At 40.7% G+C, this 69,803-nt stretch overlaps 3 protein-coding genes across 3 annotated transcripts; 1 reads left to right on the top strand and 2 right to left on the bottom strand.

The window, feature by feature from the left end:
• Positions 1-1,087: 1,087 nt before the first annotated feature.
• LOC116211946 (putative F-box protein At1g47790) lies at positions 1,088-2,867 on the bottom strand. Its single transcript, XM_031546493.1, has one exon. It carries the CDS (start codon positions 2,652-2,654, stop codon positions 1,473-1,475), a length of 1,182 nt encoding a protein of 393 aa, XP_031402353.1. The 5' UTR covers positions 2,655-2,867; the 3' UTR covers positions 1,088-1,472.
• Positions 2,868-19,863: 16,996 nt separating this feature from the next.
• LOC116212108 (classical arabinogalactan protein 9-like) lies at positions 19,864-20,451 on the bottom strand. The gene has a single exon (XM_031546687.1). The coding sequence runs from the start codon at positions 20,449-20,451 to the stop codon at positions 19,864-19,866; it is 588 nt and encodes a 195-aa protein (XP_031402547.1).
• Positions 20,452-64,801: 44,350 nt separating this feature from the next.
• Positions 64,802-65,628, top strand: LOC116211588. Its single transcript, XM_031546037.1, has one exon. The coding sequence runs from the start codon at positions 65,029-65,031 to the stop codon at positions 65,395-65,397; it is 369 nt and encodes a 122-aa protein (XP_031401897.1). The 5' UTR covers positions 64,802-65,028; the 3' UTR covers positions 65,398-65,628.
• Positions 65,629-69,803: the final 4,175 nt, after the last annotated feature.

The following is a 69,803-nucleotide window of genomic DNA, read 5'->3' as shown; positions in this document are numbered from 1 at the left end:
TCATTCCTGAAAGATTTTCGTTAGACAATTTAGTCACGCCATTTTGTAACGTTTAGATAAGTTAGTCCTTCCGTCCAAGTTTCCTTGTAGTCCCTATAGAAAACGCTGATGTGGCTCATTAAATGCCAAGTCAACGACGCAAATGTCCAAAACAATGTCGTTTTGCCTCGATAACTAATTATTTTCTTTAAAAAATAACTTTTTTAATAATAGATGGAGGGAAGCACATGGGGACCACCTCCCCGTTCCGGCGATCATTGCCGGAATGGGAGGCGGCCCGATCAGCCCCCTCCCTCTATCTCTCTCTTCTAGTGGAGTCGCTTGTAGGAGCAAATCTCTCTCTTCAACCCAGAAGAGAGATAAACAGAGGGGGAAGCCCTCTCTCTCTCTTGGAATCAAAAGAGAGAGAAAGGGAGGGGACTCTTGGGGACCTTCCCCCTCGAGCGAGGTTGCCAGAGGAGTCTGAATCCTCCAGCTTCGAATGGGGTGTCCTCATTGTCTCTTTTTTGGTTCTAACAGAGAAGAGAGAGAGGGAGGGGGCAAATAGAGGCCCCCTCCCATTCCAGCGACTATAAAGGGAAGGGGCAAATCGAGGCCCCCTCCAATTTCAGTGACTGTCGCCAGAATGGGAGGGGCCCCGATCTACCCCCTTCCTCTATCAATAAAATAAATAAATAAATTTTGAACAAAAACGACACCGTTTTGAGAACTTTCGTGGCTGACATGGCATTTAATGAGTCAACTTATCACTTCACGGGCCACATCAACGTTTTTTTGTCAAGGACGAGATGAAAAGATGCACGAAGGGACTAATTTGTCGAAAGGTTTCAAAATGCGATACCAACTATAACCAAATCTTTCGGGAACTAATTTGTATAGCAAGGCATGTTTCATGGACCAAATTGTGTGTTTTGTTGCGGATTATGCCCCCATTTGTCGCTCAAAGTCTACACCGCAGCTGTACATTTGGGTTGTTACTGAACAAAGCATAATGTTTGTTTCCCTTCTTAATTACCTCTTTTGAGTGAACGAAGTCGACATGACTACGGTCTCTTGATCGACTGATCTAAACCTTAAAAACAATTAATGGACAAACACAAAATCTTCGCTCTTTCTTTTCCATAGATCGATGGGTCCAACTGAAATGAAACAATAGATGAGGGAAAAGCACATACAGCTCTGAATGAAGGTTTTGCTGCAATATCTGTTCAACTAAGGAATGTAAAACATCAGAAAGGGAAAGGCCGAAGTTTACATATGCAAAACAATGGAAAGATGCACAGAAGTTTGTTTTGCGATAGAGAGGATGCACTGGAACACATCAAGAAGGTCAAACAAGAGAATACCAATTAGCTCCTTTTCATATCCAGAGAAGTTTGTCCCATTCCCCGTCTTTGCCATCCATCTGTCTGCTCCGGACCTCCAAACTTCTAACTGACCTAAACATCGATTATACAAAAGGGGATTGCGTCTTACCGATCAATGCGAAATTCTTGTAGTGATTGTAAACTTTCCACATGTGAGTAAACCGTCACCATATCATCATATCGACGAGTCAGTGCATTTAAACGTTCATGTAGCCCAGAGATCTCAATTTTCCTCAAACTAGCATCCTCCAGGTCTAATAAATAACAGAGAAATGGTCCCGTGGATGACAATGATGAAAACACCAATTCACCCGCGTGAGTGACACCAGCATCACAATATGACACCACTGAAATAGTATCATCCAAGTGAGGAGGCGGGATAAACTCTTTGCAGCTCCAAACTTCGAGATCCTCCAATATCCACAATCTTACTGGGCCACCGACACGGTCGATAATTGATGCCCAGTAGTCAAGTAAAGCAGCACGCCCACCAAATTCGATTAAACACATACATGGATCGTATACGAAGTCTGCAGGAAAGGGAATCGCTCGAAAAGTCTCCAGCCTAACATCAAACAATATAAAATAGGCCTTCTCTTCATCAGTCTCACCAAGCATATGCATGACCCCGTCCATACATAAACTTAGTTCTATGCTCAAACCAGGTAGACCGAGGTCTAACCTTCTCCACTCCTTCTCACCAAGAGTTAAAATGTCGATTTTCGTAGGTCCCAAAAATCGGCTCTTCCACGAGTTTATAATCTTGTGCTTCTTTTCAACCGGATCGTACCCCAGGAATGGCTTACCATAGATAGAAGGTGCTGGAAAGGTAATGCACTCGCCGGTGCTAGGGTTACAAACCTGGATTCCCTCTATATCACTTATGCAGATCAAGCCACCAACAGACTGTGGAATATAGTCAGCATGGGTGTCAATTTGGCCGTGATAGCTCGCAACTTGAACCTGTCCCGGGTCGTCCATATTTTTCGTATAGTCTGTGCTGAAGAAGAAAAATCTATCCCTCCTCTTTCTTACATATTCAGCATTAACCGCTGGACCATTTCTATCAACATTTATCTGCAGTTTGGGATGAGCAGAGGAGCGAGCGAAATGGGAGGAGACGAAGTGGGGATCGGAGATAATGGAGCGCCACAGGGTAGAAACGCACCTGAATCTGCACAATGACTTCACCGGGAGCCTCAGTAGTATCTCCACTGTGATATCTCGCGGGAGAGGACGAGGAGGAGGACCGCGGCCTTCACTGCTGCTCTTCTTCTTCTTCTTCATCTTCCTCGACCGACTGACCTAAGATTCCTCGAATCGATCGAAGGAAAGGAAACGCTGTAGAAGAGGCCGCCGCCGCCGCCCTCTATGAGCTCTCCGGCGGCAACCTAAGGGGTTGAGATCGGCAAGCGTCGGAGTTCTGGAAGGGAGGGAGAGGGAGAGTGAGATAGGGAGAGAGAAGATGGCATGACCTTAGTATTACGGCGGGTCTGTTTAGGTTTGAAACGGAAGAAAAGCCGAAACAGAAGGGCTTGGGCTTGGGCTTGGCTCAGGCTCAGGCTTGGGCTTGAAGCATGGGCTTGAGCTTGGGCTTGGGCTTGGCCGACTGAGGGATGATCATCATCATTATTAAAAGGTTCGATTTTTGGTTCACTTCGATTTCGAGAAGTGAAAATTAGAAAACAAAAAGGTAAAATACCTTCTTTTTTTAAAAAAAATCAAATCAAATCGAACCGAGCGGAACCGAAGCTTCAAAAAGGTAGAATCAAACTTTTGTATTAGTTCGGTTTGGGGACTTGCAACATACTCGATCAGCAAACTTGAGATTGTTTGTTGCATTTTTAATACATGCTTACTAGGTCTCGTTGTAGGAACCAATAAGACCAACCGTTGAAAATCAACTTCTTACGTTCTTTCTTTGTAATGTCTGATTAGAAGAACGATTCAAATTAACTATATATGATATGAAAATGTTCGCGGACATTATTTAAAAGATGTAAAAATCATGAAATTTTCAGGAGAAATTTCATGAACTAAAGAAGCTATCGTAAGTCTATCTACTTAAGACGTTGATAGTTATGCAAACGTACAATGCATACACTATTTGAGATTGTTAGTTGTATGATAATGACTTTTACACAAAAGCTTTTCTGGCAACGAAATTGTTAGAAATTTGAAGTTGAAATTGTTAGTTGTATAATAATATTTTAACCTTGCAGAGCTAGTCGAACTTTGCTCAGTATTATTGTTAGAAATTTGAAGTCAATCATTGAAAACTTTTATAATTGATGAGAAGCAAATACAATTTTCCGAAAATGTGAATATATTATTACAAGAAATATATATATATATATATATATATATATGAAAGATCACATATATATAAATATATGCCAAAAATCTGAATATTTTATCATTGACGAATGATAATATATGTTTATCATTCTTCGATGATTTGAAAATTATCTTCCTCTTATTTTATTTTATTTAGTTGTTTTTGAATATTGTATTAATTTTCTTGTTTATTATTTTCCTAACTTTCTATTTTTTATTTATTTTTTCTGATTTTTCTAACTTTTTAAAATTTCTGTAATTTTTTTAATTTATATTTTAGTTTTTCTGAATTTTCTTATTTTAAAAACTTTCAGAATAGTAAACTTAATTAATTTAATTTAATTTTAAAATCTCTTTTATTTTTTGTGATTTTCATGAATTTTCTTCTTTTTTTGTAAATTTTAAAATCTTTCAATATCTTTTAATTTTTTTCTATTTTTTATTTATTCAATTTTTAGTTATTTTTCTTTTTTCTTTTACTTTTTTTCAAAAAATCTTTGAGAATTTTCTGAAGTGGCGTGCGATGATTGGTCCACTTGTGCTGCATTAACAGTCAGTTGTGACATTTTTCACTGTATTAAGTCCACATTATCGTCCATTAATGTCTAGTTACGGAATGAATCAAAATTGTCACTTTTTTAAACGATGTATGACTGCTTTTTGCAAATTTGAACTTTTACGATTCAAGTTCAATAAATGAAAATTTTTAGAATAATTTTTGTAATTCTCCCATATATTTAGTATTTGGAAAGTATATCGAAATAATCTTAAAACCTAATAATAATATTTACAAAATTTTTAGTACTTTATCTTGAAATACTTCAATTTTAAAATATTTAGTAATTTAGTATAAATTCTTAGTATTCTGAAATTATACTAACGTTGAGGAACTAAAAGCAATAAAATTTATCTGATTGTAGTACTTATTAGTATTTGAAATACTGAAATATTCGAATATATAGTATTTTGGTTCAAATTTTCAATACATTTTTTTCAGTCATAAGGAAGCTCATGGCATGGGTAATCCTACCACAACAGTGGAAGCTGGAACCTTTTATTTACTAGGTAGGCGTGTGCCACTACATATATTTGATCCCACTAACAAGTAGCACAGGCAATCCCACCACACTCTTTCTTATATATAATTTAGTACTTTGAAAATAGAAATATATGTACTAACCTTGATAATCAGAAGTACTGAAATCATTTTAATTTTAATATTGTATTAGTACTTTAAGTATTGAAATTATTAATTATTAGACAAAAGGCCTGTGCAAATGCTCCGGCTATAGGTAATGGTGCAAACGATTTTTCTTTTTAATATTGTTTAAATCTATTTAATATAAAACTTAAATTAAAGTCGTGAAGGAATAGCTGGTTGAAAATGATACATTGTATATGTATATATCCCGACTTATATAAGAAACGCTAAGAGCGAAACGGAAACCCTTTTGCATTTCTTCCTCCTACATTAGGATTTTCATAGAAAGTCCTTACAAAGGTAGGAATCCATCTTATTTTAGTATGTTGTTAATACTTGACGCACTGAAATATTAAAAAAATATAGCAATTTTAATCCAAATGTTTAATACCTTTTAAGTAGATGCAAATACTAATCTTGATAACTAGAAATATTAAAATTATTCTAGTTTTAGTACTTCATTGTTACTTGAAGTAGTGGAACTTTTAAAAATATAGTATTTTGGAACAAACGTTTAGGGTGTGTTTGGAAAATGAGTTTTGTTCAACTCAATTCTGTTTAACTCGCATAAAGACAAATTGGCCGCAACATTTGAAGGAGCAGTGGGTCCCGCATGCTTAGTTTGACTAGTCGTTACAAATATTTTTTTTTTCGCCCCTGTTGGTGTTATCGCAGAGAGCCGTTGAGAGAGTAAACACACAACATAAGCCGCTCATCTCTCCATCTCCTCCTCCTTCCTGCATGTTCCCCCTTCTTCCTTGTCTACTTTATCTGCATAATATAAGCCGAAATCGGCGGCATTTCTTTGTAATTGAGGTCGGAAACTGCCTATTTACTGACTCGGAGTTATCAATTTCACCGATTACTGACTTATCAACACGTTATTTGCATAGGGTTGTTCGTATGTGAAGGCTTGCGTGTGCAAAGCTGGTGCGAAGAACAGTGAAAAGCACGAGCTTTTCAGGAATGCTTCGCGAAGGACGTCCTGTCTGTCACCGGTTACTAGAGATTCCCGACTTTGGTAGTTGTCGGGCCCCCCCTTCAGTTCGTTGTTCCCCACTAGGGTTGGGGTTTAAGAACCGCAAAAAGTTGTTGTTTAGGAGAGGCATCGGCAGTGAGGTAACATCTTCTGCGCGCTATCTCGATTAATGCTTCTGGATTGCAAAACTTGGTGGAATTTGGAAGCTATCTGGTTAGTGAGACCTCCCTGGTTATCTGGTGCCATTGCCCTATTACTGTAAGGTGGCGTATCTATGTCAATTTCATCGATCTGTTTTTCATCTCAATGAATAAACTTTGTCTGTTGTCCTTTCCGGAACAGGCCGAAGTTGTGAGTCTGTTCTTCTTGATTTGTTAACAGAATGCCCATGTTGCTGTGGATTTCTGGTTCGGCCTGTTTGTGCTTTTCTTCCTTGTCTGCTCAGTTAATTTGACTCTTTCTAATCTGGTTGTAAAACTCTGCGTTGACGCCATGATCGCGGTTCAGAATTTTTGGCTTATGGCTGTTGCCATCTTACTATGCATTTTGTGGGATAGGCAGATGCATGTTCTTTGCAGTTCAAGAAAAGAATGACTGATTTCAGTGTTTAATGTTGTTGTCTATTATTGCTGATAGATCATTGTTAGGTGCATTGTTAGATCATTGTTATTCTGGACCAACTACATGCGTCATGGCTCCTAAAGGCGAAAATATCATTGACTGGAGTGATGAAATGGAGTTCGCTTTCATAAACATAATGCTTGAGAAGCTGAGAAGAACACACACTACAATATGGAAGCAAATTACTTGGAAGGAGATCACAACTGCGATGATAAATCTATTTCCCGATCAGTAATTGTGTTTGCAAAAGGTAAAGGACAAGCATCAGAGAATGAAGACAAATTTCACCCGATTCTCTGAAATAGTCAGGTATACAGGTGCCGGGTGGGATGTAGACACAAACACCATCACAGTTGACCAAGATGTTTGGGATATGTTTACAAAGGTACATTCTCATAAATTTTTTGTTCGGCTTTTATGGTTATTTTGAATGAATTGTCACTGATCTCCTTTGAGTTATGTCGTACTTCATTGTACAGAAGAGTAGGGCATACAAGGCATTCCAGAGCAAAGGCTGCAACCACCACGATTTGCAAAAGCAACTCTTTAGTTCTTCAGTGGCTACCGGTGCTCTTCGCATCTCCTCGACCGATCCACCTCCAACTTTAGAAGAAGAATGCCGATTAAATGAGAAATTCTTATCTAGGGGGAAGGGAAATGAGAAACAACATGTCGACCTCGAAGAAGGCTCCGACGAGAGTGACGACCTCGTCCATGTTGCAGAGCCCATTCTAACCAAGTCTTGACGTTGAGTGCCGAAAAGAGCTCTAAGCAAGAGCTCACAAATGTAGGAGTGCATGGACTTGTTCAGGGAGAGTTACATGAAGTAGCCACAGAAAACCCCACCGTCGGCAAAGAGAAGCAAGTCGGTATCGAGCCTTGAGAAACCTGAGAAGAATAGCTTCGAGAAAGCTCTCGAGGAGTTGGCTAAATTGAAATCGAGAATCCCTCACCCCCTGTATGTGAAAGCCGCTAGAGCCCTCCTTGATCCGGGAGTGCGAAGGCTTTTTATGTGGTTCAAGAAGAACGACCGATTGGAATGGATACTGCAACTTCCTCATCCTTGAAGAATCTGTGAACCCATCTTTATATTTTTTTTTCGAACTACTAGGGTATTTTTTGTTTGTTATGACTGAACTCTTGTTTGTTTTGTGTGTTTACTTCTGTTGATGATTTTCTATTTTATGTTTGTGTTGCATGTTAATGTCCATGGTTATAATTAATGTGTTTCACTGTTAATGACGTGTTCGTGAACTTTTGTCCACAATTATAGGCGATCATTTGTCAAACAGTATGTCTCGTAATGCGTCGTTTTCAAGCTATGACAATAACTCTATTAACGACAAGCCTGACAGTAAGCGACGGACGTTCTTCTACTTCATGATGCAATATGATCAGCTCGATGATCCCGTTCCACGGAATAGGCCTTGTAGAAATTCAGCACTTCAAGGAAGACAGTACAATGTTGAACTACTAGGGAGTAACGTTCGGTGCTTCGAAAGTTTCAGAATGGAACCCTACGTGTTTAGAAATCTATGCGACACACTTCGGTTGCGATGTGGCATCACAAATACCAGTAGAGGTATTACTGTTGAAGAGCAAGTCGGTATGTTCTTGCTAGTTATTTCACATAGTATGCGATTTTCAATGGTGGCGGAACGGTTTCTGCATTCGAAGGAGACGGTGACACGATTTATCAAAAAAATTACTCGCGGAATACAACAATTATCACAAGATTTTATAACACCACGGAACATTATTGTCCAGCCAGAAATTGAAAATGACGAAAGGTGGCATTTCTTTAGGGTATGTTTTCTGCTAATTTCATACTATATAAAACTGTTTTCGATATACTATGTTCGGTAGATATAATTATGCGTTTGTCATGCATCATTGTATTGGAGCTATCGATGGAAACCATGTCGCTACATGCGTGCCATAGGCGAACAAAGTACCTTATCGCGATCGGAATGCCGAGATATCTCAAAATGTATTGGCTGCTTGTTCACACGACGTGATGTTTACATATGTGATGACGAGTTAGGAGGGTTCCGCACACGATTCAAGAATATTTTCCGAAACTGCGTCAGTGGAAGGTTTTCCAGCACTGCGTGGTCGTGAGTATTTGCTTATACATGCGACGGATTTCTATGAAATTGCAACCCTAATTTAATTAACTTCAATTTTTCTTATGTTCTTTGTAAAACAATATTATGTTGTTGATGTAGGGTTTTCAAATATACCGGGATATTTGGCTCCATACAAGGGGGAACGGTACCACTGGAGTGATTTTCCTCAACACAATCCGCCAATAATGGAAAAAGAACTATTCAATCAGCGCCATGTGTCAGTGCGTAAAGTCATCGAACGTTGCTTCGGTATTTTGAAAAAGAGATTCGCCATATTGAGTTTAATGACGAACTTCACACCTTATACACAAGGACAACTTGTCCTTATGTTCTTATGCGTTTTGACACCGTAAATTCGAAGAAACACTCCGACCGTCCACTCTCCGACCGGGATTCTTACATGAATAAATGTACAATATAATCCTTACATTGTCCTCTCAAATAAATAAAAATTACAACATCTGAATCCCGATTGGTTCGCGCTCAGTCATTATTCTACTCGTGCTCACCGTGTGGCTTGAAAAGACTGAAACTGAAATTAAGATGCGCACTCAGTGTTTAGGGGAGTAGATCCCGTAATCTATGATTGGGGCGTTGGACCCCATGTGAATCGTGTCCTAAAGGATCGGGCTCGACCCGCATAACAAATAAGTGCAAAAATGTAACACGTAAGCACAAATAATCAAACAATGGGGTTTTGTTATTGTCGAATTTACGTGAGTTAACCAATTATTAACTCGGATATCTTGGCATACAAACCCTACCTTAAAACAAACAAAAGGGATGATGGATAAGGCATGTAGCATTCGGTATCATTTTAACGGACCCGACAGACATGATGTCCATAGTCAAGTCTCGAATGTGTGGGTTATTTTTAAATTATTATGTATCGTGACAATATGACTTTTACAGATTAAGAGTATTTTCACCTAAAACCCAAAACCTAACCCTCTATTTGACTATTGCCGTTGTTTGATTTAAGCCGAGTTTGAGATTAATTGTTTTTCCATGTTTTAACTCGTTCTAAACCCAAACCTATACTAGAGTGACGGCAGGACAAGAACCGATAGTTATGCCCTTGAATCGAAAAAAATATGTGTGAGTATGAAAAATTAAGATTATGTGGCACGTATCTCAATGCTTTTGAAATTGTGAATTTAAAAAGGGAGGGACTAACCGTTCTTGAACTGTCGACGCGATTACAGATTATTAATCGGTTCGTACAATTAATTTAAAAGAGTCAAGTGATTTAATTTAGCCAAATTTAACGTCCCGATTATCCCGTATGTAGAATTTTAGGTTAATTAGAAATTTGCCGAATGCTTTAGTCTACGGATTTCGAGCCGTCGAGATAGCCATTAGTTGACCGCCCGATAAACTCTAATTTTCGATATTATCATGTTGTATACATATAATTACAAAAATGAAATATTTAAATGGGGCACGTACATTGTCGGTGGGTGATCCAAGTAGGAAAGGGTCGGATATTTTTAGAAAAATGTCCAGGGGATTGAATTGAATGATTTTAAAAGAGCAGGGACTGATTTGAAAATTGGGATGAAGTTTAGGGACCAATTTGAAAATTCTGAAAAAAATTGGGTACTGATTTGAAAATTCTAAAAATATTAGGGACTGCGTAAAAATTACTGAAAATGTCCTAGGACTTATTTGAAATGAATTTGAAAATCTGGACTGATTTGAAAACAAAAAATGGCCCCAGGACTAAACTGAAACAACTTGGAAAGTTCCTTGGGATTCTTGAAAAATTCTGGGAATTCCAGGACTGATTGGAAAATAGTAAAATGACTGGGACTTGATTGAAAAGAATTTTTGAAATTCGAGGCAAATCTGAAAAGGGTGAAAAATGGTCCCGGAACTAAACTGAAACAATTTGAAAAGTTCTTTGGGATGTTTAGAAAAATTTTGGAAAATCCAAGGACTGATTGGAAAATAGTAAAATGATCGAGACTTGATTGAAAAGAATTTTTGAAATCAGGGTAGATCTAAAAAAATAAAATGCGTCCTCTGGACTGAAATGTGACAAAATAGAAAGTTCGTAAAATCGAGTTCGGGACAAATCCGATCACCCACGCGACCCAAGAATGCTCATTTCACATCATATCCATCAAGCAAGCAATAATATTCAGGAAAGGAGCCCTAATCATGCCACTAAGTCGAGAATTTACCTTATCCGGAAAGTTGAGGGGCTTCTCTATAAAAATTAAAAAAAAAATCGCCGGATAAATCGGGTCGGATCGGACTGGCCCGCCTGAAGGAGAAACCGCCCGGAAGAAACGCTGGGCCGGACTGGAGTGTGTTGGGCCTGAATGGGCTGGACCTGCGAAAAAAAGGAAATGGGCCGAGGCCCGTTAGCCGAAGGGCGGTCGGGATCGGGGAAGCGGCGGCGACGGCACTGCGGGCGGCGGTTCTCGCCCCTGGACGTCGCGGCGAGGACCGAAATGGATGCGGGAGATGGCTCTGGGCACCGCTTGGTCTTCGCCGTGGTCGATCGGGGCCTCACTGGCGTTTAAACAGTCGGAATCGGGGGAGTTTTCGCGATTTTCCTGCGAATGTCTCCGAGTTCCTTCGATCTCGAAATTCCTCAAAACGAGAGAAAATTTTCCCCTTTCTCTTCCTGGGTTCTGTTCCTCTTTTGCCGAATTGCTGTTATGTTCAATTAATTGCGATTCCTTCCCCTTTTTCATTAGGATTTCGGCCGATCTTCGGGGAAAATCGCGGATACCCGCGATTTGGGGGTTCTAGTCCGGCGGGATCGCAGGCAGCCGGCGAGCGCTGCCCGGCCTGCCCGAATCTTTTTTTTTTAATATTAGGCCGGCGGGGTCACGGGCAGCCGGTCAGCGCTGCCCGGCCCCTACCCGACCCCTGCCTGGCCTGCCCGAAAACAAAATCTTTTTTTTATATATATAATTTAATTTAATTTAACTTATATTATTTTTTTTTATAGAAAAGGTAATAAATTGGAAAAATGACGATTTTGCCCCCCTGGAGTCGATGGACCGAAATGGGGTGCTGACAGCTTGCCCCTCTTTGGTTGTGTGCTCGGATAGAGGATGCAGGCAAAGACCATAAGAAGCACCCCGTCTGATCTCGGCGATCGTCCTGGCGTCTTTCCCCATAGTCACTTGTTCTCTCTGGTTTTGGATTCACGGGAGGGAGTTGGATAAACGTATGTACCTGAAAGCAGTGAAGAGGTGGTTATGGATCCAAAAGCAATAAAAGTGGGTGTCCAAACCCAAAGTAATAAATGGTGGGTGTCAAAACCCAAAGTAATAAAAAGGTAAGTGTCTAAACCCAAAGCAATAAATCGTGGGTGTCCAAACCCAAAGTAATAAAAAGGTGGGTGTCCAAACCCAAATCAATAAATGCAGGTGTCTAAACCTAAAGCAATAAATAGTGGGAGTCCAAACCCAAAACAATAAATGGTGGGTGTCCAAACCCGAAGCATTAAAAGGTGGGTGTCCAAACTCAAAGCAGTAAAAGGTGGGTGTCCAAACCCAAAACAGTAAATGTGGGTGTCCAAACCCAAAGCAGTAAAAGTGGGTGTCCAAACCCAAAACATTAAAATGTGGGTGTCCAAACCCAAAGTAATAAAAGTGGATTCGGTCATCAAGGATGGCCTGAGAACTTGAGAGAGTTGACTTGGGCCTAATAAAGCCGACAGATTTGTCAAATAATGGTGCTAGGTGCCTCCTTGAGGGCCTTTCGCTCGAGTTTGAGATTGCGATCTTGTCGTATGAGGCAGACATGAGTCTGTCAGGGGGAGACGCCTCTTAGGATCCACATGCCCGTACCTGCATAGGAGGGTGGCAGCTAACGACCGTTGTCAATCGTGTAAAATTGGTGGAATTACGATGTGCAAAGGAAATCTATGTAATGATGCTTCGGGGATCTAAAGTTGGTGGCCATTTGAGGGGTGGCCGTGTCCCGAATCCATGTTTGACCAAAAGAAAGGCTTTTCGCAAAATGAGGGCATGACCCACAGAGCTTTGAGTGAAGGTAAATGGAAGGATCTTTAGGATCCTCCAAATCAAGGATACGACGATTCGATCCCATTTCGAGGCGTATCTCGAGCCTTGAGAGTCGAAGAGAGTTTGCTTGCGTTGAGAACTGCCAAACCACTACTAGTTGTAGCTTCACGCGGGGTGCTGCTGTTCTTTCGTGGTGAAACCGACAATTGCCCCTAATTTTTGCCCAGGCTGCAAAATGCGTGACGACCTGACGGGGTATTTTATTTTGAATTTTCTCTCATGAATGCTCTCCTTTTACTACGACCACCCAAGATAAGGTCCGATCGCATCTCTCGATTCCTCTAACTTTTGCCTAGACTGCCCTTTGCGGGTTTTCAGCCTAGCAAGGAATATGATTTATGCTCTCCTTTTGCCACGGCTCCCCTTTGCGAGATTTTAAGTCGTGCCCCTCATTCCCTAACTTTTGCCTAGGTCGCCTCGTTGAGGTTTTCGACCTAGCGGGAAAATTATTCTTTTCTCTCAAAGGTGATCGTAGATGGAAAGAGTACAAGTGCTGATGACAGAATGCGCTGAGGCGACATGAGTGTGGAGTCTGAATAATATTGAAGGAGACAAATGTCGGAAATGTGGCTCGTAGCCTGCGGGGACATAAAGAGGCTGCCGAATAACCAAGAAGGCTATCAGGGATAGTACTTCTTGAGGGTACCAGTGTTGACTGGGAGCGCATTTTCAGTCCCCTCCATGTCACTTAAGATAATTGCTCCTCCAGAGAAGATTTCCTTGACGACGAAGGGCCCGCCATACTTGTATGCGAACTTGCCCCGAGAGTCAAGTGTAATGTGAAGAACCTTTCGCAAGACAAGGTCACCAGGGTTGAACTCGCGGTGGTAGACTCTTGCATTGAACGCTCGGGCCATTCTTTGTTGGTAGCATTGGCCGTGGCATAGCGCTGTTAGCCGCTTCTCGTCGATGAGATTGAGCTGTTCGTAGCGTTGCTTTGCCCATTCTGCTTCTTCGAGCTCGGACTCGGCAAGGACCCTCATGGAAGGAATCTCCACTTCAATTGGGAGGACTGCTTCCATGCCGTAGATCAAAGAGTACGGAATTGCTCCGGTTGAAGTGCGGATAGATGTTCGGTATGCTAAGAGAGCAAAATGGAGCATCTCGTGCCAATCCTTATAGGTCACCGTCATTTTCTCGATGATCTTCTTGATGTTCTTGTTCACAGCTTCCACCGCACCGTTCATTTGGGGACGGTACGGCGTGGAGTTACGATGCTGCACTTTGAATTGCTCGCAGAGCTCATCGATGATCTTATTGTTCAAGTTCTTAGCGTTGTCAGTGATGATTGTCGCGGGGACTCCATATCGGGCGATGATGTTGCACTTGAGGAAGCCACGACCTTTGCGGTGACCGAAGCAAGCGTTACGGCCTCAATCCACTTGGTGAAGTAGTCGATTGCCACCAAAATGAAAAGGTGTCTGTTGGATGCTTTGGGATTGATAGGGCCGATCACATCTATGCCCCACATTGAAAAGGGCCACGGGGCCGCCATCGAATGTAGCTCATTGGGGGGTGCTTTGATCCGGTCGGCGTAGACCTGGCACAAGTGGTAGTGTCTGACATGTTTGGCGCAGTCGGCTTCCATGGTGGACCAGAAGTAACCCAAACGCATAAGTTTCTTGGCGAGCATAAGCCCGCTCATGTGGGGTCCGCAACTTCCCTCGTGTATCTCTCCCATAAGGCGTTGTGCCTCAATTTCATCGACACACCGGAGTAGTGTTGCATCGAAGAAACGACGATAAAGAACCTCTTCACTCAAGAAGTAATGTGTTGCGAGTCGCCGAAGTGTTTTTCTGTCACGCCGGTTGGCGAATGTCGGGTATTGGCCGGTTTGCAGAAAATGTTTGATGTCTTCATACCACGGCTGTTCGTCAGTTGCCTCGATTGCGTCACAGTGAGCAGGGCCCTTGGCAATCTCGATTTCGAGTGGCTCAATGAGATTCTATTTCGTGATGCTCACCATGGATGTGAGCGTCGCAAGTGCATCTGCGAATTGGTTCTAGATGCGCGGTGTGTATGTGAATGAGATTTTTTCGAAGTTCTCTGCTAACTCCTCGAGATACTCGTGATATGGCACTAGCTTTGCGTCCTTCGTCTTCCATTGCCCCAACGTCTGGAAAATTGTAAGCATAGAATCGCCGAACACTTCCAGTTCCTTCACCTTGAAGTCGATCGCCGCTTGCAGGCCGAGGATGCATGCTTCGTATTCGGCCACGTTATTAGTGCAGGGGAAATCAACCTTTGCTACAACCGGATAGTGGTGTCCGTCGGAGGATATCAACACTGCACCAATGCCGGACCCAGTGGAATTTACTGTGCCGACGAAATACATCTTCCATGCAAATTTGTTCTCCTCACTGTCCACTTGGAGAATCCCTTCGTCCGGGAAGTCAGAGTTGATCGGCGTATCGTCTTCGATTGGGAACTCCGCTAAGTGATCCGCAATTGCCTGCCCCTTGATCGACGTGCGGGGCACATATTCAATGTCATATTCCGTCAGCTGACATCGCCACTTTGAAATGCTCTTCATGGAAGATGGACTATCGAGCAAGTACTTCAGGGGATCCGCTTTTGACAATAAGCGGATAGTATGATAGAAAGTGTACTGCCGAAGCCTCTGCATGACCCACACTAGCGTGCAGCACATCTTCTCAATCTCCAAGTAGTTGGACTCCCTTTCGGTGAACTTCTTGCTTAAATAGTAAATGGCATGTTCTGCGTGCGTGGAATCGTCTTCCTGCCCTAACATGTATCCTAGGGATTGCCGGCGCACTGTCAGATAGAGAATAAGAGGGCGATTTGGAGTAGGCGGGACCAATACCGGGGGTTGAACCAAGTATGCCTTGATAGTGTCGAAGGCCTTCTGACATTCTTCATCCCACTTAATCGTTGCATTTTTGCGAAGCTAGCGGAAGAGTGGTTGACATTTGTCTGTCAGGTTTGTAATAAAACGCGCAATGTAGTTCAGCCGTCCCAGGAAGCCTCGTACTTCACGGACTGTCGATGGTAGAGGTAGCTCCCTGATTGCCTTCACCTTGTCGGGGTCAACCTCGATGCCTCGTTCGCTGACCACGAAACCTAGTAGTTTCCCTGACTTGGAGCTGAATGTACACTTTGTCGGGTTAAGTCGAAGCTTGTACTTCTTGAGTCGGTCGAAGAGGCGTTTTAGATTAACGAGATGATCCTCTCCTTCTTTTGATTTAGTAATCATGTCGTCGACGTAGACCTCGATCTCTTTATGCATTATATCGTGGAATAGCGTGACCATGGCCCTTTGGTATGTTGCCCCGGCATTTTTGAGGCCGAAGGGCATTACTCGGTAACAGAAAGTGCCCCACATTGTGATGAACGTCGTCTTGATCTTGTCCTCATCGGCCATCCGAATCTGGTTGTACCCGGAGAAGCCATCCATGAAGGAGAACAACGTATGGCGTGCTGTGTTGTCAACTAAAACATCAATGTGAGGCAGGGGGAAGATATCCTTGGGGCTGGCCTTGTTGAGGTCCCGATAGTCGACGCAGACTCTGACTTTTCCATCTTTCTTCTCTACAGGCACAATGTTCGCCACCCACTCAGAGTAATTACAAACTTCCAGGAAACCCGCGTTGATTTGCTTGATGACCTCTTCCTTAATGCGGAGGAGAAGACCGGCTCGCTGACGCCGTAAGTGCTGCCGTTTGGGTGGAAACCTCTCTGTATCGAGCGGGAGGGAGTGTTTGACTATCGAAAGGTCGAGGCCTGGCATATCGGCGTAGGACCAAGCAAAAACCTCTTGGTACTCTGTTAGGAACTCGATCATCCGACCTCATTGTATGAGGTCAAGACCCGTCCCGATCTTCAGGATGTGAGGCTCTTCTTCGGTACCCACGTTGAACTCTTTTGTCGGCTCAATTGAAATGAATTGATGGTTCTCAAGGAGGCGCAAACTCTCTTCTATCTCGGGCACTCGACCATCTTTGTCGAGTCCTTCCCCGAAGTATATGGGTCAGGACTCTTAGAGGTGTTCCTCGGATGAGTTCGAATCGACGTGTCGAAGATTTGGATTCGAGTGGAGCCTGGTAATTCAAACGAATAGTCTTAGAAATTTAGAGCGTTGCGAGATAAGTGAAAGAAAGGAGAAAGTAGACGCGAAAATTCAAAAATACGTGCAGAGATTTTATTAATGGTGCAAGCATGAAGCCATAACAAAATCCCTCTTCCGTCATGTGGCTTATGGCTATGCCAACACGCGGGGAAACATCAAACACATAGATAGCCTTACACATCGACGATTACAACCGAGTAGCGCGGGACTGAGGTCTAGTTGTTGAGCTCCTCATTCTCCTGTGCGAGACGGATATGGACCCCCAAAGGAGTCTCCTCAGTGACGGCACATATGGCTGACAGATCGACAGGTTCGTCCTCTAAAGCCGAGAAGGGGCCGTCAAGAGTACCTCCGATGACGTGTGGCGGTGCGAGAAAAAAGTGAGAGAGTGGGGGAACCGGGATGCCCCTGTTGATCTTCCCATAATGCGCGGTGAGATGGTGGAGGTGCATGCCCCTACGAGCCTCAATAATCTCTTGGCAGGAAGGGTGAAAACCGAGTCACCTCCTGTTCTTGTACTCTTCAATCTCGATGGGGCAATTGATCCCCTACCCTTGTGCTCTGAGCCCTGTACCGGGAACGTAGTTGTGACGCAGAAGAACCTTCCCGACCATGCGGTCAGCACGAGACGGACGGACCTCCCCATAGTCCCGAATGACTGAGATGGTCTCGAATGAATGGAATGGGAGGTTCTCGTCGTCTACGATGCTAATATAGGGTACAACCGTTTCCTTATAGATGGCGTAGTCTTCTTCACCCTTGACCGTATTGAGCCGACCCTCCGCGATGAACTTGATCCTTTGGTGCAGGGACGAGGGAACGGCTTCAGCTGAGTGGATCCAGGGTCTTCCTAGGAGCAGGCTGAAAGCATTCGGGATGTCAAGGACCTAAAATGTGACGCTGAATGAGCACGGGCCGACATCGATCAAGAGGTCAATCTCCCCATTCACTTCCCTCCGTGAGCCGTCAAAGGCTCGAACCGCGGTTTTGCTCGAGCGGACGCGGTTGAGGTCCACATTCATTTGCTTCAACGTGGACACTGGGCAAACATTGAGGGCGGAGCCGTTGCGATCATGACCCGGCCAATAACGAAATGTTGCACTTGCAGACGATGTGCAACGCCCGTGAGTGTGCCCATCCTTCGGACGGGAGCTCGTCATCCGAAAATGAGATGGCATTGGAGAAAATCGAGCTGACGGTCTCTTCAATCCGATCTGGGACTGTCTCCTTAGGAACCTGTGCTGCAGTAAGGACTCGTAGGAGGGCTTCTCGGTGTGGCTCCGAACTCAATAGGAGAGCGAGTAGTGAAATATGAGCTGGAGACTTACCCATTTGTTCTACTACCTTGTACTCGCTCGCCTTGATCACTTTCATGAAAGCCTCGGTTTCTTCTTCGGTCACCTTCTTCTGCGGGATAGGCGGGGCTTCCGGAGCAGCTCCGGATGCAGCGGGAGCCTTACCCTTGCCTGTGATCTCCGGGTTCATGTACACCCGGCCCGAGCGTGTCACGCCCATGACACTGAACTGTTTCTCAAGGTTCCCGACACTTCCTTCGTAGGTCCAGGGGACCTTGCTGTCCTGGTACGGCTCGCGAGCGGGAACTTCTATTATGAGCGGGTCCTCCTGTTGGCTCTCGTCCTCCCTCATAGTGCAAACACTGATCATATTGATGGTGGGTCCCGAGCTCGACCCTTGATCAGGGAGAGGGTTAGCTTGCACGTTCGGGGGCCTGATGGCATTGAACGAGATCTTCTTATCATTGATCAACATCTGAACCTCTTCCCGTAATTTCCAACAGTTGTCGGTGGTGTAACCGGAAGCACCTGAGTGGTACTCGCAGTGCAGACTCTGATCTTGGTTTGCCGGAACAAAACTGGAACCCAGAACCGTGGGTCGGATCATGTTGCCTGCTAATAGTTGCCTGTATATGTGGGAGAGTGGGGTAGGCAAAGGCGTGAACTGTATGCGCTGCCGGGATTGCATCGTACTGCTCTTTTGGCCCCGCGCGGCTGGGGTTTGCTACGCTGGCTGAGGAACTCTTGAAACCGGGGGCCTATACTGTTGGGTCGAAACAGGGGGATAGTGGTGGACAATTTGTTGCGGGGCCGGCGGGGCTGAATAGTAAACTGGTTGAGCGGGGTGTTGAGGCTGATAGTGTACAATCGGCGAAGCATATGCGGAAGTGGCAGGTGGCGCAGGTGTGAAATTCACCGAGTACTGTTGAGATCCCGGATGCCCTAGATTAACTGCATTAACCAAAACCTCCTTTCCCCTTCTGCCGTTAGTAGGGGCTGCTGCAACCGCGGTCTTCCTCGAGGACTCTCCTTCTCCCTTCTTTGCCGGACCCTCTAACCTTCCGAGCTTGATGCCCAAGTCTACCTGCTTCCCCGCCATAATCATCTTCGAAAAGGAGGACTTGTGGCCCATGAGATGGGAATAGTAGGCCCCTTTGAGTGTTCCGTGGAACATCTGTATCTGTTGTGCCTCGCAAATTGGGGGAAAATGCTTCGCTGCTTCTGAGCGCCAATCAGTGGCATATTTCTCGAACTTCTGGTCTTCTGCCATTTCTATTGTGCTTCGATCGAGGAAAGATTGAGGCGTCTCTATGTTGTACTGATACCGTTCAACGAACTTCTTGGCCAATTCGACCCAAGATGGGATGTCTTCCGCTTGGAGCGACATGAACCAGTTAAGGGCCGATCCCGATAAACTTTCTTGGAAAGTGGCGACAACGAACTGTTCATAGTCCCAGTACTGAAGCATCTTTGTATGATAGTGGCGAAGGTGGAGCCGCGGGTCTTTGGTTCCATCATATTTCTCGAACTCTGGCATTTTGACTTTCAAGGGCAGCTGCAATCCCGGGAAGAGAGACGAATCCAAGTAGCTCGTGCTATGTCGAGGATCACTTGCTTGGAGGGCTCTAATAGTCTCTTCCATCTTCTTCATTCTCCTCTCGTGCTCGGTTTCCGTTTCGGGAAAGAAATTTGTGGGTGGAGCTCTGGGGGCCGCTTGAGTCGGCGTGCCCGGTTCGGAGAAAGTAATATTTATGGGAGGTGGAGCTTGGTAGGGGAGGCTGATATAGGGTTGTGGAGCTTAGTGAGGGAAAGGCTCAGTTGTGTGAGCAGGAACAGGGGCGCTCGATGCCGGGAAGCCCATCGGCAGAGGAGCAGTATAAACGGTAGCTGGAGCTGGCACGGACACGGGAGGTGGTGCGAACATGATCGGATCCGGCGCGGGAATCGTCATGGGCGGAAGTGAGATGGTTGCTGGAATGGTAGACTGAGGATGGCCGAAGTCGACAGGGTGAATTGCCGGCGCGTGCTTCGGATGAGGAGAGGGCACTGGGATAATTGCTGGCGAGGGGGCGGCCGCTATGTCGCCCTTTGATGCATGGGTTAGCGGGACCCAAGGAGCGGGGTCGACAGTTGGCCCGCGTGCAAGAGGCGGGATGCAGCTCGAAGACGCGCGATTTAGCCCCCTGAGCAAGGCCATCATCTCGGCCATATTAGCGGCCATTAGGTCAACCGTGTTTTGAAGAGTTGTGACGTTGCACTCGAGCGTGGCCATGCGAGTAGGATCATGGGCAAGCGGTGGTGCTTGAGTCGCCGACGACGGCACGTACATCGGTGGCGGCGGCGAGTGTCCAGGTGGTGGTGATGCGTACCTCGGCGGTAGTGACATGCTTGTTGAAATCGGTTATGGGAGATGGGCCGAGGGAGTCCCATGATGTGCTAGTGGCGCGCCTGCAGTGGTAAGTGGTGGTGGCGCGTTCATCGTGGGCCATGGAGAATGAACTGGCGTCGATGGTGTATTCCCCTCGAAGACAGCGAGTTGATTTTCCTCTGCCATTCTTAATTGGAAGCGTGTGGGATACCGGTGGGGCGCCGCCAGTTGTTAATACCTAGATTCCATAAGTGCGTGAGTTTCGATGCAAGAAAATTCTCTTTAAAATGAACATGCAAAGTATGAATAAGAGAGGGAGTGCATGAGATGCATGAATTTTCAAAAACTAATGCTGTCATTCGTATTAACTCCGAATGGTTCAAAGTGCAATACAAATTTTGAAAAGATAGTCCTAAGCCGGTCTTCCAACGTGCCCGAGGTGCAAGCGACCGTCGCCATGGAAAGCACCGATTCCAGGTGAGGGCCTAGTAGAGGTATCTATCCTAGGATATGCGTGAATCTCCACGGGCCCTCTTCCTGGACCTCTCCAAGGCAGCGTTCGCTTGCGCCAACTCCTGATCACGCCTCTGCAGTTGGGCGCGGGCCTGGGCAAGCTCCTTCTGCAGTTGGTGTTGATCGCCAAGCTGCTCATTCTTCTCGGCGACCTCCTGGCGGAGGCGGTCCCTTTCAGCCCTGATATTAGCGAGCTTGGCTTGGATGGCCATGTCCGGTACCAGTGCCCCGGATGATGTGCTACTCTCGACCGGAGGAGTGTCTGTGAAATCATCATTCTCTGATGGACCCCATCGATAAAAGCGGAGGATATATTCCTCCGTGGCTTGAAAGTCCCGTTCATCTTGGGTCGGGTGCTCGGGGAAGTAAGGATGCTCGATGACCGTAGTCTACCACGCGGTCATAACCCGTTCGATTTCACTTAGGCGATTTATGGACGTCTGGTCCTCCCGCCAGGTGTGTTCGAACTTGGTTCGCGCCGTACCTTTGGGAACCGTCTGTAAGCCACCTAACTGCCTCACTACTCGCGCCGGAAAATAGGTGGTGGACCCCGCATGGCTCACGAGTGGTACTCCGTTAAAATCAAGACATTTAATGGTCATGGGTCCGGGTGGCATCCACGCGGCGCGCCATTTAAAGCCCTTTGGTGCTATTTCGCTAAAAATTTTGATCCACTCGGAGACCTTGCGTTCCTCCACACGCAACAGAGGTAGTAACCGCGAAATGATAGACTCCGGACGTATAAAAAACATAACCGGACGAACAAGGCCGAAGGGGTTTGCATGGCTTTGGAGCCAAATTTGCAAAAGGATTGGGGACCCTCTCAACCTTCGATCGGTCTTTCTTGTAACACGATCAAGGGACCGTATGGTCTCGGCCAACAAGGCCACCTCGTACTCGCGGCCTCCAACCACTTTGAGGACAACGCTAGCTAAGGCTGCGTTAATGTGACCGGCCGAGCGAGGGAATAATAGAGTCCCGAAAATTAAGAATAAGATCGCCTGACATAAATTCTTTTGTAAAAGATCCCCTTGAACCTCGCGCGCTTGCATTTCAATAAAATGGAGGAGTTTTGCGGTGACTATCTCTGTGCCACCGGAATATGCAAGTTCGGCTTGTAGCTGAGACCTATGCACCCCGAGTAGGCGCGATACCAAAACAAGTCGGGTGGTGTAAAAGTTAGGTTCTACAATGCCGCGGGTGGCTGCAATTCTTCCGACGAGAGTGCGATATTCCTCGATGGTAGGTGTGAGCTCAGTACCTTGGATGTTAAAGACGGCGTGGACTGGGTCCCAAAACGTCACCGCTGCTCCCAAGAAGTTCCAATCCACTTGGCAGATGGCTAGCATTGGTATATCCCCAACAAAGGTCTTGATGTAATCGCGGTCGACTTGGCGCAGATAAGCCCAGATATGACTGATTTCCTCGAGTGGTGGCGTGACCCTGTCGAGGTGTGGAAAGGAGACTGAGCACGCCATCTCTTACCAAGATGAAAGGAAAACCGATTTAGGACTAGTTAATACAAATGACACCTAATTTTGAAATTATATGATGCATGGGTGCAGAAAATAAATGCCCACGGCTTAATGTATACAACGTACATCTCTCTCAAAACAGAAAAGGACTCAAATGGCGCACAAGCCGACTCGATGGACTATTATTGAAGTCGGGTTGGAAGATGGCATGGGGCTCCTGCAGTATGCATGGTTTCGGCACTACAAGGACCGTGCTACCTAGGGATGGGGGCCCCCGACTCAAGGGTGTCAATTCCTTGAAATCGTGCCAGATTCATTTCAATACCTAAGCGACCGTCGAATTGCGCCCCGTACCCCTACTTCGAACCCCTATCTAACCTATGCTCCTATTACCGGTCGTGGGACGCGACCCATAGGTACCTAGAAGCTAGTATGATATGCAATGCGTGTGTGAGAAATAAAAGTGCGTAAAGTAGATAAGCAAAAAACTATGAAAAGCGATAAATAAACAAGCAAACAAAGCAAGCGAGAACGAGCCCGAACCCTCTAAAAAATCCCCAGTGGAGTCGCCAAACTGTGCGCACCCGAATTTCGTCTCGTCGGAGCACGCATGCTCGCGCCTATGCTACGCGGCTTAGAAGTGTCCACCTTCCCTGGGACGCGCGACGGACACACGTGAGAAGGAGTCGCTACTACCTGTTTACGACCCGAAGGTCGAGGGCCGGTGAGTTGCCCGGGTCTAGGGGTACGGGGTACACCTAATTGCTAAGGCTTATGGTCTATACGGAACCGAAAATTCTGAATTCGAGGGTTCTATTACGTGTGGGCCTATATCCCACACGCCCTTTCGGTACTCTAGCTTGTCTAGGTTTGCCATTTTAATTTAATTATTGCTTAAGTAAGTTCCGCTCATCTTATGCATTTTGACACCGTAAATTCGAAGAAACACTCCGGGATTCTTACATGAATAAATGTACAATATAAACCCTTACATTGTTCTCTCAAATAAATAAAAATTACAACATCTGAATCCCGATCGGTTCGCGCTCGGTCATTATTCCACTCGTGCTCACCGTGTGGTTTGAAAAGACTGAAACTGAAATTAAGATGCGCACTCAGTGTTTAGGGGAGTAGATCCCGTAATCTATGATTGGGGCGTTGGACCCCATGTGAATCGTGTCATAAAGGATCGGGCTCGACCCGCATAACAAACAAGTGCAAAAATGTAACAAGTAAGCACAAATAATCAAACAATGGGGTTTTGTTATTGTCGAATTTACGTGATTTAACCAATTATTAACTAGGGTATCTTAGCATACAAACCCTACGTTAAAACAAACAAAAGGGATGATGGATAAGGCATGTAGCATTCGGCATCATTTTAACGGACCCGACAGACATGATGTCCATAGTCAAGTCTCGAATGTATTCTGTATCGTGACAATATGGCTTTTACAGATTAAGAGTATTTTCACCTAAAATCCAAAACCTAACCCTTTATTTGACTATTGCCCATGTTTGATTTAAGCCGAGTTTGAGATTAATCTGTTTTTCCATGTTTTAACCCGTTCTAAACCCAAACCTATACTAGAGTGACGGCAGGACAAGAACCGATAGTCATGCCCTTGAATCGAAAAAAATATGTATGTGTATAAATAATCAAGATTACGTGGCACGTATCTCAATGCTTTTGAAATTGTGAATTTAAAAAGGGAGTGACTAACCGTTCTTGAACTGTCGACGCGATTACAGATTATTAATCGGTTCGTACAATTAATTTAAAAGAGTCAAGTGATTTAATTTAGCCAAATTTAACGTCCCGATTATCCCGTATGTAGAATTTTAGGTTAATTAGAAATTTGCCGAATGCTTTAGTCTCCGGATTTCGAGCCGTCGAGATAGCCATTAGTTGACCGCCCGATAAACTCTAATTTCCGACATTATCACGTTGTATACGTATAATTACAAAAATAAAATATTTAAATGGGGCACATACATTATCGGTAGGTGATCCAAGTAGGAAAGGGTTGGATATTTTTAGAAAAATGTCCAGGGGATTGAATTGAATCATTTTAAAAGAGCAGGGACTGATTTGAAAATTGGGATGAAGTTTAGGGAACCAATTTGAAAATTCTGAAAAAATTGGGTACTGATTTGAAAATTCTAAAAATATTGGGGACTGCGTAAAAATTACTGAAAATATCCTAGGACTTATTTGAAATGAATTTGAAAATTTGGACTTATCTGAAAATAAAAAATGACCCCAGGACTAAACTGAAACAACTTGGAAAGTTCCTTGGGATTCTTGAAAAATTCTGGGAATTCCAGGACTGATTGGAAAATAGCAAAATGATTGGGACTTGATTGAAAAGAATTTTTGAAATTCGGGGCAGATCTAAAAAGGGTAAAAAATGGTCCCGGGACTAAACTGAAACAACTTGAAAAGTTCTTTAGGATGTTTGGAAAAATTTTGGAAAATCCAAGGACTGATTGGAAATAGTAAAATGATCGGGACTTGATTGAAAAGAATTTTTGAAATCAGGGTAGATCTAAAAAAAATAAAATGCGTCCTCTGGACTAAAATGTGACAAAATAGAAAGTTCGTAAAATCGAGTTCGGGACAAATCCGATCACCCACGCGACCCAAGAATGCTCATTTCACATCATATCCAACAAGCAAGCAATAATATTTAGGAAAGGAGCCCTAATCATGCCACTAAGTCGAGAATTTACCTAATCCGGAAAGTTGAGGGGCTTCTCTGTAAAAATACAAAAAATCGTCGAATGAATCGGGTCGGATCGGACTGGCCTGCCTGAAGGAGAAACCACCCGGAAGAAACGCTGGGCCGGACTGAAGCGTGTTGGGCCAGAATGGGCTGCACCTGCGAAGAAAGGGAAATGGGCCGAGGCCCGTTAGCCGAAGGGCGGTCGGGATCGGGGAAGCGGCGGCGACGGCGCTGCGGGCGGCGGTTCTCACCCCTGGATGTCGCAGCGAGGACCGGAATGGATGCGGGAGATGGCTCTGGGCTTCGCCGTGGTCGATCGGGGCCTCACCGGCGTTTAAACAGTTGGAATCGGGGGAGTTTTCGCGGTTTTCCGGCGAATGTCTCCGAGTTCCCCCGATCTCGAAATTCCTCACAACGAGAGAAAATTTTCCCTTTTCTCTTCCTGGGTTCTATCCCTCTTTTGCCGAATTGCTGTTCTGTTCAATTAATTGCGATTCCTTCCCCTTTTTCGTTAGGATTTCGGCTGATCTTCGGGGAAAATCGCGGATACTCGCGATATGGGGGTTCTGGGCCGGCGGGGATAGCGGGTAGCCGACGAGCGCTGCCCGGCCTGCCCGAATCTTTTTTTTTTTTAATATTAGGCCGGCGAGGTCACGGGCAGCCTGTCACCGCTGCCCGGCCTGCCCGAAAACAAAATATTTTATTTTATATCTAATTTAATTTAATTTAATTTAATTTAAATTATATTTTTTTTATAGAAAAGGTAATAAACTGGAAAAATGACGATTTTGCCCCCCCTGGAGCCGATGGACCGAAATGGGGTGTTGACAAGTCCTCTAGAATTCGATCAAAACCACACAGGGTTCGATCAAAGCCTTGAAGTTGTAATGGACTCGTTTGAGGGTTCCATGGCTTATGTGATGAAGCTTCATGGGCGGCACCAGACAGAGGGTTGAATGGCTTCCCCGATGAAGCTTCATGGCAGCGGCTATAGAGGCCGCCGCCTTCCTCCCTACCTCTATCTGCCCAAGTTTCATATTTTTCTAATATTTTTTTGATAACGTGGGTCGCCACATCAATCACTGAAATGTATTAAACTGATGATTTATGAAATTTTTTAACAGTATTTTAAAAAATGATTAATTGCACCATATAGCTTAACGTTTGAATGAATTCTTAGTTCTAGCCCAAACTTGATTTTTTAGCTGAGATATCCCAATGTTGACATGTTGGTTTCAAATTTATTCCGACGCTAACTTTCTGTCCAAAATTGACGGAATTGCACACGTGACACATTAATTTCACATCTATCCCAACACTTGTTACGAAATTAACGTGCCACGTGTGCAATTCCGTCAATTTTGGACGGAAAGTTAGCGTCGAGATAGATTTGAAACCAACACGTCAACGTTGGGATATCTCAAGTAAAAAATCAAGTTTGGGCTAGAATTAAGAATTCATTCAAACATCAGGCTATATGGCACAATTATCCCTTTAAAAAATTACTATCTCAAAATCTTAAATTTGAAATTCATTTTTTGCTTTTATTTTTACTGTTAGAATATATTTTCTTTACCTGTTACTTATTATCAGAGGTTTGTTTTTTTGTTTTGAAATTGACGAAAAAAATTTATAAAATAAGAACTTTGATTTGTGTATATTAAGTGAAATTTTACTAATAAATAATTCAATATTAGTTATACTTTTAGCAAGTTAACTATAAGTTTTGAATTTATACTAAGGTGGCTGAATAGAAACATAGTTTGAATTTTAACGAAAAAGTATTATCTTTCTTTAAAGCTAAGTTAAAAATAAATTTACTTATGTAGAAGATTGAATGTATTTGATGTTAATATCAAGACTGTGATGAAAAGGAAAATTTATGGAAAATTTTTTATACTTGTCTAATATTTCATTTATTAAAATCAAATGTAACATTAATGGTAATCAAAGATTGAAATTCAACATAGGACATCGAAATTAAGCCAAATTAAAATCGATCATACTAGAGTAAAAGGCATGTTATAGGGTCAATAGACTGTTATAATCCTCTCTACTCTATTAAGCAAGCAACGCATGAGGCAGCAAAGAGTGTATAAATAAGGGCAATTGCGTTTGGTAATAGAGTCAGTTCAACTCTACTCCATTTCAAATATAGGTATATATTTAAATGAGATTATAATAATGGTTAGAAAAAAGTATATATAAGAATTTATTATTAAATATAGGAAAAAGAGAGAAAAAAAAAGTAATGATTATGTTGTTGAATTGATTGAAGAATGGAGTGGAATGGAGGAATTTATTATTAAAAATTGATTGTAATAAGGATGATGAAAAAATATGTATGGGAATTAATAAGTCCTATCTCAAAGAAGCCTACTAACCATTCGCATATGATGCTTCCTTACTCAACCAAACATCACAACCCACGTTCCCAAAGGAACCTCTGTGATTGGTTGTGCACATTTATGCCGAAATTTGCGCAAGAGCACTTATCGTTGAAAGCTCTTGAAATGCCTTTAATGACTCGAGGTCTAAGGGATGATTAGGACCAATTAGGCATCGATTCACAATCTCCTTTCATGGCTCAAGAGCCTTTTACAAAAAGCAAAACACCTTACCATTTAGGGAAAAAAGTTAAACCAAAAGAAAAGTCCCGCTGAACTGTGGCATGATTTCAACATCTTATCTGGCCAATAAAAAGAATTCTCAATTGATTTCTCAAAAAGACAAGAGAATACATACCTATTGAGGAAAGCAAATTGGATAAGCCTATTGAAGGTCATCCGGGTGTTCAAGTCCATTGCAAGTGTCATCAAAGGATAATTTCTTGAGCTCCCTATTCGGTCAAGCTTCAATTGTGTTCGGTGTTTTGAACATACCAGCTAATCAACTTTTTCTCATAGGTTTCCCAAGCCATAGTGGGGCAACCAAATCATTGAAACCGACGAGTCAAGAGAGACACCTGTTCGCTCACCAGTTAAAGAAATCTCAATTTTCAAGACAAAACTGAATCGACCACCCAAGCAAGAGGGCGAGGGAGCCGACGGGAATGAATTACAATGTCGGTCAGAGGATACAGACGTTGATGGAGAAAATGGCAACATCTATCTAAAGCCACAGATCTGACGGATCATAATCTCGCACCCGAGCGTGAGGGCAAGGAGAGCAGACGAAAGTGAATCACAATGTTTATCATGGGGATACAGACAACATCGGTTCGAGATCACAGAAGCTGACGGACACAAATCACTTTTTTTCCAAAATCGTTTCTCACATGACAAACTTTTGAAAAAAAAAGTCTTTCAAAACCATTTCATCAAAAACTCAATCACCGGATGATAGTGTTTCCCACTCGCAAATTAAAACCCCCACCAGTGGATGACATGTGTTTCCCCGTTCACAAGTCAAAACTTGATCAGCGAGTGGAAATGTTTTCCACTCACATATTTAAACCCCGACTAGTGGACGACATGTGTTTCCTCGTTCACAAGTCAAAACTCGATCAGCGAATCAAAATCTTGACTAGTGGACGGCATATGTTTTCCCATTCATAAGTCAAAACTAGATCAGCGGGTGGAAGTGTTTTCCACTGGCAAATTAAAACCCCGACTAATGGACGGTATGCGTTTCCCCGTTCATAAGTCAAAACTCGATTAGTGGATGTGAGTGTTTCACACTCGCAGATTAAAATCCTAACTAGTGGACGAATGTGTTTCCCCATTCGCAAGTCAAAACTCGACTAGCGGGTGGAAGTGCTCTCCACTTACAGATTAAAACCCCGACTATTGGACTACACACGTTTCCCCATTCATAAGTCAAAACTCCATCAGTGGGTGGAAGTGTTTCCCACTCACAAATCAAAACTCCAATTAATCGATGACTTGTGTTTCCCCATTGATAAGTCAGATCTTGATCTATAGAAGGCATTGTTTCCACAACCACATCAAAATTCCCAAACCAAATTTTCAAGCCCCCAGTTGTGGTCAAACCAAAGTTTTCAAGACCTTAATGTAAAAATCATCAAGCCCCAAGTGTGGCCAAACCAAAATTTTCGATCCCTTAATGTGGCCAAACCAAAATTTTCGAGCCCCCAATATAGTCAAACCAAAATTTTTTAGCCCTAATGTGGGAAAACTGATTTTCAAATCACCGTTGTACATAACTTGATTGCATGTAGACTTTTAATCGTTCTTACACATGAATAATCTAATTCGATTTATTCTCTACTCAAAAGTCCTTCAGGAATGACATCTCTATTAAAGGAAAGGGACGTGGGAGTATTGCGCAAATAACATGCCAAACCCGATCTTGGGACGGGTCCATTTTGTTTTCGATCCATTGCCCTACAGACAGTGAGTCGAAGAGGGCAGCTGTAAGCACCTCATTCAGATTTGGGCTAGGATCATCGTTCAAGGAGCATGTCAAATTAGAAAACTGACCAAGCACTTGAGGATCGCCCGTAAGAGGAAGCACTATCGAGAATGAACAGATTAGTCCTCGATTGCTGAGTACTTAATTTAAACTATCCGTGTCTATTTTCAAAATTTGTACCAGTTAGTTGGCAATATTTTCGAAAAATGTGACGCCAACCCTCCGGAGACCTTGTTTTAAACCCAATTGCTCGTATTTTTTTATATAAAAAGGCAAGATAAATTTTTTCTGATTAAAACCTATGATTCATATATTTTGTCCAACAAGACAAGGGTTTGAGATAGAGAAATTGATATTTGATATTCTCACGTAGTGAAAATATTCGCGTCGAGGTGATTTCTATTTAAGAAATATTTTCTAAACTTGAGGATATTTTTCGATAATCTTTATCCGCTCAGAGGTGCTTTAAAATCCTAAAAAGGATGAAAACGAAAGGTTTTTGAAAATTTAAGGGTTGACGAGTTATTTTTGCTCTACCAAACTAGTTCAATTCAACGGCTTCAAGTGAGCTCCCACCGAGGTGGAAATTGAGGACAAGGGCGCGGTTTGCTCCCACACCCCTGTAAGAAGGCACAGGTACTAACCGCGACGCTTGGTTAGTAACCATGCCTGTGGCCAGCTATCCTAATGAAACATATTCAAACAGCTAAACCCATCCGGAACTCTCAAATTTTCAGAAAGAAATTGCATTTTGGTTTTTGAACTATTGAATTTTACAAAACAATCCCCGACTCATTTGCAGATTTATGGACTTTTGGCCAACTTCATGTGCTGAGGTTTTGCCAAATTACTGACCCAAAATCCTTTAATTAAGCCTAGGTTCCTCTAATTAGTAGGATAAATAAAGAGCTTAAACTCTGATTTCGCCGAATTCAATCTTGAAGATCCAAAAATTTCTTGGAATCAAGGTAATGTGAAGCTCCAAGCCTTTGTCCAAAGCTGAAATCAAGCTATTTAGCTTGTATTTCAATGGATGCTTGTTTAATTAGAGTAATTATTTGTAGATTAGATTACTAGGTTTGGTAAATTGAATGAATTAGAGCTTAATTATGATTAATTGAGTAGTATCTTGCTTAATTAGGAGCAAACTTGACTAATGAACTTTTATTGTCTTCAGGAAAAGACTAATTGCATGTTAATTGAGTTGATTCTTCTATAATTTCCTGTAGTTAGCCCAAATTAGCTTGTATATGTGCTAATTAGGTCTTAATCGGGTTAAATCGTGGTTAATTGCTCGTGATAGCATGCTGGTCGTATGATGATTTAGTCTAATTTGGGGTGAATTGGGTCTAATTAGGCTTAAATCGAGCGTAATCGGCTTACTCACGAATTTGGCTATGAGTAATTAGGCTCGAATTAGCTTAATTAGGCGGAATTAGCATGAAATTGGACTTTGTAACATTCTATATTTTTCTGTAAATTAGGCTTAGGGGGACTAATTTGATGATTTGTTGCCCCATTAGGTTTAATTGTGTGTAATTGGCTCCCTATTGTTTGTAATCTTGTTTAATTAGCTTTAATTAGCTCAAAATCGACCTTTTAAGCATGCTGGAAAATTTTTGATGAATTGATTTGAGATTCGATTGATTGATTTAGGGAACGATTAGGCTTCATTAGGTGTTAATTAAGCATCTCATGATTAAGACCGAGCTTATGCACAAGTGGAGAGTTGAGATTGAAAATAGCTCGTAGTGTCACTAAATAAAAAAATACGAGAAATATAAGAAATAAAAGAACGAGAAAGTCAGAGAAAAGGAAAAAAAAAAAGGCACGAAACTGTTATTTATTGAGTCATTCAGTGGTCGACCTCCTTTTCTCGGAAAAATGGGTATAAGCTTTTTATATTTTATGAAAATAAGAGTTAATTATCTAAAAAAGTTTAAACTTTTCATATTTTATCCATCTCTCTTGTGTAATAAGGCCTAATTGTGGTCATTTCTTGATTAATGTATGTGATTCGAATTAAGGTCCAATTAAGTCTGATTCCGGAGTCTTATTAGACCCGTGACTTAAATCATGTCTAATTGAATGTCTTTAGCCCTGATTATATTTGGATAACCACCCTTGTGAGTGTTGGCCAAACTTGTATGTGTCTAATTGAGTCAAAATCGGTCAAATCGTGAAATTGACATGTTAATTTGTAATGATTATGTGTACTTGGCCTGATTCACGGGTTCGAGTTTGTCAGCACCCAATTTCGGTCCATCAGCTCCAGGGGGACAAAATTGTTATTTCCTAATTTATTACCTATTTTTTTTTAAAAAAAAAGGGTCAAGTCGGTCAGAACCGGTCAGAGCCGGTCTGACCGACAGGACGGATGGGCAGGGTCGGTTAGAGCTGGTCTGACCGACCGTCGCCCACACACATACCTTTTAAAAAAAAAAAAAAGGTCAAGTCGGTCAGAGCCGGTCAGAGCCGGTCTGACCGACAAGATAGACTTTTCATTTCTTTCCTTCCCGCCCACTTCTTTTCCTTTTCTTCCTCTTTCCTCCTTCCTTTTTCCTTCCTTTCATTTTGGTCCCTGCAACCGAAAAACCGAGATTTTCGTTCCCGCTTTCGCAAATTTCCGGCGAAAATCTCGCCCGATCTCCGTTCCGTTTCCTTCTTCTTCTTCCTGGCGAAGCCCAGGCCGAAGGGGGGGAGGATTCGAAAAAAAAAGTGGGGGGAGCTCTCTCTCTCTCTGGCTCTCTCTCTCTCGGGTGGTCTCGGCTCCCCGATTCCGAACATCCCCGACCCGGCTCCCTGAGTTCACCCAAAAAAGAAAATTTCCCTTAGCTCTTTCTGGCCGATCTCCCGATCCCGCAGCTCCCATTCGCCCTCAGCTACCACGAACCGGGACTCCTCACCTCACGACTCTCCCGGAGCTCACTGTTTTCTTCGAAAAAAAAAACACAGCTCAAACTCTCAAAAAAATCGGAGCTCACCCATCTCCCATAGCTCAGCCGACTCTCTCTCCGGACGATCCCCGTACCCTCCAGCTGCACTCCGCGATCTTTCGGGGTCGGCTGCAACCGCGCCGCCACCCGGACCACGCCTCTTCTCCTCGGTTCCCCTTTCAACTCTAATCGGGTCAGCTTCCATTTTCAGGTCGCGCAGGGAACGCCCGGGAGCGGCCTGGACCATTCGCGCCGTCCAGCGGCCCAACTCGCATTCTGCAGTGGCCCAGCCCAGTGCACCGACGGCCCAATCCAGCAGTGGCCCATTCGGCCCAGCAGTCATCCGGCCCAATTTAAACTCCAGCGGCCCAGTCCAGCTCAGCCGGCCCAGTTCGGCCCATCACGGCCCGGTCCAACTCGCCCAGCAGATCTTTGACATTTTTTTTTTATTTTTTTTATTTACAGAATCACCCCTCAACTTCCCGAACTAGGTAAATCCTCTACTTAGTGGCATGTTTAGGGCTCATTTTCTGAATGTCTATGCTTGCTTGGATGAATATAATGTGAATTGAGTGTTCTTGGGTCGCGTGGGTGATCGGATTTGTCCCGAACTCGATTTTACGAACTTTCCATTTTGTTACATTTCTATCCAGAGGACACATTTTATTTTTTTAAGATCTGCCCCGAATTTCAAAATCATTTTCAATTAAGCCCCGGTCATTTTATTATTTTTCAATCAGTCCTTGAATTTTCCAGAATTTTTCTAAGAATCCCAAAGAACTTTTCAAATCGTTTCAGTTTAGTCCCGGAACCATTTTTCACCCTTTTCAGATCTGCCCCGAATTTCAAAATTTCTTTTCAATCAAGTCCCAGTCATTTTACTATTTTCCAATCAGTCCTGAAATTTTCATAATTTTTCAAGCATCCCAAGGAACTTTCCGAGTTGTTTCAGTTTAGTCTTGGGGCCATTTTTTATTTTTCAGATCAGTCCCGATTTTCAAATTCATTTCAAATAAGCCCTAGGACACTTTCAGTAATTTTTTACACAGTCTCCATTTTTTAGAATTTTCAAATCAGTCCCCAATCTTTTAGAATTTTCAGTTCAGTCCCCAATTGTTTAGAATTTTTAAATCAGTCCCTACTCTTTTAAAATCGTTCAATTCAGTCCCCTGGACATTTTCTAAAATATCCGGCCCTTTTCTACTTAGATCACCCACCGACAATGTATGTGCCCCATTTAAATATTTCATTTTTGTAATTATGTGACCATGTCGGAAATTAGAGTTTATCGGATGGTCAACTAATGGCTATCTCGACGACTCGAAATTCGTAGACCAAAGTATTCGGCAAATTTCTAATTAACCTAAAATTCTACATATGGGGTAATCGGGACGTTAAATTTGGCTAAATTAAATCACTTGACTCTTTTAAATAAATTGCACGAACTGATTAATAATCTGTAATCGTACCGACAGTTCAAGAACTGTTAGTTATGCCCTTTTCAAAATTCACAATTTCAAAAGCACCAAGATACGTACAACGTAATCTTGATTTTCATGCACACATATATTTACCGATTCAATGGCATGATTACCGGTTCTTGTTCTGCCGTCACTCTAGTGTAGGTTTGTGTTTAGAACGGGTTAAAACATGGAAAAACGGATTAATTTCAAATTCGGCATAATCAACATGGGCAAATAGTCAAGTAGAGTATTAGGTTTTGGGTTTTAGGTGAAAACACTCTTAATTTGTAAAAGCCATATTGCCATAATACAAAATAATCTAAAAATAACCCACACATTCGAGACTTGACTATGGACATCATGTTTGTCAAGTCCGTTAAATGATGCCGAATGCTACATACCCTATCTATCATCCTGTTTGTTTGTTTTAAGGTAGGATTTGTATGCCAATATACCCCGGTTAATAATCAGTTAATTCACGTAAATTCGGCGATAACAAAATCCCATTGATTGTTTAGTTGAGCTTGCTTGTTACATTTTTTGCACTTGATTGTTATGCGGGTCGAGCCCGATCCTTTAGGACTCGATTCACACTGGGTCCAACGCCCATAACCGTCGATCACGGGGTCTAATACCCCCATACACCAAGTACGCATTTAATTTAATTTTCGGTCTTTTTCCAAACTATACGGTGAGCATGAGTGAAATCATGGCCAAATGCGAACCGACCGGAATTTAGTCATTATAACTTGTCTTTATTTATTTGAGAGAACAATGTAAGGTTTTATATTATACATATATTCATGTAAAATCCCGGTCGGAGAGTAGATGGTCAGAGTGTTTCTTCGAATTTACGATGTCAAAACGCGTAAGATGAGCGAAACTTAATCATGCGGTAAATAAATAAAATGGCAAGCCTAGCAAGTTAGAGTACTGAAAGGGCGTGTGGGATATAGGCCCACACGTAATAGAACCCCCGAATTCGGAATTTTCGGTTCCGTACAGACCATTGCCTTAGCATCTTAGGTGTACCCCGTACCCCTAGACCCGGGTAACTTGCCGGCCCTCGACCTTCGAGTCGTAAAATGGCAAGTGGCGACTCCTTCTCACGTGCGTCCATCGCGCGTCCCCGGGAAAGTGGACACTCCCAAGCCGCGTTGCATAGGCGCGCGCATGCGTGCCCTGACGAGACGAAATTCGGGTGCACACAAAGTTAATTAGTGATTTAATTAGGAGTCCTAGGTCCTAGGAAGGTCTTCGTGACCTTGAGGCCCAGTCATTAGGACCCAAAATTCCCTAAATCGGATTGAAGTTGATCACTTGGTTTAATTGGATTAATAATTCTATTTGTTTGTGTGAATCAATTAAGAATGAATGATCACACATATTAGCACGTATCACAGGAATTAATGCTAATTAACCCCCCCCTAGGATTCAATTTGAAGGTCAAATTGACCTTGAGGGATTATGATCGCTTCTTTATAGAAATTTTGAGAGTTAATCGGCTAATTCATGTAAATATTGCCATGTTAATAAAATTAGAAAAAAAAATTGGAAAACCATGAATAAAATAAGTAGACATACGAAATAAACTTAGACTTTTCTAGGTGAGACTATAAACTTAGACTTTTCTAGGTTAGAGCCCTAGGCCCATTTTCCTCTTTTTGGGCCTTAGGCCCATTTCTAGGTCCACTCAGTCCATCGTGTCTACATTGACATGAATGTATGTCCCATTTACTTTGACCTAAAGGTATGGCCCGTTTCACTTTTCTCAACCCGAATGTGTGGCCCATTATTCGAGAGTCAGACTATATAATTGTATAAGCACGTGTATCGTGCAGAATCTGTAATTCATTCTTTAATTTCCTTGTACATTCGCGAAAAAAGACTCGACCCTTGGATTAAATAACTCGACTTTATCAAGTAAAAAGTGTTAGAACTATTAGGAGTATAAGAGGGTACCGAAAAGGCAAGTTATTAGCTTGTGCCCTTATAATCTCGTAAAAAAGTCATCAGACTCATTTCTCTGGTTATAAAGACTGAATCAAATTTAAATCCTTAGAGGTTAGTATTCTAACCCAAATGTGACTTAGGTGGCTCACCGACCAAATAGAAGGGTGTAGTGGTGACTCTAATCCCTATTGCGTCCCAGGCCACATGAACTAACAGAACACTCAAGTCGGTAGCAGAGGCCTAAAAGCCATGTCGTGCGATAAATAGCTGCATATCCCTCATAGATGAAGCCGAGGAGAAGATAAGTCGAAGCTAGCTTATGTACTGTAGCTAACTTCTAAACCAGCAATACCACCTCCTTGACCACATTACCACATGCTCTCAGTCGGATGAAGTTGCGGAAGAGAGATACCAAAAGGCTAGGTGCTCCCACTCAGTTGGTTCCACATTATCTGTTTTCTTCTCGTCTTTGATGAGAGTGTTTGAGTGAATCATGTTGTGGGAACTTGCCCTTGCCAAATTCCAGCTCTTTCTCTATCTTAAGCTCCAAGGAGTGGTTGGGGTCAATGGGTTCTCCAAGCACGGGAAGACCTGTGAGGTAGCAAAGGTCTAGGAGGGTCATGGAGATCATGCCACATGGAAGGATGAATGCATTGACAACTTGATCCCAAAAGGTCAATAGCGTTGGAAGCAACCCATAGTTCGTAGTTGGTAGGTTGAGTGTCAGTTGGATGAAAGCATAAACATCTTGGTCCGTCCACCTCTAGCCGAACTTGCCTTCCAGTAGGGTAACACAACCCCGCCACCTGTCAAAATCTTGAGGCCAGAATTTCTGGGTGACAAGAACCCAATTAGCCCAACTGGGGCTGTCTTTAGTAAGGTAGATGGACTCGAGGCCTAAGGGGTGGATTTCCTCGACCTCAGTAGGTGGAGCAATTGGGAAGAAGGGGACAAGGACTCTCGATTGTATAGCTGAGCTTACATCCTCCACAAAGTGATGTCTCTCAAGAACCTCATGAAGATCGATATAGCACATCAACATCATGAAGGAAATTAGTCACCAGAGATCGAGTCAACAAATGCAATATTGAGGTAATCAACCAAGCAAGATAGTCGAGTGGCGCGCTAATCGCTATAACAAGCTTAGCTGAAACCAACAAACTCACGCTCGAATCCTCAACTAGAAACCCTAGTTCAAAATTCTAGTCTCAATTCTCGATTTAAGCTGGAAAACCAGTGATTAGCCAAGAGAAGAAGAAATTACCTCGATAGAGCTGGATTGAGAAGTTTGAGAATTGAGGTCGCTCGCGGTTGAAACCCTAAGTAGCCGTAGGGTGGTTCGAGCTCCTGGTGCAGGAAGATGTAGGCGATGAAGGAGCTCTCCCTACTGGATTGTCGCTGGAGCACAAAGCGACCGAGTGACAGAGAAGCAGGGGAAGGGATCGTTGGCTATTGTGCCTTTGCATTTCTTGTCATTTCAATTCCGTACCGTTCTTTAATGCCTCAATATCCGTTTAGCACTTTTCAATATCTCATTTATCGCACCATGCCCTTGCTATATCTATTTTTGTGTAAATGCACCTAAATAGCTAGATTCTCGTACTACATCTTTTACCTTGTCTCCGAAGCTCTTGGTTCCATCTTCTCCACGGTTTCTCACTTCCGAGCATGGATCGGGTAATTTCTCCACTTTGGTTTCAAGGCTGGAGGTTCTATTGACTTTAGTTACATTAGCTTGGTAACTTGCACCTTGTGCAGGTCAGCTAGCAATTCAGCTGCATAGTGCTCGAGCTGGCTGATCAACAGCTCCTTCTATCCCAAAGCTTCAAGGTGTACAAGTCATGCGCCCGTGGGTAGAATTTCAATGATCTAATCCTCGAGATCGTTTCATTGTCTGACACATTTGACACACCCGTGATGCATCGACCATATCCACGAAACCCAACTACCACTTACACCTATGGACCTTAGGGACCATGGAGCTACGCTGTAAATCGATGAGGCTAGTTGGTGGTTTTGCTGTTATCTTGGGACAACACCCTGGCACATCTGGTACGCTCATCTTGCCACATGAAGGCTGGAGATTGGCCTATCCATTTTTAGGCAGAACAACTGTAACCTCAGTATGCCACTGTTGTCAGGCAGCACTAGAGTTGATTTTGCACATTCATAGAGACTGCTGCTTGGCTAGATAGTTTGGTCCTGGCTGCTCCAACCTTCTATTATGCTACCTTTGTCTCACAATCTCTCCATGAGTGGCTCATTTCAATCTAAAATCGAGTATGGTGATGAGGAGCGGTTTCACATGGCCAGGGATATTTGGTATTGGATGCTGGCTTTTATGGAATTGGAGAAATAGGGAATTGTTTCAAGAAGGATTTCAAAGACCACACGATGAAGTGGGTTGCCTCATCGACGCGACTCGAAACTATATTTATTCAACTTTGGCGGAGGACACCATTTCTTCGGCCCTATCCAAAGAATAGAGGTTAATTAGTTGGTCCAAGCCTAGAAATGGATGGTTGAAGTTGAATATGGACGGCGCCTCTCGTGGTGTTCCGGGTCCAGCGGGAGTAGGAGGAATTATCCGAGACTCTCAAGGAAACTGGGTGACTGGGTTCTTGCATAATATTGGATTTGCCACCTCAGTACATGCTGAGTTGTGGGGAGTTCATTCGGGACCATGGTTTTCAGAATCATGATTCGAATCGTAGAATCGTACGATTCTACGATTCAAAGGGGGTCATACGATTCCGATTAGGAGGGGTGACTCGGAAAATGTACAATCGGAAGTGAATTTGGCTGTGAATCGCGGAATCGCGGAATCGGGCCGATTCTGCGATTCCAGATTCAGCCGAGGCCTTATTCGGGGACTCAGGCGAAGGGCAGGCCAGAGTCGGGCTGAAGCCTAACCCATTGGCCCTAAGCTCGATAGATTCTTTTTTTTTTCCCCTCCTTTTCCCTTTTTTCCCCGGCACTCCCCTTTCTCCCCGACAATTCTGTGCCTTGACCCACTATCCAGTCTTTGATTCGTCCGACTCTCCGACGGTCCGAGGTGAAGATTCAGCCATTTCTTCTTGTTCGGTTGTTCCGAGTCTCCGATGAACTCCGTGAGTCCGTAGTTTCGACTTCTGGAAGTTTCGCCCAAGCTGTTTTGACTTCCGAGCTTCAACCAGACCAGTCCAAGCTGACTCGGCCCAAGCTTCAACCGCCCAAGTCTCCGACGAGCTTGAAGCTCCGAACCTCTGTGAGTCCTTAATTTCGACTTCCGCCCAAGCTGTTCCGAGCTTCAATCGACTTCCGTCCAAGCTGACACTGCCTCTGGTCCACTGCCTTCTTCAAGTGAGCTTCGACCACCCAGCGTCCAGGATCTCTCGGTTTGGTTGCTTGGTCTCTAGGTTCAGGTAGCTACTGAAATTGGAGGATCTCTCGGTTCGGTTGCCTGGTCTCTCGGTTCAGGTAGCTACTGAAATTGAAATTGAAATTGGTTGCATTGGAATTGCCCAACGTTTGAAATTGGAATTGGAATTGGAATTATTGGAACTGCCCAGCCCCAGCGCCCAGCATTTTTAGTTGGAAATTGGAATTGCTTATTGCAAATTGAATCTACTGAAATTGGAATCTACTAAAATTGAAATTGCTTATTGCAAATTTGCAAATTCAATCAATTGTTTTCTAGTTGGAAATTGGAATTGCGTTGTAATTGTGCTGATGAGTACAAGGATTATCTGATGATGAAACAAGGATCTTAGATGGGTTGATGAGTCGGCTGCTATTTTTTTTTCCCACTCTGTGTTGTAATTTCCTATTATGTTGGATGATTTTTTCTTGAGTTTATGTTAGATTTGTTGAGTGAGTGATTATTAAGTTTGGTTGAACAGAGATGGCTTCTGCAAGTGGATATGGGAGTGCATCGGCTAGCAATATCGGGGTAGTAGCCAAATCTAGAAAAAATGCAACTGGAGCTAGAGATGATCTGGCATGGGCACACGGTTATGAAGTTCCAGGAAAGAGGCTGAAGATTAAATGTAAATATTGTGACAAGATAGTTTCTGGAGGCCCCTATAGGTTGAAGCATCACTTGGGATGTACCAAGATTAACGTGGCACATTGTCCTGTTGTTCCTGATGATGTTAAGAACAATATGCTTGCTATTTGTATGCGTTTAGAGGATTTTTCAATGAAGAAAAAACAAGCTAGTAGTTGTGGTTTGGAAGGTGATGATGTTGTAGATGTTGATAATAATGATAATGATGATGAAGATGCAGGGCTTGGTACAAAGAGAAAGGAAAATGAAACAGCTGAAATTTCTAGTTTCTTTAAGAAGAGAAGTTTGAACATTCAAAGCAAGCAAAAACAACCAACAATTAATCAGATGATGAAGAAAGATTTAAGAGGGGATGTTTGCATGCAAATTGCTCGTTTTTTTATACAAGTGCAATTCCATTTAATTGTGTCAAGAATCCTGAGTTTGAGAAGATGTGTCATTTGATTGGGAAGTATGGTATGGGATTGAAACCACCGTCTTATCATGAGATTAGTGATAAATATTTGAGAAAAGAGATTGATAATACTATGTCATTACTTGAGTATAAAGTTATGTGGAGAAAGTCAGGGTGGTCTATAATGTCAGATGGTTGGACTAATAAGAAAAAGAGGTCCATATGCAATTTCCTAGTGAACAATTTTTTTGACTTCCAGTGATACATCGGACATCTCCAAGACTACAGTGAAAGTATTTGAGATGATAGATGATATAGTGGAGCAAGTTGGGGAAGAGAACGTAATTCAAATTGTCACGAATAATGCTGCCAATTACAAGGCGGCAGGTGAGATGTCAATGGAGAAATAGAAGAAGTTATTTTGGACTCCTTGTGTAGCTCATCGCATAGATCTTATATTAGAGGATTTGGAGAAGAAGATTAAGGTACATGAGCTGACGATAATGAAGGGTAGGAATATTACGACCTTTATTTACACGAGAACACTACTCATCACGATACTAAAGCATTTCACCAAGGGCAAAGATTTGATTAGACCAGCTGTGACTTGCTTTGCCACTGCTTATATAACTTTGGGATGCCTCTTCGACAATAGAAATGCTCTAAGGACTATGTTTGCATCCAAGCAATGGAAATGGAATCGATTTGCGAAGTTAGAAGGTGGTAAGTATGCGGAACGTGTTATTATGGATAATAGATTTTGGAGTAATGTTAATACATGTTTGAAGGCTGTATATCCTCCCATTAAGGTCCTCCTCATGGTGGATTCAGATGAAAAGCCCACGATGGGCTTTATTTATAATGAGATGAAGAAAGCTAAGCAAAAGATCAAAACAAACTTCAAGGATGATCGGAAGAGGTAAAATTATTTGTAAGCTACTATATGCTTAGTCTTTACTTACTTATTCATCATTATATTTGAAATTTGTAAGTATCTAATAATGACTTGCTTCATGCTTTTAGCTATGATCTTATTTCGAAGGTTATTGATGAGAGATGGGAGGTTCAACTTCATAGGCCTCTACATGCTGGTGCTTATTACCTGAATCCCCAGTTGCATTTCTCTTCTAAATTTAGAGTTGATAGAGAAGTTATGCGTGGATTATATAAGGTTATGGATCGGATGCTAGATGATGAAGAGAGGGATAAGGTTGATTTGCAGCTAGAGGAATTCAAACATGAAAGAGGGCTCTTTGGATTCTCATCTATAAAATCTATGAGATTCAAGAAGACACTGGCAGATTGGTGGGAATCATATGGTGCCGATACCCAGAGTTGCAAAGATTTAGTATAAGCATATTGAGTTTGACCTGTAACTCTTTGGGATGTGAGCGTAATTGGAGTGCTTTTGAAATGGTATTTTATGAATATGGATTCCGTTACCTTATCAGTTATTAGAATTCATTTTAATATATCTACTAACTGTTTTGTTTTGCTTAGATACATACAAAGAGAAGAAATCAGTTGTATCAAAAGAATATGAATGATTTAGTATTTGTAATATACAATTTGAAATTGAAAGATAAGAAGATCAAGAAGCAAGTTGATCTTCAAGTGGAGGACATTTCTTCCGATGATGAATGGATTGTTGAAGAGGAGACAGAGAATACCGCAACTTTAAGCCATAATTATAACTTGCGTTCTCTTGGTCGTGGGGATGATGGTGATGAAGAAAGTGGAGGTATTCAAATTGGCGATGAACATGTAGAGAATATGGACACACAAGAGCATGACACGGTTGATGACTTGGAACTTCCTGAAGAAGATGAGTTTGATATTTTGTATGATGATGATGTTGATGATTATGAAGATTTGGATGAGATTTGTTTTGTTTGTTCATTTTATGTTATGAGTTATGACTTATGTTGTTAACTTTTTATTTCGGGAGTTTGAGTTATGATTTGGAATTTTGGACTTTGAATTTCGATTATTTGTAACGATATTTTTTGTTTTTATCATTTTATGACTTATTGTTGATTTATTGGTTTGTTGTCTTTATTTGAATGAAGGATTGATTTTTTTTGCTCAGGAAAGTATGCTACATATATATATATATATGCTATTTTTTTAATTACAGGTAGAATCTTACGATTCACGATTCGAATTGCGATTCATTATTCTACGACTCTCGATCGATTCTAGGTAGAATCGCGGTTCTGAAAACGTTGTTCGAGACTGAGACTTGCTTGGTCGATAGGATGCCGAAAGCTCATCATCGGGATTGATTCCACAGCTGTACGTTCATTGCTTTTTGGGACAAAAGCTGGAGCCCCCAATCTTCGGTCCATCCTCATTGACGTCTAGGAAATATTGTCTCGGGGCTAGGAAATAGAGGTCACTCACTCCTATTGCGAGGGCAATTGTTGTACAGATTGGCTTGCTTGGAGGGATTCGTATTTCCCTCTAGGAGTTCATTTTCTCGATTCAAATCCTAACGGCCTAGACCATCTCTTGTTAGGCAATTCTATTTGGGTCTGCACATCCCATTTTTGTATGCTTTAATTTTTGTTCAGGCTTCAGCCCCTTTTTCCACCAAAAAAAAAGAGATGTTTAGTAATAAAAAAGATACATAACATTAAATTGTATATAATAAATATATATATAGAGAGAGAGGGCGAAGCAAAATCATTTGAAATGATGAAAGAACTTGTATATACATATTTCTCTTCATCATAGATCTTGTACGGTTTCAAGCAAACTGATAGTTGGAGAGCTTTGATCTTACTCTGACAGATAAGTCTGCAGAGTATTATTGCCAAAATAAAGTTGAAATGAAATCATGTTAGAATGAAGTTAATTGAGCACAATTCTTTCTTTTTTGGTTTCTTGAAAACGAAGGGAGCTGAATGGTCGAGGAACCAGGATTGTTGGTTGTACAAATCAAAGACTATTTGATCAAGACCAAATATCTTGAAATCTTTCGGTCAAATATGCATAGATGATTGAAAAGCTGCATTGGTAACTCTAACTAGAGCAGCTAATCGATTTGTCATACAGACTTACAATATGCGTCTGAGCATCTAAGTATGCACGATGTGGAAGAGTTGAGTATTCTCCATTTAACCTGCTTAATACAAAGTACATTGGCTCATGCTAAAAGTGCAATAAGAAACATAACAATGGGAATCAATAAGCAAATACAAAAAAAGATCAACAACAATAGATTGAAGAAAAATTAGGGTATCCCTCGATAAGCTGTTATATTCAGACTAGTGTATGCTTTTGAGCTTTGGCTTTAAGTCGTGTAGTATATTTCGATTGATCATCCGTATTCTTTCTACCAACTGGGCTAATATATTGTTAGGCCCGCAAGCTTATTTTCCTTTCAAATTGAGCTAAATGGGGTTAAAAAGCATGTGTGCTTTCTTTTTGGGCTTGTGTGCCAATTTCTTGGGTTGGTTGATGTTATTATAGGCCTTGTGTCTACGGTTCAACACAGAAGCTAAAAACAAGTTTCAACACTTCAATATTCTATACTGCAAAAAAATTACAATGCTTGCCACCTTACGGCAACAAAAGTTGTCCCTCATTGATATGTATATACATATTTTGATACATGTATGTACATATTTTTACATATGTACATACATTGTATTTTCTATGTGTTAGTATTATGGTATTAAACTATTGTTTATAGAAGTTACTTTAATAGTAGCATATGAATTATTTCAACAGATGGCTGAGATGGACCTTAGCGCAATTAGCAAATAAAGGAGCATATCATCTGTTGCTCTAAGAACGATAAGGCAAACAGAACTATTTGACCCAACAATAAGACAAATCTCAATGTGTAGTGTTGAGCTACACGATAACTTACTTGGGTGGTGTTAGGGGAGTATGCACCATCCTCGGCTCTAAAGCTACCCCAGACTAGGGTCCCTCCTCCTTCTCGACCTCCCTTTAGGCAATGGGAAAAAGCATTTGGGGTCACTCCTTCCTCGGAATACTGGGTAATAGTAGACCAGACTCCCGGTCCAAATGCCAATATCCCATCCCCTTTAAACGGTTCACTCTGGTGAGTAACACACCTATAAAATGAAAACATATATATCATAAGAAAGAAAGCTTAGTAGTTTTTAAGGATAAGTAGCAAATCGGGCCAAACCTTTTTCCCATTTTTTTCTCTTTTGAGGCCGAAAACATATATTCTTATGTTAATAAGGCCGTAACTTTCTTAAATATTTACAAGCAAATATATTCATAATTGAAAACTTGCAAATTTACCTTTTAATTTTATTCCCTTTGTCACCTTTTGAATTAGAAATCAAAAGCCCCAAATATATATACACAAAACAAATAAATTTCCTTCCTCAATCTTCAAAGTGAACTCCTTGTCTGTTGCTTTGGAAGAGCATTGAGAGGACCGGTGTTAGAAATGACTTATACAATAGTACAAGGCAAATTTAACTCTCCTCTCATCTTGTTCGAGCAAGAAGAGTTTGGTGGAGAATTAGAAGTATTAGCCTTATGCAATGATTTAATTGGGAGATGAGAACAGAGAAAAGAATAATTTCTTTGGGATTCTTGCATGCAGTCCTATTTACTGTATGCGATAATGCTGGTATAAGCCTTTGAGGAAATTGCTTAAAGAATAGGATTAGCATGATCTGGCAGCTAAGACTGACTCGTGTATAAATCGTGGTATATTTGGTCAACGACCAAATAACCCAATATGCTGCTCATATCCCCGTACATGATGGAAAAGCCGCATTGGTCGCTCTGACCAGAGCAACCAACCGATTTGTCCTTCGACTTGCTATGTGAATTTGACCATTGGAGTGCCTGAGATGTGGAAGAGAGCAAGGCGCTCCCCTTCACTAGTGGGTTTCCCCCTGCCATGCACGGGAAAATTAATAAATAGAATAATGCCAGTACACATATGATGAAAAATTGAAGGACATATAAGATTAAATTAAAGACACAAATAAGACTCATTTTGTATTTTTTCTTAATTAATTCAAGTTTTTTCATTTGACAAAATTTGAAATATGAGAATGTTTACATCATTACTACTATTGTTATTGTTGTTTTTTTTATTATTATTAACATTATTTACTTCACAACTAAGTAAACGTTTGTATTATTATTAATTATTGCATGGTGAAGTAATGTATTTTTTTTACAATAATGTAAAGCATAATTTATATTTATGTATAATGTTTATATTATTCTACTAATTTATATTAGTATTAATTATTTCATGGTTTAACCATGAAGTAACTTATAATAATATAAAATTATATAAAAATATATATGTTTACTTACCTGAGAAGTAAATAATAATAATAATAATAAATAATAATAATAATAATAATAATATTTATAACTTTAAAAAATTTAAAAAAAAATTCATTTTAAAATTGAAATAAAATAACTATTAAAATATCAAAAAATAAAATTAAAATTAAATTAAAATATATTAAATATTAAATATTAAATATTCAAATTACATATTATTTTAAATATTCAAATAAATAAATAAATATACAAAATAAAATAAGAGAAAGAGAACAAAGGGGATCGAATAAGAGGGTGGGATGCCCCTGCCAATAACCATCTCCGTATGAGTCATGTTTTCAAAACTGGACTTATCAACAGAAGTGCAAAGCCATGTCAACAAAATTTGCATACATTAAATCATAGTCAATATTTTGTCTAATATTTTATATAATTGAAAAGTTATATATAAAAATTGTTACAATTTTAGTTTTCCTAGCAAAGTTTTTTTTTTATTTTTACCAAATACCAAAACGTTACTTTAATAAAAAAATTTATACTAATTGTGCCGTTTTCCCTATTGTCAATAAAACTTTGCTCAATTTGCTTCCTTAATAATTAAAAATTTACCCCTTGCATGCACGGGTTATTTTTAAATATATATACGTAAATATGGATAATAAAAAATAGAATTTTCCCAAAAGAAAAGGAAATAATAGAAGCCAACTTATATATATGTTGCATCGATAATGTAATAATGAAGAAATTTTTTTATGCGACAATTTATTTATTTTTGTTATAGTTCATTATGATATATTTAAAAACTAATAACTTTTCGAAACGATTGCTAGCACGACCACGACGAGACGAAGTTTTCGAAATCCTAATACACTCTCTGGTGCTAGGGCTACAAATTTGAATTCCCTTGTTAGCATCAATGCAGATCAAGCCACCGACAAGACTTAAAAGCATGGCAGACCCTGGTGTTAATTCAGTCATGATAGCTCGCAATCTGAAATTGTCCGTCATCCGAATTTTCGGTATAGTCCGTGACGAAGAATTTCCCTTTAGCCTTTCTTTCGAAAGGGTTGCTCAACATGGCCCTGCCATATTCTCCCACGGAAAGCAGCAGTTTGGGACGAGAAGAGCTAGCAAAGTGGGAGGAGACGAATTTGGGATCGGAGATGATGGAGCGCCACAGAGGGGAAACCCACCTAAATCTGTGGAGTGACTTCACCGGGAGCCTCAATAGTATCTCCACGATTAACTCTTGCGGGAGGGGAGGAATATGCTTTTGAGCTTTGGCTTTAAGCCGTGTAGTATATTTCGATCCATCATTTGTATTCTTTCTACCAACTGGGCTAATAAATTGTTAGTCCTACGAGCCTATTTTCCTATCGAACTGTGAGCAAAATGGGGATAAAAAGCGTGTGTGCTTTTTTTGTTTGCCCCAGTTTCTTGGGTTGGTTGATGTTATTATAGGCCTTGTGTCTACGGTTCAACACAGAAACTAAAAACAAGTTTCAACACTTCAATATTCTATATTGCAAAAAGATTACAATGATTGCCACCTTACGGCAACAAAGGCTGTCCCTCATTGATATGTATATACATATTTTGATACATGTATGTACATATTTTTACATATGTACATACATTGTATTTACTGTGTGTTAGTATTATGGTATTAAACTATTGTTTATAGAAGTTACTTTAATAGTAGCATATGAATTATTTCAACAGATGGCTGAGATGGACCTTAGAGCAATTAGCAAATAAAGGAGCATATCATCTGTTGCTCTAAGAACGATAAGGCAAACAGAACTATTTGACCCAACAATAAGACAAATCTCAATGTGTAGTGTTGAGCTAAATGATAACTTACTTGGGTGGTGTTAGGGGAGTATGCACCATCCTCGGCTCTAAAGCTACCCCAGACTAGGGTCCCTCCTCCTTCTCGACCTCCCTTTAGGCAATGGGAAAAAGCATTTGAGGTCACTCCTTCCTCGGAATACTGGGTAATAATAGACTAGACTCCCCGCCCAAATGCCAATATCCCATCCGCCTTAAATGGTTCACTCTGGTGGGTACCACACCTATAAAATGAAAACTGTATATCATAAGAAAGAAAGCTTAGCAGATTTTAAGGATAAGTAGCAAATCTGGCCAAACCTTTTCCCATTTTTTTCTCTTTTAAGGCTGAAAACATATATTCTTATGTTAATAAAGCCGTAACTTTCTTAAATATTTACTCACAAAAATATTCAAAATTGAAAAACTGTAAATTTGCCTTTTAATTTTATTCCCTTTTTCCCCTTTTGAATGAGACATCAAAAGCCCCAAATATATATATATATACACAAAACAAATAAATTTCCTTCCTCAAGCTTCAAAGTGAACTCCTTGTCTGTTGCTTTGGATTTGGAAGAGCATTGAGAAGAACGGTGTGATAATAGTACAAGGCAATTTAACTCTCGTCTCATCTTGATCGAGCAAAAAGAGTTTGGTGGAGAATTGGAAGTATTAGCCTTTATGCAATGATTTAATTGGGAGACGAGATAATTTCTTTGGGATTCTTGCATGCATTCCTTATTAACTGTATGTGATAATGCTGATATAAGCCTATGAGGAAATTTCTCAAAAAAATGCAATCGTACATCAGTGCACACGTTCTATTCAGTAAAATGTTTGAATTAACTATATAACTATGTAGAAGCTAATTCAACCCGCATACTAACCACTTAATTGACAAAAGTAAATCAAAGTTACATCTATAACAAAATTTTCACCAAACTGATGATGTTCACTAGATGTTGATTGTGTTACTCAATATACACACGCCTAAACAACTCGAAAACTTGCTAGCCAATGCATTAGGAAGGTATCTTTTAGCCATCAACATTCAACTGGCCATGAAGCAACATCCAACAGCCATGACCAAAATGACATATTACTTATGACATATTACTTTGCAGATTTTTCCTTATGAAAAAGATGAAGCAATGCATAGTCTGAGCATCATCCCGAATTGTTAATTGAAAATACAAGAACATCACATTGGTTAAAAGAGTATGTCTTTCCTTACCCGAAAAGAATAGGATTAGTATGATCTGGCAACCAAGACTGACTCGTGTATATATAGAAGTATATTTGGTTAGCGACCAGATAACCCGATATGCTGCTCATATGTACATGATGGAAAAGCCGCATTGGTCGCTCTGACTAGAGCAACCAACCGATTTGTCCTCAGACTTGCAGCGTGAGTTTGAACATCGGAGTGCCTGAGATGTGGAAGAGCACAAGGCGCTCCCCTTTCCTAGTGGGGTTGCCCCTGCCATGCACGGGGTAAATTAATAAATAGAATAATGCACTGTACATATATGATGAAAAATTTAAGGACATATAAGATTAAATTAAGGACACAAATGGGACTCATTTTGTATTTTCTCTTAATCAATTCAAGTTTTTTTATTTGAAAAAAATTTTAAAAATGTGAATGTATACACTACTACTACTATTGTTATTGTTGTTTTTTATTATTATTATTAATATTATTCACAGCTTAGTAAACGTTTGTATGATTATTAATTACTGCATGGTGAAGTAATGTATTTTTTACAATAATGTATATCATAATTTATATTTATATATAATGCTTATATTATTATATTATTTTATATATTTAGCTGTGAAGTAAATATTAATAATAGTAGTAACAATATTTATAACTTTAAAAAATAAAAATTCATTTAAAATTGAAATAAAATTGCTATTAAAATATCAAAAATAAAATTAATTAAAATTAAAATATATTAAGATATTAAATATTAAAATTACATATTGTTTTAAATATTCAAATAAATAAATAAAAATACAAAATAAAATTAGAGAAAGAGAATAAAGGTGATCGAATAAGCGGGTGGACGCCCCTGCCAACAACCATCTCCATATGAGCCATGTTTTCAAAACTTGACTTATCAACAACCGTGCAAAGCCATGTCAACAAAATTTGCCCAAGTTAAATCACAGTCAATAGTTTGTCTAAATAATTGAAAAGTTGCGTATAAAAATTGTTACAATTTTAGTTTTCCTAGCAAAGTGCTTTTTGTTTTTACCAAATACCAAAACGTTACTCTAATAAAAAAATTTATTTTAACTGTGTCATTTTCCCTAAATACCCCTTAAAAATTTACCCCGTGCATGCACGGGTTATTTTTAAATATATATATATATATACACATATATATACATATAGATGGATAATAAAAAATAGATTTTTCCCAAAAGAAAAGGAAATAATAGAAGCCAACTTATATTTTCAGTTTTTATAAGTCATTATAATGAAAAAATTTATTATAAGTTTGACGCAGCGTACACACGAGTAATCTGTCACAGACCCGTTGATTTCGCAGAATATCGGAACTACGACGTTCAACTCCCTATTAATTCTTTGAATACCTAGGTAATTGGCATTCAACTCGGATCGAATCCAAGAATGGGCAAAGAGCACGAAAGCTCCAACTTTTATTGATAATAAAAAACAACTGTAAAACCCTAGGGTTTTACAATGCTTAAATAGGAATTAAAATGCCTAAATTACACAAAAGATATAAACTTTTCCTAAAATTGTAAAAGCGCTCAAATAACATAAAAATACCCGTTTGAGGCCCTAAACGATGAAATTCGTCTTAAATCTCATCTTTTCATAGCCAAATGCAGTAAGTTTTGCTCCTGAAGCCGTTTCCCTCGAAACAGAGTCGTCCGAACCATTTTTCTCAAGGTACCAATTTGCCAACTTGTCTTCTGCCGCATCATTCTCCCCCAGATTGAGAGAATTCGTCCTCGAATCGTCATTGTCTAAGATATCACCTGCGTAAGGAATCAGGTGCTTCATATCGTCTGAGCTATCACCCCCATCATTCTCCCCATGTTTTAGCACAGCACAATATTATGTCGTGTTCATCCTTCCAGTATCCGCCACCCTTCAGTCTCAGGTAACAGAACACTATGTCCTCAGTGAAAAGTGGGACTCGGGTATTCTCTGCTGCCCACTTCACTTTATCTCTAATCAGCATTAGGGTTGCAATTCGGACAAGAACGTCCTGGATTCTGAGGCCTTCTTTTGGCACACCATCAAGAAGAGTACCCCATAATTTCTTATTTCTTCATAGGTCTTTTGCTTTAGGCTAGGAACAAACTCCTTCCAGTCATAATCCTGAACCCCAAATCTCATCAGAATTTGTACCAAGGCTGCCCTCTAATTCTGATTAAAGCCCAGTACTCGAAAGGACTGTCCTTCGCCTTCCATCAGAGGGGGCGGCTCTCCACTTTCAACTCGAGCTCTCTTCCTGTAAGGCCTCTTTCCAGGTTGAGGACCAGGTGCAGCAGCTTTACCATCAGATAACTCAGCCTCATAGTCATCGTCCTCATCATCAACTTTTGTTTCTTCAGGGTCTGCATGGTCCCGGTCAAGTAGTTGATCTATCGCAACCTCATCATAGAGTATTTGACGGGATTTTTCAGCTTCATCATTATCATTAGGATATAGCTCCTTCCACCCGTATCTTATAATATCATCTAAATTCTTCTTCACCTCCTTTCTTCAACCACTCCAAATTGGGCATCCCATCTCCTGTCACAATCTCCTCCTCCTCGTCGAACTCGGGCTCTCCATCGCCTCCCGCTACAAAAACTACGTCATCAGACAGATCCTCTTCCATCGTCGCTAGCCAATCTAGAGACTCCTCCGGCTGCGAGCCCCCTTGGAATTCGAGATATCGGTCCTAAGGCCCATCTCCCATCGTCTCTGGTCTATTTCTGCAGTTGGCAACCGATCTCTCCTATGATCCCCTCCAACATATTTAGTCGCGTCCCCTTCAGAATATGAATCATACTCGACAACCTCCAAGTCTGTAGTCGGATTAGGGACTCGACCACGCCTTGGGTCGACCTCGTGTCGACCCTCCATCAGCGCTCCTATCTTCTCGCCTAGGCGATCCACAACCATGTCCAGTCTACACTCCAGCGCCACCACCAGCCGAATATCAATGATCTGTTCGATCCTCCGATCCAGTTCGTCCTCCTCCGCAACACAACGTTGATTAGCCGTTCTTCGGGGCGGCATCACTGATCCAAGAGCAAACGCGGCTCTAATACCAACTGACGTAGAGTACACACGAGTAACCTGTCACAGACTCGTTGATTCCGCAGAATACCGGAACTACGACCTTCAACTCCCTATTAATTCTTCGAATACCTAGGTAATTGGCATTCAACTCGAATCGAAACCAAGAATGGGCAAAGAGCACGAAAACTCCAACTTTAATTGATAATAAGAAACAATTGTAAAACCCTATTTAAGCATTGTAAAACTCTAGGGTTTTACAATGCTTAAATAGGAATTAAAACGCCTAAATTATACGAAAGATATAATTTTTTTCTAAAATTGCAAAAGCGCCCAAATAACATAAAAATGTCTGTTTGAGACTCTAAACAATGGAATTCGTCTTAAATCTCGTCTTTTCACAGCCAAAGACAGTGAGTTTTGCTCCGGAAGCCGTTTCCCTCGAAACAGAGTCGTCATAACCTATTTTTCTCAAGGTACCGATTTGCCAGCTCGTCTTTTGTCGCATCAAAGTCACTATGAAAAAATTTCAATATATATATATATATATATATTGCATTGATAATGTAATTATGAAGAAATTCGTTTATGCCATAATTTATTTAATTTTGTTATTATAGTCCATTATAATAAATTTACAAACTAATAACTTTTCAGCAGCAAATTTATCTATGAAATGTTGTTTAAATATTGTTTGTAATTTATATTTAAATTTTGGTATGTATCTCTAGATTTATAAAATTTACTTACTATTATGGAGTATATCTTGCCAAGAATAGCGGAGATTTGTTATACCCTTGTATATTAACTAGCCTTATTAGTTACATACATATTAGGCAATAGATGTCTTAGAATTCTTTCTTTTTTTTTTCATGTAATCGACAGTATATGTACATGATCAAGTATGAATGAAATCAAGCTTTTTAGCTCAGCAATTATCATGGTATCATAGAGTAAGAATTCTGGGAGAGTGTTATCTTCTCTGGTTTAGCGTTTCATGGTTGGTTGTGAGTGAAGGCAGAGATGGAGAAGGGGGTCGAAACTTCGAGAAAGGCTTCAGGGGGCGGGGAGGCATACTGGTCGTCTGTCTTCACTGTACTGACCGCGAAGAACAAGGTCGGGATGATTGATGGATCGGTGCCAAGGCCACTGGAGGGAGACCCAAATCAGGCAAAGTAGGACATTTGAAATGCCTTCGTGATATCTTGGATCTTCAACACACTGGACTGGGAGCTCCAATCCAACGTGGTTTATGCAGCGGTGGCTCAGAACTTGTGGGAGGATCTCCGTGAGAGGTATTCACAAGGGAATGAGACAAGAATTTATCAATTAAAGGTGGAAATCGATAAATTGAAGCATGAAGGCATGTCAATCCTGAAGTATTACTCTCGGCTGAAAACGCTTTGGGATGAGCTAGATAATTACCTCCAAACTCCAACGTGCACTTGTTCGGCAGCTAGAACCTATGCGGCTCAGAGAGAACGAGAGAAAATTCACCAATTCCTGATGGGATTAGGGTTGGAATATAGCACGGTGAGGTAAAATATCCTCAGCCATGAACCCGTCCATTCCCTCAACAAGGTGCATGCCCTAATCCTGCACGAAGAAAGGCAGAACATGGTGGCCCTATCTCATGAGAATATTGCACGGGATGGGGCAATTTTTTTTAGCAGAATGACAGGAAACAAACTGGAGATGCAGGGCAGTGGTGGCAGTTCGGGTTACGGAGGATCGATAGGAGGAAGAGGGGGGATGAAGACATGTTACCACTGTGGCTGTCCCGATCATCTGAAGAGTTCTTGCTAGTTGCTCCATGGCTTCCTAACTAACTGGGACTCAAGGAAGGAAAAGGTGAAAGAAGGGTTTGTAGGGAGGAGGACCGAGGAGACGATGATGATGGCAAGCCCATCAAGCACAGATTGGGTCTTTTAACTCGGGGCCGAGGCAATTCGGTGGACTGCAGGCCCATCAGGCACAGGTTGGGCAATCCAGCTTAGGCCTGAATCAAATGGGTAGATAGGAGGCCCATTAGGCATCGTTTGGGCAACCGAGAAGTGGGTTGAACAGATTGTCTTAAATTTCAGACACGACTTTTCAAAAGCTACTCGATTTTTTGGGTCTAGATGATGACAACGTGCACCCAGCCTCTAGTAAAAATTTGATTTTAGTAAATTTTGGGCATGATTGGATAATTGATAGCGGAGCCTCTAGGCACATGACAGGACATGCAGACTTATTTGTTGAGTCGCGACTACTTACCGAGAGGCCACAAATTCACATACCGAGAGGCCACAAATTCACATACCGAATAGGGGTGTCTGTGCCGCTTGCAGAACTGGATGAATTCATATAGGCCCTCTCGTCCTATCAGATGTTTTATTGGTCCCAGAATTTAATTGCAACCTCATTTTTGCATCTCAGTTATCAAAAGATCTGGATTGTTGTGTGATATTCTACACTGACTTTTGCTTGATACAGGACCACACCATGAGGAAGACAATTGGAGTCCAAGGGGGTGTGTATTATCTTCGGCATGTGGCTATCCGAGAGTAGGCTAATCGGGTCATCAGTGAAGAGACGGGTGATTTGTGGCATATGCGGCTTGGATATCTATCATGACGAATCAAGTTTAATGGTATTAATTTAGAATGAATACAATGATGAATAAGGAATGTGATGTTTGCCTCCATGCAAAACAGACTCGGTCAAGTTTTGACCTAAGTATGAATAAAGTTGTTTTTTCGTTTCAACTAATCCACTGTGATTTGTGGGGGCCTTATAGAGTGGCGTCTATTTCTGGTACTCGCTATTTTTTGACGATTGTGGATGATTATAGTCGTGCCATATGATTATATTTACTACGGGAGAAATTGGAGATGCAGCGACACCTTATTAATTTTTGCAAGTTGGTGAAGAATCAATTTAATTGCACTGTGAAAATAGTGCGAAGTGACAATGGGAAGGTGTTCGTTTCACGAGATTTACAGAATTACTTCTCTACCAAAGGGATCATTCACCAAACATCTTGCACGGACATGCCTCAACAAAATGGACGTGTCGAGCGGAAGCATAGGCTTACATTGAATGTTCCACCATCGTTACTTTTTCAGGCTGGACTTCCGATTGAATTCTTGGGAGAATGTGTTACCATGGTGGCACACTTGATTAATGTGACTCCCACATCCCTTCTGGGAAGTAAGAGTCCATATGAAATCCTGTTTGAAAGATCCCCGAATTATTCTAATTTGAGGGTATTTGGATGCTTATGTTATGCACATGATAGACCAAGGGAAAAGGATAAGTTCAAACCTCATTCTCATCAATGTGTGTTCGTCGGTTATCCGTATGGGAAAAAGGGTTGGCGAGTTTAAGATCTTGAGAAGAATGAGATATTTGTGACTCGAGATGTTCGGTTTTGCGAGAGGGAGTTTCCATTTTTATAGATGAATGATACCGAAAAGAAAGATGGTGATCGGGTTCATTTCTTTACTGATAATGAGAAGCATGTCGATCAAGTAAGGAGTCAGGGGGAGTTGAGATTTGAAAACCCAGATAATATAGAAGAAGAAAATGGGCATTCACATTCTTTAAGCCCGATGGGTAATCAAAGAGAAGTTTTTGACGAGCTATTGATAGAAGAAATGGAAGGACCAGAATTTCCGGATAGATCCAATACTGAAGTGGAGACTACATAACATCTATTACAACGTTCAGATCGAATTAGGTCTACGCCCAAATATTTGAAGGATTTTGAAGTTCGTATTTACATTGTCTGACACACACCCCTCAGTTCACCTACTTCATCGAAATCCTCATGTATGATTCATTCGATTCAGCAATATTTATCATATTCTGGTGCATCTAATCGATATCTTGCATATGTAAGTGCCCTGGATTCGGAGGTGGAACCTGCGTCTTATCGAGATGCAACAGTCAATCCACGGTGGAGGGAAGCTATAGCGGAAGAAATCAAAGCGCTTGAGGCTAATGGAACATGGACTATCGAGCGTTTGCCACTGGGGAAACGTCCAATTGATTGCAGGTGGGTATATAAGATCAAGTGTCGAGCCGATGGGAGTATAGAGAGATATAAGGCCCGACTTGTTGCAAAGGGATTCACTCAGGTCGAAGGAGTGGACTTTCGCACCCGTGGCAAAATTGGTCAATGTATGATGTCTACTGGCTGTGGCAGTAGCGAAGGGATGGGAGATACATCAGATGGACGTGAACAAAGCATTTCTACATGGAGATCTCGATGAGGAAGTTTATATGCATTTACCACCTGGATATTCTTCCCAAGGGCAGGGAATAGTTTGTTGACTTCAAAAATCACTTTATGGGTTGAGGCAAGCTTCACGAAACTGGTATGCCAAACTTGCAGAATCTATAAGGCACTATGAATTCCGAAGTCTGGAACGGATCATTCACAGTGGCGATATTTTTCTTGCAGCCTTGGTATATGTCGATGATATTCTAGTTGTTGGCAACAACCATGAGCAATGCACATGCTTCAAGCGATATCTTGATTGTTGTTTTCGCATCAAGGATTTGGGACCGGTACGGTATTTTCTTGGGATTGAGGTAAGCAAAATGGAATTTGGCCTTTTTCTTAACTAAAGGAAGTATGTGCTCGATATTCTCGCGGAGTATGGGATGCTTGGTTCCCGACCTTCCCATTTTCCAATGGAGCAAAATCATGGGTTGTCAACAGGATCAGGAGTACCCTTTGATGATCCAAGTCGGTATAGGCAGCTAGTGGTCATCTGATTTATTTAACAATTACACGGCCGAAGCTTAGTTATCCCGTGGATATTTTGTCTCAGTTTATGCAAGATCCTCGTCAGGAACACTAGGATGCTGCGATGCGGGTGCTTCATTACTTAAAGTAGTCCCCAGGAAAGGGAATTTTTCTTCGGCCAAGATCATTGGAGCTTGAAGTCTATTGTGACTCAGACTGGGCTAGTTGTCCCATGACACGTCGCTCAATTACTGGGTATTTTGTTACATTGGGAGGTTCTCATATCTCTTGGAAGACGAAGAAACAGTCCACGGTGTCTTGTTCTTCAGCTGAAGCGGAATATCAAGCCATGGCATGAGCAATCAGTGAGATCTTATGGTTTCGGAGTTTGCTCAATTCTCTTGGGATCAAATATAATGAGCCTACTCGATTATTTTGTGACAACCAGGCTGCTTTACACATAGCAGCAAATCCAGTGTTTCACAAACGAACGATGCATATAGAGATAGATTGTCACTTTGTTCGTGAACACATTCGGTCTCGCGTCATTAAGACTTCACATGTTCCCACGAAGTTGTAACTTGCTGATATCTTTACGAAGGCTTTAAGACAAGATCGATTCCACTTTCTTTTGGGCAAGTTGGGCATTCGAGATCCCCATGCTCTAACTTGAAGGGGAGTATTACAGAGTATATCTTACCAAGATTAGCGGAGATTTGTTATACCCTTGTATATTAACTAGCCTTATTAGTTACATACATATTAGGCAATAAGTATCTTAGAATTCTTTCTTTTCTTTTTCATGTAATCGACAGTATATGAACATGATCAAGCATGAATGAAATCAAGCATTTTAGCTCAGCAATTATCACTTACCTATAAATATTATTGTAATGTAAACATTAATCGGAAGAAGTTAATTTTACTGACTCTTTTTTCTTAGTTCGAGACAAGCTTCATTCCTGTCTTGACCATCAGATAGAACAGGGGATCCCAGTCTCAAAGCTTTCCCTAGCAGCTCGAACCTCGAGCCCTGGATTAAAAAAGTTTATTATATATAATTATTTATTTACTATAATATTTGTATACAATTAAATTAAATATTTTATATAATAACCGGTTCAATTATGCAAATATATTTGATTTGCATTAGAAAAATTACCTAGTAAAAGAATTAAAAATAAATTATTCATAATTGTGTTCTCCACACATTTATTTATGATCTTATGTTAGCTTTTATTTATGACCTTAATTTCATTATGGAATACGAAATTCTCGAAAATCAATATTCATCTTTTAAAAGTATTTTAGTATATATTTAAATAGAATAAATATATCAACAGACCCCCGCATCTTGTGGGTAATGGGCTAGTTAAAAATTGAAAAGATATTGTTACTATTCATAAGAAGTTGACTCGCTTCATTATCTCCTCCTTGCTTCTTAATTGTGTACAACATTAACTCTTCAATTCTTCTTTCCTGAGGTATTATTATTGGTGTTGGTTCCCAGCGAGGGTTTGAGAGAGGAATATCCTCGGACCCCAGCTAACAATTAAAGTGCCCCCAGTTTTCTTGATTATTACGACAGTGCCAACCTTCACGGATTCGTAAGAGCCAAATCGGAGGGTATAGCAGAGCTCAAAAGTGAAAGGATGTGCGGATAAGATCCTTACACGTATGTATTGATTTAAGGGGGGCTACTCATTCTCAGCATCGATCGCATCACTTACTCCGCATCATAAAACAATTAAACTTTCTAATGAAACTACCAACATGCCAAATAAATCACTAACATGAATACGACCATCGTTGAGATTCTCCTGTCCTTTTTGTCATCTAATTCTAATAATTTACTTATCGAAAAGAAAATATTTTTAAATTTTTATATCAATGGTGGTCATAACAAAGGAGGAAGGTATATATGTATATAGCTACTTATACCATTAAAGCAGTGGAACGTTGAACAAGATCCTATACATCGTATCAATTGCGAATGTTCTGTCCTTCAATGAGTTGGTCTCCTTATGGGAGAAGAAGATTGGCAAGACCCTCGAGAGGACCTACCTACATTCTTGAAGATGAACACCTCAAGAGCATCCAAGGTAATTAACTAACGAATCGAATTCGACTTAACACTAAAACCTATGATTCCTTATGTGTCTTCTGTTCATGTAAACATTCAAATTTCATCAACCCACAATAGAGGGCAAAACCTGCTTCAAAAGTTAAGGCTTGCATCCGAAATGCTATTCTCTATGATCATCATTGTAATGTCGTTAATATATATATATATATATATATATATGTGCATGAGAATACTCGGCAGGGACGGAGACATGTTAGTGGTGAGGAGGCCGGGCAATTGCACCCGCCAACCCCCACCCCACCATGATGTTGATCCGGCTTCTGCGACTACCGCATCCGTCTAGCTCCCGATATGCGCATTGGAATACTTTGGAAATGACATATACGCCCTTACCCAAAAAAAAAAACCAAAGAAATGACATATGCTCTACAATTTCAGTTTATGATTTTGTCCACTTCGAAAGAAAGCTCCGGCTCGATCCCTAATTCTCAGTATCTTGCTCGGACGACATCTTATCACGGAGTACATGAATTAGCTAGTAGAAGATTCACTGATATATATTCTATTTAGCCTCAATAAATTTTCTAAGTCCCTTTTTTTTTTTGTGAATTTTACCGTTTTCGGTGAATGTATGCTTATTCCTTTCCAGCTCCACTTTTTGTGAGGGGGGATGAAACAAACTTCGAGATTGAGGCTTTCCTTCAGTATCGGAGCTTCAGAGATCTACCCGGAAGTGAAGTATACAACCATGGATGAATATTCGAATCGATTTGTGTGAACTACGTACCTATATATAGTTATGTCGCTTTTGCTATTTTTTGACGGTAATTGTAGTAACATCACTTATTTACTTGCGTATTTTTCTTTCTTCCTTCCACTGTATTCTGTATATTCCCTTTGCTCTTGATTATAGTAACTATACATTTGATTCTGCTCTTATCATCTTCCTCCTCTTCATCTTACTAAACTCTTGAAATTTCACCACCACAAGATCCATCCATCTCCATCACATATTTGAATTTTCCACAAGAGCCTAACCGAGTGCAATTTTGTTGGTTTTAGATTTCTTTTGCGTTTCCAATTTTGTGTCTGGAAAATGTGTATGTAGAAATTGAAATGATTGGAGAAACTTGAGGAATATGAGAGGGAATAAGATAAGAGGAGGTGGGGATTATAGTGTTGCATATAGAGAAGGAAATAGAAAACAAAATAAAATTCAGTAACAAGAATCAAGAAATAAAGGTGATAAAGAACTCCGTTACCGAAAAAAAAAGGTGATAAATAAGTCAAAGAATGACAATGCCATAGCGGAATTTGTACGTAAGATAGGATCAAGTTTTTTTTACCAATCTCTTTGATTGCAAAGTAGCCAACTCGAAGGGTCGGTCATACTAGCTAGCTTTTGAATAAGTCAGTGGGCACGCTTCTTTACCTTTCATTTTTGTGAGTTCATGACTAGCTATGTGAGTGATTTTCCATTTTCACTAAATAAGAAAGACTAGAGAAAGTGGGATGAAATGGAGAAAAGGAGAAACTTTTGGGGGTCTTTTGCCATTTTCCTCAATATAATGTTATCGCTTTTTTTGCACTTATGCTTGCCGACTATAGGAGCAACACGTGGCGGAATTCGACGCGCCCGTTAAGCAGCAAGAACTAAAAATGTCCATATCTTACATGCCGAAAAATGGGCGTATCTTTCTCCTCCGAAACCAACGTGCCGATTTCCTCATTCTGTCCGAATTATCTCCCCAGGGTTTTGTATGTTTCTCTAGCTTTCGGCGTATTCGGCAGAAAATATTCGGAGAAGAGACCAACTCTCGGGTCCTGTCCTCTCTCCTTCTCCGACCTCCATCTTCATTTTCTCCGATCCTTCTCTCCCATCAGCCCTCGGAAGCACAGAGAGAGAGAGAGAGAAGGATGGGAACACTGGGGAGAGAAATCTACAGCGTCGGGTTCTGGATCCGCCCACCTCCAGGGTGACTACTACTTCCAGGAACAGTGTAATTGCCTCCTCCTCCTCCTCCTCCTCCTCCTCCTCCTCTGTTTTTGCCTTTGAGCTGTGCAGTGCTGTGATCAGAGTTCTTCGTATAATAGTTATGCTGGAGCTATGAACTGGGAAGCTCAGGCATTTCATGGGAAACTTTTGAGCTGCATTATTGGGTTTATCATAGAATTTGGTAGCATGTTCAACTTTTTTGCATTGGGAGAGCGTAGCACCGGCCCGGGAATTACGGGATGGAATGTGACATTGAGGAGGTCGTCGGGCTATCAATTCCGTTATAGTTGCAGTTGATTTGGGGTCAAGCATGAGGTCTCTGGTGGGCAGCTGGTGATGTGCGTAAAAGATTTTTTTCGGACATCTGTATGCATTTGTAGCGGTCTCGAGCTATTCCTTTCACTTGGCATTGATCTTATGTGATTTATTCTCTTGCTGAGAAAGAGGAAATGAGGAGATTTTGCGGTCTGGATTAGAGTTGAGGTCCTGGTTTTCAGTGGCAGTACGTTTGGTTAGAGTTGTGTCCAATGCAATATCGTCTGTGATTAAGCTGAAGCTGTATATTTCAGAATGAGCAGTATATTGGAGAATCTCAAGATATGGGATGAACAGGAGGAGTTGTCCTGTTGAGCATTAGATGCACAACAAACTGACAAATCCAAATGGTTTCCTGGGCTTTGTTATTCCATACCTGTCCACCGTTCTGACATGATCTATCTTGACTTGTCCCAGTTACTATTTATTTAGATTAAGTCGATACTGCTCTCCACTTGATGTCTTCTCTTGCCTACGAAAGGAATGGGAGATAATAAAAATGAATGGATAGTTTATTGGTTTAATTTACCTATCTTGAATTGCAAACTTTTTTCCATTAGTAGTTGAAATTGTGATCCCATGATATGGCAACGAGGAAAATGGGAGATTGTACAGACCCTGTACTGAAGGTAATAGGCCCCTTGAGTCTTAGAATAAGGATAGATGCCTGCCCCTTTTCTCACTTCTTCTTTCGGTCATTCCTTGCATTGCTTTATGAGATTCCATGTGTACAATTGAAATTTCTAAGGTGTTTCATATTAGAGCAAACTTATAAAGTCTGTTGAGTTTCGAAAAACAATGTCACGGAGAGATCCTTTACTGTTTCTGTGCATCGCTCTTCAATATAAATGCATGTACTTTTTGCGCATTAATTAGGCACATGATTTCAATATTTGCTACCATTTTCTTTTCAAATGTGCTTGTAATGCTACAATGTATATAGAAATTGCAATCTACTTAGCTAAGTTACTTTGATTGTTCTCTGTATCTTCTTTAGATATGTACTGATTCTGTCAAGGTACCATTTCTTGACATATCTTTTTACTCTGTCCAGTATCTAAGCATTGGACACTTATGAACTTATTTGACTAGGCTCCTATGGTTGACAAGGACGCATTGTGGCACCCAGTGCTTCTATCATTGGCGACGTTCGGGTTGGAAGGGGTTCCTCCATCTGGTATGGATGTGTTTTATGCAAGAATTGGTTTTTTTTTTTTCCAGAATTTGAGCTGATTGTCAACTCCCACTTTTGAACAATGAAATAAGGTTAAAATGGATTCAATTGGAAAACAAACAACCAATATATTAGGTCTTTCTTTCATGTTGGCGATGGGATTACTCACAGAAGGGAAGTCTAGTACTCTTCTTCTGCGATTATGGTGAATGCGATTGAGGATTTTTTGAGTCTTGCACATGATGTCAGTTTGAATTTGGTTGCGCTGGGTTCTGCAGAAGTAGCATTTGATATAAAGGCAACTTAACATGGGGATATGCTGGGCATTGTAAACCTAATTAGGTGGTCTTTCATGCATTATTGGAGATCCAGGCATTCTCAGTATCCTTGTTCAATTTTCATGCCATGGAATATTTATTCAGTGAAATTAATTCTCTTCGACTGAAATTCTAGCAGTTTTGACACTGCTGCGTGATTTGGTTTGTAAAATTTTGATGTTAGCAGGATTGATTTGTTAAAAGCGGTCCTCGCCAAGAGATCAAGTCCTTGTTCAACCCTTTCTAGATAAACATAGCCTTAAACTATTATTAATAAGAAAATTGAATAAGAAGAAATGCATATATATACCTTAAGTAGGAGATATACAATAAAGAAAGTAACTTGCATACCTGTTCATAGCAACGTACAAGGCACCAACCATAGTCTCTCGCCTTACTGGCAACGATTTTTCCGTATTTAGTTGTTGGGTTATGACTCTTAACTTTTTGGCAGTAATGTTATTATCGAGATCCAATGTTTCTTCGTGCTCATCATTAGCTTCAGAAAATTTACAGAATGTTTATCTTCACGAGCTCTGTTTGGAGTTTCCAATTTATTTTCTGATGAAATTGCTTTGTTGTGTGGACTCCTTTCAGCTTGCTCTCATTGTTCGACAAGCAAGTTCAGAAAGATGTTATAATTAGCTTTTTTGGGTCAAATATTCATCTCATGCTGGTGACATCAACAGTATTAGTATCAGATCAGGAACTAATATACAAGACAACTCTCTTGTTCACGTGGCAAAATCAAACTTAAGTGGGAAGGTTATGCCAACTATTATAGGAGATAATGTAATTGTAGGTAAATCCAAGTTTTATACTGGTCCAATAACGTTGAGTTGATACTGAAGTTGATAGCGTAGTACACTGGCCATTTCACCTTTTGACTTCTGTAGGTCACAGGTATGGGGAGGCAATCCCTCTAAATTCTTGAGGAAGTTCACCGCGGAAGAGATGGCCTTCATCTCCCAGTCAGCGATGAACTACTCCAGCTTACCTCAGGTTCATGCTATTGAGAACTTGAAACCCTTTGATGAGATCGAGTTCGAGAAGGCCCTCAGTAAGAAGTTTGCCCGCGGCGACGAGGAGCATGACTCGATGCTTGTTGTCGTTCATGAAACTCCCCCAGAGCTCATACTTCCCTATAATATTCTACTGGATAAAATGCCAGCCAAAAGCTACTTGCTTTAGGTAATTTTAGTCTCTGCCTTTACTGAATCAGTAAGCATTATCTCAAGTGAAAGTAATAACTGAGATGAGAATGTTATCTCTTTCTAATAACTTGGGAGGTCTGGATCTAGTCCGAATAAAGCAGATGGACCAGCTCTCCTGACTCCGTGCCATTTCTTGTAGGATTTATCTTAGATGAGGGCCTACTTACGTCCCTTTTATTTGGAACTTTCCAAAGATGTGTTAGGAGGTCGCACAATGTCTACAAGGTTTCTTGTTAGTTGATTATAATATTTGATAAGGTAGCCTATGGAAATTGTATCGTTCTTTGGGACGTTTCCTTCCTCCCCTGAACGTTTTATGATTAGTCCACGAGGCTATGGGTTCAAATTGCCTTTGATGACCTTGATAATGATTAGTCCACGTGGTCATGGTCGTACGGTTCCATTTACTTTTCATTTCAAACCGTGGAACATGACTTTTGGAGATGATTTATGGATGAATTAATCCAGTATCAAATGATGTGCATTGAACTAAAAGGACAACATAAAAAAAAACTAAATGACAACATAAAATATTCATGGCAGATACATAATGGGGTTGATTGTAAATCACGACACAGGGCTAACTTGCCCAAGTAGTAGTAGTAGTTTTCACGGATATGCTAAACTCGATATATTACGGAGTCGCTTCTAAAGGACTGATTGAACTTACAACATTTACATTCAGATGACAACGACTGTCATTGCGCTGCACTAAAACAAAAGCTAATTACAAAATTGAAATCTCAATGTATCAAAATCCCCTATTAATGGAGCTTCAAAATACAAAATGAATAGAAAGTTCAAAAAATGGAAAAATTCCTCCGTATTCTGTCCATAGTGGTAGCACACTTCAACACGGTGGTTGGGATACGCTGTCCAACAAAGTCAAACCGACAGACCAAGTCATGCTTTGGAAGATCAGAGGGAAGCATTCAAAACAAGGCTTGGCCCAAGCAACGCATGAAATTACAAAAAACTGCTACCTAACCTCAATATCTTATTTGAAATCATTATTCCCTTTTTATTTTCCAATTACTGGAGAGTCCTATGGATCTAATTTATCGGCAAAGTAACCAAAAAAAAAAGTGCGAAAAATCCTCACTCATAAAAATTGAATCAAAATCTCTTTTTAAGATTCAAACTTTAAATTTTTGTCACCGTATTATTTTTTTTTTCCTTTTTCTTTTGATAACAAGCTAGGTGTGCAGGAGACAGGTTTTTCTGGCCACAAAGGCTGTGCATTCGGTCCAATGGAGAGCATTCTTATGCGTGATTATGCAAAACTGTAGGGTTTAGTACACCCATTTCTCTCATTATTATTCTCTTTATCTATTATAATATTCGTCACTCATATCCCCCTCTTATCCAAAGCCTTCGTCTATATATACTTAATACAAACGAAAAGGGTCATTCTCGAACATCATAATTTACATACTATTATTTGGGTGCCAGAAGCTCTTCTAAGCGCAGCCATGTTTAGAGCTCTCAGCACAAGAAGCCACCAGAGATACGAGAAGTTAGGCGAAGAGCCTGCGATCAGGCTTCTAGATGATCAAGTAAAACTCCAACGCTCCACGACTTTGCCCGCTGGGGTGTTCGGGACTCCGCTACCGAGGAAATTCTCACCGGAGACAGTCGTCCCGCCAAGTTCTCAGGTGAAGCCATCCCCCGCGAAGAAGGAAAGCACCAAGTCCCACCCTCTCTTCAGCCTCTTCGACCGCCGCCGTAAGAGCAAGAAGACTACCACAGCGAGGCCGGAGTTTGCGAGGTATTTGGAATATGTCAAGGAAGGTGGGTTGTGGGACGTGAATTCAAATAAGCCCGTGATTTACTACAGATGAGGAAAAACATGTAATTTGGGTCCGGTGTAATCTTCAAGGAATTGTTTTTCTTTTTTCTTTTATTATTTATATTTTTATGTAATTTTAAATGTATAATATTGTGCAAGAATGTTTGATAGAAACTCTAGAGGAGATTATTATATATCTTAAAATCAACCAGCAAATTTCATGTTTCTCATTCCCAAACGGGAATTTATTCCCTTAATCGACAAGAACCAAAGATTATGCTAATTTCGCCACAGAATGATTATGCTAAATATATATATATATAAATCTAAATGTTAGATTTTCGAAATTGACACCTTATCTACTCCCTTATGTCGTAGTGCATCCCCCTTTCATCGATCTAATGTTAACAAATCACCCGATAACAATTCGAAGTACTAAGTTCGGGCTGTCAAGTCATACTTAATGCGTCGATGCATATTTAGGAGTTCCTCTCTCCTAACAATCGCCTTATTAAAAGTCATAAGTATTCCTTACTATTTCCTTTTTTTTTTCTAGAACATAAAATGTCATATCATTTTTCTTTTTATCTTGTTGTTTTTTTTAATTAATCAATGGCCAGCAGATTGTGAGCTCATTGGCAAATTTGTTGGCCCTGGTTGGATCAAGAGGATCATATAGGACGTTCCACCAGTTTGGATCTTAGAGCTAATATTGATCCCCAAAATAGTGTGCGTGAACTCGAGACGTCTCTTTGCTTGAACTATTGTGAACGCCGTAGTTTCGGAAATCATATGTGCTTGAGAAGTATGTTTACCATACGTATAGAGTTCAAAATATTGCGAAAGTCGGCTATAGATTTCGACTCCAAAAGGTGTTAGACTCATTAAATATACCGATTTGGATAGTTGATGAGTTACATATTTAGCTAACAAATTGGTCCATTCTTTGAAGGCTAATTTCTCCAAATTTTAATCAAGAACCAGAAAAACCCAAAATTATGCTCATTCTCCCCTTAGTTTTGGGATTAAAATTAAAAAAAAAATCGTGATGGACTATATCCAGACCTCATAAGTTCTCGTGCCCTCTAGCAGCTCTCGGCCTGCTCTTCCTACTCCAAATCCCATATCACTTCTCCTCTAGCTACAGAAACAAACAATCATTTATCGCGGGGCAAACGCAGTGTTCGGAATTTACATGGAATTATATCATATCCCGTAAAAGGCTACTATTGAAACAAAAAAATGAATCTCGGGCTTGATTTTGATGAAATGGAAGTCAAGAAAATCTATGAAGAGGAAAAGCATCCCGTGAGCAGGAAAAGACCAGCGGCCAAGCAAAGTTGAGCAATGGCCGAACAATTTAATCTGAAGACCATCGGAGAAATGGCCCTCCATTCCTAGAAATGTGAGTTTACTTCCGACTTTCCAAGTTCAAGTAGTTAAAAGTCATTGCCATAATTCAAGTGCATATTAGCAGTTCAAAGCTTTTGTTAATTATCCCATTTGTCGTATGACATGAAAAAGTACCAATTAAATTATAAAATATAGGATATTGAAGGTTATAATAACTCGAGTACCTGATTTTTAAATTATTACAATTTTAATCATTTTTTTCTCATCACTTCATTATGAGATAGGATTATTTAAGATCTTGTCATCTTCTCGGACAATCGCCTCGTTAGAAGTCAGATGTTAAGTCCAACGAATTACACAAATTCAAGTGGCTGTTGAATTTCTTATATGGACTCTGCTCCTGTGCACTGCGGTGGCCGCAAGAAATTAAATTAAACAACTGCAATCAAAATCAGAATGTCTAATTCGACATTCATTGAACTCATTGACTTAGGTCTTGCTTTTAATTAACAAAAATTGATGAATTTTCTTTTCTTTTTAAGCAAAATCGATCGAAGACAACCAAATGACTGATCAAAAACCTAGTTATGGCATGACAAACATTGTTTTATTGGCCGGTCTGTAGTTGGTTTGGCTCACACTATACGGGTCGTGTTTGAAATATTCAAGTTGGAACTTTTATAATCAATGGGAATCTGATCCCAAGCATATCATAAACAAGTAACTAAAAGCTTTTGCTTTGTGTGTAGAAGTTAGAGTCTGAGGTTTCAAGTTTACCCCCTACATGAACGAATTTGATATCAAAAAAGAGTGTAACATGATAGCGCATATTCTCTTCTATTGATCTAGAAATCACAGGTTCGACACCTAACAGGTCTACTATTCCTCTTTATTAATTATTAATTATTTATTATTTATTATATTAGGTCTTGTGCCTCATTTGTAATCGGAAAAAAAAGAAAAAAAGAAAAAAAAAAAAAGGTGAATTCACCATAGCTTATATTCCGTTTAGGGTGGGCTGGCTGATTTCGGCCCAACCAATCAACAACTCACTGGCTGACTCCATTCAGTGGAGATATCACACACAGATCAATCAAAAGCGAGGCGTGCGTGGAAGGGCTACTTTGATAACATTCAGTTCTCTAAAAATTCTTGATTTTTTTTTGTCGTTTTAATTTTAGAGAGATTGTATGAGAGTGAATTTTTTTATTTAAAATCATGAATTAATATAAAAGGTTTTCTTGAAAAAAGAATTTTTTTAGAAGAATTAATTTTTGTCAATAATTGTCGAAAAATTCGCGCTTCATTAATTTCACGACATGTCATGCAACGCATAACGCCTACACCTAATTGAGGTAAAACTCATAAATAATCATTCCGGCACGATGACGAAGAACCGAAGGAGACACATTATGGTTCACTATTCACGAAAAATACATAATCCACTACCTACGTGATAACAAGCTCATTAATTCATTCATTACAAATTATTATTACCTACGTTGGATCACCGAACAATTTTTCTCAATTGAGACTTATTTCCTAGCATATTTTATAGGTTCCAACTTCCAGATTCAATCCGTTGACCTATAGAGGAATGCAACTTGGTTAGCCGTCAAAAGAAGGAGCTGGGTGGAACTTTCTTTCTTAGAGGGAAGGGAAGGGGCACCAACTAATCAAATCAAGGCCGTTTACGCTGACTCATGCTTTTTTTTTTCTTTGTTTTGGCTTATGTAAGACTACTCGAATTTTGCTTGACTAATTCCCACGGTCCATATACACACCTGCTAAACATATGGAGCAAGGTAAATCTAGAATCGGGTTGATCTCAAAGAATTTTAAACGTGGGATAGAATGGAAACTTTCGCGCTGTTTTTACTACCGTACCAAATCCCTTGAAAGTTCTGAGTCTTGACTCATGCCTTTTTATTGACTCAATCAATCGCCCAACTTTTTCAAAGGGTCAGTTGCGTCATGCCTTTCTCATTCTATTTATTAATTGATTAATTTCTTGTGGACAATGGGATAGGGGGTCGTGTCCACACACTTATGCAACGCACGTGAAATTTTTTTTATTTAATATATATTTATTAAAGAGAAAGTTAATTCATTGTTTAATGTTTAACACTTTTTTTTTGGAAAATTAATGTTTACCCACTTTTCATCACGAAAAATACATGCATTGGTATTGCCCATTTTCCATACGTTTCTATCTTTTCTGTTGCTTTCCGATTGTAGAGGAGGCCTTTGGAAAGGATTGAGAAAAGCACCAACCGAATTTCTAACCTCTTGATTTCAATCATGGGTATTAACCGGATTACCACCTCATTCTTTTTTTTAAAACTTTTGTTAATTATGTGAGGAATCTATATTGTTTTGCACGTATAGTAACTTATGAATCCTTAAACTTAATGAATCAAAACTAATGGATTATTGAAATATTTAAAATAATGTGTTTGGGAATGGAATGAAATTAGTAACTTCGTTTCATACTTCATTTCATTTCGCTAATTACAAAATGCATGAGGACAAAATAGGGTCCCGCATCCGTTTCCTTTCACCTGAGAAAGTGGGAGTTTGATTGCATTCCCTCCCAAACGACTTCCCATGGCCGAACCCGTGACCAATTTTCCTTCTTTTTTTTTGCCCCCTCATTTCAATTCTATTTTCGTTTCAATAACAAGAGCATGCAAATAAGATAACATCAAATACAAATCCGAGATACGCTCAAGTATAATATTAGTCATTCCCATCCCAGTTACACCATAGTTCTCGCTAGATGCAATCGTGTTGCCTGTCCATCTCAACAGTACTGGAGTTTACTTTCACTACTTCTCTTTCTTAGGGCAATTCGTCTCCTACGTAGTAGCAATTATCCCCATACTCTTTAAATAAACAATCGAAATGCTCCTCGATTTTGATAAAATTGTGAAGGACAAAACATGATAGCACTATGTCCGCTTGCTTATACACCGAGATATTGGGCATCAATCGTAATAGGGTAAATTTGTTCTTTAGGACACCGAAACATCGTTCAATGACGTTTCGAACCGACGAGTGCCGCTTGTTGAAAAGCTCCTTACGAGTTCTAACGTGACATCCCCG

This window comes from Punica granatum, chromosome 6 (genome assembly GCF_007655135.1).
Source record: "Punica granatum isolate Tunisia-2019 chromosome 6, ASM765513v2, whole genome shotgun sequence".
In the NCBI taxonomy this organism is placed as follows: domain Eukaryota; kingdom Viridiplantae; phylum Streptophyta; class Magnoliopsida; order Myrtales; family Lythraceae; genus Punica; species Punica granatum.
The sequence above is the reverse complement of the archived record's forward strand: the minus strand, read 5'-3'. Positions and strand labels throughout refer to the sequence as shown.

What these genes read in the sequence shown, in the direction of transcription:
- LOC116211946 (XM_031546493.1), bottom strand. Translation starts at nt 2,654, where the DNA reads ATGAAGAAGAAGAAGAAGAGCAGCAGTGAAGGCCGCGGTCCTCCTCCT.
- LOC116212108 (XM_031546687.1), bottom strand. Translation starts at nt 20,451, where the DNA reads ATGTCACTACCGCCGAGGTACGCATCACCACCACCTGGACACTCGCCG.
- LOC116211588 (XM_031546037.1), top strand. Translation starts at nt 65,029, where the DNA reads ATGTTTAGAGCTCTCAGCACAAGAAGCCACCAGAGATACGAGAAGTTA.